This window comes from Cajanus cajan, chromosome 3, assembly GCF_000230855.2.
Source record: "Cajanus cajan strain Asha chromosome 3, NIPB_CcT2T_4, whole genome shotgun sequence".
NCBI classification, from domain to species: Eukaryota; Viridiplantae; Streptophyta; class Magnoliopsida; order Fabales; family Fabaceae; genus Cajanus; species Cajanus cajan.
The window spans coordinates 22,490,990-22,563,078 of record NC_138519.1 but is presented as its reverse complement, the minus strand read 5'-3'; the positions used below and the strand labels follow the sequence as shown (position 1 = coordinate 22,563,078).

Genomic DNA, 72,089 nt, shown 5'->3' with positions numbered 1-72,089 from the left:
TGTGTACAGTAGCGGACCAAAGCATCAAATTTGGCAGCATAAGCTTCCACAGTATCATTTCCTTGTTTGAGTTCAAGGAATTCCATTTCCTTCCTACTTCTCACATCATCGGGAAAATATTTCTCAAGAAATACTCTTTTAAAGTTCTCCCAATTCAAGTGCACGCCTCCATCAATTATCCTCCGAAGTGCTCCTTCCCACCAAAAGTAAGCATCAGCTGTCAGCATGAAGGTGGCTAGCTTCACTCTCTCTGTAAGGGGACAATCCATAACATTAAAGATTTTCTCGATCTCTGATAACCAATTCATGGCGGCATCTGGGTCATAACCTCCTTTGAAAGTGGGTGGATTATTCCTCTGAAATTGCTCCAACCAGTTAGGAGCAACTCCATTCATATTATTGTTGTTCATAGCTTGGGCTAATGCTTGGAGAGCATCAGCAATCGCACGATCATTTCTACCAGCCATATTCTAAAGAAATAATACAATTAATAGACATAGGCAAGCATCATACCAACATAATAGATCTCACAATCAATTCATTTATCCAATAAACATGTTAAAAACATAACTCACGGCCAATAGAATCGACCTGCTCTGATACCACTAAATGTGACACCCTCTACCCCGCATATCATAAATCAATAAATTTAAATAATATAACTCTAATAATCAAACATGTTTACAGAGTATCACATTTTTAACAAACATAATCAGCGGAAATTACAAAGAAATAAATCTCAAAGTTTTCAAAGTAGTTTAAAATAACCTTAACAACCTAATCTAATCTTATCTATACCCCGATGTCACATGTCCTATCAGAGCATAGCCCATAAAGAAGCCTAAGCTTCACCACCAACATCCTCAGCCTCATGCTGATAATCACCTGTATAACGGTTAAAGAAAAACAACACAAAGAAAAAGGGAGTGAGAAAACATCTCACTCGGCTCACAGTGTAGGAATATATACTAAATAGCCAAACACAAACAATACATACGTAAAATAACAATATCTCATATTTGCACATATATCATGCATTGGTTTTCTTGACTAGACTCACAAATGCATGCATGTGGCGCCATACGGAAGATTCTCATATCATCGTGGGTGACCCTAAGGTACACCTGGTTATCATATCGTGGGTGACCCAAAGGTACACCTAGTTATCATATCGTGGGTGACCCAAAGGTACACCTGGTTATCATATCGTGAGTGACCCAAAGGTACACCTTGTTAGTCGTGGGTATGCGGCCTCAGCGGCACACCTGGAGTATTGTATGCATATGATGCATGTCAAACAAGACTCTATGCATTCTCATATTACTTTATCACTTTCCATGGTCATTTCATATCTCATTAACATATTATCACATTTCATATCTCATGTCTCAATCATATTTCATATTATCTCATGGTCATTTCACATCATCACATTTCATCATCACATCATATCATATTATCATCATATCATATCATCACATTCACATTATCACATCATATTCACAACTTTCACAATCATAGTCTCAACATAGTTTCTATTCATACACGTATATTAACCAAGCAATTAGAACATACAAACAATATGACATATAACAAACACAGGATTGGGAGCCAATCCCACTACCCAGCATACAATCCCACACCTAGAGCGAGGTTTCTCACTCCCCCCCTTACCTGGATGACAAGCGCTGAAACTAAAGAAGAGCTTCCTCCTCTAGGCTCCTTCTACTAGGATAGAACCACCTCCTATGGATTCCTCTAGGTCTTCAAAGAGAAGAAGAGGAGAAGAAGAGAGTATAAGAGAAGAGAGAATGAGAATTGAGGGATGGTTTGCAATGGAGAAGTGAAGGGCTATTTATAGCCTTCAAGACACATTAAAAAATGGAAAATAATGAAAAAATCTTAGACAAAACTAAGTGGAATGAATTAGTGAGATGAATTATTAAAGTTGGTGGGATGAATTAATGGAGTTGGTGCCATGTTCTTTTCCTCATCGACTTTAGCTACTGATTTGGACCTTATAGACAGCCGAATCTGAAAATATTTGCTTCATGAAAGTTGTAGAATTTTCTCTTATCTTTCCATAGCCACCAAGTTTGTATCATTTGAACAACCACCGACCAAGTTATACCCCACAAACCGAGGCTTGCCAATCAGTCCAGCGAGAAACAATTGTATCAATCAAATTCCAATTTTGACCTCCTAAACGACCGATTTTGCAAATGGCTATTTCTGTAAAAGTTGTGCGTTTTTCTCTTAGATTTCCATTGACACCAATTTTGCATCATTTGGACCATCACAGCCCAAGTTATGCCCTAAACACCGAGGTTTGCCAGTCAGCCCAGCGAAAACGATTTTATTGAAAAGAAAGTTTACAACTATCTAATTAAGCCCAACAATATACATATATTTCTAAAGCCTATAATTAAGCATAAATGGAGTATGAATTAGCTACATTTGGAATAAAAGATAACTACCAAATATCATAATAATAATAGTAACCATTTTGGAAAACTGAGGTGTTACAATTCTCCCCTCCTTTAAGAAATTTCGTCCTCGAAATTTACCTGAAAATAGGAATGGATAAACTTCACGCATCTTGCTTTCTAATTCCCAGGTAGCATTTTCTTCAAAATTTCCTCCCCAAACGACCTTAACCAAAGGAATTTCCTTTCCTCTTAGTTGTTTCACCCTCGTATCATCAATTCTTAAAGGAACTGTTTCATAGGTGAGATTATCTTTCAATTGAACGTTGTCAGACTCAATGATATGGGAAGAATCATGGACATATTTTCTGAGTTGGTAAACATGAAAGACATTATGAAGATTTGAAAGAGATGGGGGTAAGGCAATTTGATAGGCTACTTCACCAATCCTTTTAAGGATTTGATAAGGACCAATGAAACGTGGAGTAAGCTTACGAGATTTTAGTGCTCTGCCTACTCCTGTCCAAGGAGTAACTTTAAGGAATACATGATCACCTTCATTAAACTCAAGGTCCTTTCTCCTCTTATCACTGTAACTCTTCTGCCTACTCTGAGCTGCTCTCATTCTCTCCTGGATCATCTTAACTTGTTCAGTAGTTTGTTGAACTATCTCAGGTCCTAAGATAACATTCTCTCCAGGTTCTACCCAACACAAGGGTGTTCTACATCTCCTACCATATAGAGCTTCATAGGGTGCCATCCCAATACTGGAATGGTAGCTATTGTTGTAGGTAAATTCTATCAAAGGTAGGAAACTATCCCAACTACCCCCATGTTCTAAGATGCAAGCTCTCAACAAGTCTTCCAAAGATTGAATAGTTCTTTCGGTTTGGCCATCTGTTTGGGGATGGTAGGCTGAACTCAATTTAAGTTTAGTGCCTAGAGCCTCATGTAAACTGTCCCAAAATCTAGAAGTAAACCTAGGATCTCTGTCAGAAACTATACTAGTAGGAACCCCATGCAATCTCACAATCTCACTGATGTACAACTTGGTTAGTCTCTCCAAAGAGTATCTAATGTTAATGGGAATAAAATGGGCAGACTTAGTCAATCTATCTACAATGACCCATATAGCATCTAGGTTTTTCGTAGTTTTAGGTAATCCAACTATGAAATCCATAGAGATGCTATCCCATTTCCATACAGACACATCCAAAGGTTGCATCAAACCTGAAGGTTTTTGGTGTTCTACCTTAGCTTTTTGACATACTAGGCAGGCATACACAAATTCCTCCACTTCCTTCTTCATCTTAGGCCACCAAAACATCTTCTTAAGGTCTTGGTACATCTTAGTGGCTCCAGGATGAATACTAAGGCTACTCCTATGTCCTTCTTCAAGAATTGTTCTCTTAAGTTCAGGCACACCAGGAATACACAACCTATCCCTAAATCTCAATACTCCATCTATTCCAATTCTAAATTCACTTTCCACACCTTGATTCAACTTCTCAGCTTGACTCAATAAGAAAGGATCTACCTTCTGACCTTTTCTAATTTCATCTATCAAGTTATTAGTCACCTTCAAGGTTCCCAACCTAATACTCTTAGGAGTTAGCTCACACCCTAAACTCATATCCCTAAATTCCTCAATCATGTGCAATTCCCTCATCATTAAAGAAGAAATTCTCAAGGATTTCCTACTCAAAGCGTCAGCTACCACATTAGCTTTGCCGGGGTGATAGTTCAACTGAAAGTCATAGTCCTTAAGAAACTCTAACCATCTTCTCTGTCTCATATTTAATTCTTTTTGGTCAAACAAGTACTTAAGGCTTTTATGATCACTAAACACCTCAAATCTAGAGCCAAACAAGTAGTGCCTCCATAACTTAAGTACAAAAACTATAGCAGCTAACTCAAGGTCATGAGTAGGATAGTTCTGTTCATGGGTTTTAAGTTGTCTAGATGCATAGGCTACTACCCTTCTTTCCTGCATAAGTACTCCACCTAAACCTGATTTGGAAGCATCACAAAATACCTCAAAAGTCTTGCTAGGGTCAGGTAATACTAACACAGGGGCACTAGTTAGTCTTTTCTTAAGTTCTTGAAAACTCTCTTCACACTTAGAGTCCCACACAAAAGGTTGGTTTTTCCTAGTCAATTTGGTCAAAGGTAAAGCTAATTTAGAAAAACCCTCTATAAATCTCCTATAATACCCAGCTAGTCCTAGAAAACTCCTAATCTCAAAAACTGACTTAGGTGTTTTCCATTCAAGAACCGCCTCTACCTTAGAAGGATCTACAGCTATCCCATCCTTGGATATCACATGTCCTAAAAAATTTACACTCTCCAACCAAAATTCACATTTTGCCAATTTAGCATACAACTGTTTCTCCTTAAGGGTTTGAAGAACGATCCTAAGGTGCTCAGCATGTTCCTCCCTATTCTTAGAATATACTAGAATATCATCTATGAAGACCACTACAAATCTATCCAAGTAAGGGTGAAAGATCCTATTCATGTAGTCCATGAAAACACTAGGTGCATTAGTCACACCAAAAGGCATCACTAAATACTCATAGTGCCCATAGCGGGTCCTAAAAGCGGTCTTTGGGATATCCTCGGATTTCACTCGGATTTGGTGATAACCTGATCTCAAATCTATCTTACTAAACACACAAGCCCCAACTAGCTGGTCCATAAGGTCATCTATTCTAGGCAATGGATACTTATTCTTAATGGTTACCTTATTCAATTGTCTATAATCTATGCACAATCTCATGCTCCCATCTTTCTTCTTGACCAATAGAACAGGCGCTCCCCAAGGTGAAACACTAGGCCTAATGAATTGTTTCTCTTGTAGTTCCTCTATCTGTTTCTTAAGCTCAACTAACTCTTTAGGAGACATCCTATAGGGTGCTATAGATATGGGTGCGGTACCTGGCACTAAGTCTATACTGAACTCAATCTCTCTCTCAGGTGGTAAACTAGACACATCCTTAGGAAATACTTCTGGAAATTCTCTCACTAAGGGAATCTCATCTAGCTTACTCTCAGTCTTAACTGTTAATGAAGATAAGATCATGTATACCCTTTCATTTTCCTTTAAACAAGTTTTAATGTTAGAAGCACTAAGAAATTCCGTACTCTTACATTCACCAAATGAAATGGATTTATCAAAGCAATTTAAAAGAACATGGTGAGAAGATAGCCAATCCATACCAAGGATTACATCTAATTGACTAAGAGGCAGACAGATTAAGTCAACTAGAAACTGTTTATCAGAAATTGTCAAAGGGCATTTTAAACACACTAGGGATGTAGTTACTGAACCATTAGTAGGGGTTTCAACAACTAAATCAAAATTTAACAAAGACACAGGCAATTTCAGTTTTTGGACACAAGAGATGGAAATAAAGGAATGAGTTGCACCAGAATCAAATAGTACAACAAAAGGAGTCTCAGCTATGAAACAAGTACCTTGTATCAAATTTTCTGACTGAGCAGCTTCAACACCACTAAGAGCAAATACTCTTCCTACAGTCTTTGGTCGTTCGGTTTGCGATCCTGATCCAACGACACGTGTTCTTGGTGGTTCAGGACATTGAGTGCTAATATGTCCTTTACCACTACAGTTGAAACAGGTAATCTCCTTGTCACGACATTCTGACTTGTTATGACCAACACGTCCACACTTCCCACACCTCCCTGAAAAAGTAGATCCTCCAACACTTCCAATAGTATTCACAGTGGGTTCTTTAGTAAAGGGTTTACTTCTATTAGTAGTAGACATACTCCCTTGAAATCTTGTAGAAGTGGAATAAGGCTTACTCCTACCAGAAGTACTAGGATTCACTGTACGAGTAGGACCTCCAGCTCCTTTATAGAAAGCAGCACGAGCACGGTTGTCACGATCATAAATGCTGCACTTATTGACCAGAATGGGAAAATGATATATCTCCTGATAGTTAATTGCTGTTTTCACTTCAGGACGCAGACCATTTACAAACTTTATGCATTTGGCCCTTTCACCATTCTCACCATGGTAGTGTGTACAGTAGCGGACCAAAGCATCAAATTTGGCAGCATAAGCTTCCACAGTATCATTTCCTTGTTTGAGTTCAAGGAATTCCATTTCCTTCCTACTTCTCACATCATCGGGAAAATATTTCTCAAGAAATACTCTTTTAAAGTTCTCCCAATTCAAGTGCACGCCTCCATCAATTATCCTCCGAAGTGCTCCTTCCCACCAAAAGTAAGCATCAGCTGTCAGCATGAAGGTGGCTAGCTTCACTCTCTCTGTAAGGGGACAATCCATAACATTAAAGATTTTCTCGATCTCTGATAACCAATTCATGGCGGCATCTGGGTCATAACCTCCTTTGAAAGTGGGTGGATTATTCCTCTGAAATTGCTCCAACCAGTTAGGAGCAACTCCATTCATATTATTGTTGTTCATAGCTTGGGCTAATGCTTGGAGAGCATCAGCAATCGCACGATCATTTCTACCAGCCATATTCTAAAGAAATAATACAATTAATAGACATAGGCAAGCATCATACCAACATAATAGATCTCACAATCAATTCATTTATCCAATAAACATGTTAAAAACATAACTCACGGCCAATAGAATCGACCTGCTCTGATACCACTAAATGTGACACCCTCTACCCCGCATATCATAAATCAATAAATTTAAATAATATAACTCTAATAATCAAACATGTTTACAGAGTATCACATTTTTAACAAACATAATCAGCGGAAATTACAAAGAAATAAATCTCAAAGTTTTCAAAGTAGTTTAAAATAACCTTAACAACCTAATCTAATCTTATCTATACCCCGATGTCACATGTCCTATCAGAGCATAGCCCATAAAGAAGCCTAAGCTTCACCACCAACATCCTCAGCCTCATGCTGATAATCACCTGTATAACGGTTAAAGAAAAACAACACAAAGAAAAAGGGAGTGAGAAAACATCTCACTCGGCTCACAGTGTAGGAATATATACTAAATAGCCAAACACAAACAATACATACGTAAAATAACAATATCTCATATTTGCACATATATCATGCATTGGTTTTCTTGACTAGACTCACAAATGCATGCATGTGGCGCCATACGGAAGATTCTCATATCATCGTGGGTGACCCTAAGGTACACCTGGTTATCATATCGTGGGTGACCCAAAGGTACACCTAGTTATCATATCGTGGGTGACCCAAAGGTACACCTGGTTATCATATCGTGAGTGACCCAAAGGTACACCTTGTTAGTCGTGGGTATGCGGCCTCAGCGGCACACCTGGAGTATTGTATGCATATGATGCATGTCAAACAAGACTCTATGCATTCTCATATTACTTTATCACTTTCCATGGTCATTTCATATCTCATTAACATATTATCACATTTCATATCTCATGTCTCAATCATATTTCATATTATCTCATGGTCATTTCACATCATCACATTTCATCATCACATCATATCATATTATCATCATATCATATCATCACATTCACATTATCACATCATATTCACAACTTTCACAATCATAGTCTCAACATAGTTTCTATTCATACACGTATATTAACCAAGCAATTAGAACATACAAACAATATGACATATAACAAACACAGGATTGGGAGCCAATCCCACTACCCAGCATACAATCCCACACCTAGAGCGAGGTTTCTCACTCCCCCCCTTACCTGGATGACAAGCGCTGAAACTAAAGAAGAGCTTCCTCCTCTAGGCTCCTTCTACTAGGATAGAACCACCTCCTATGGATTCCTCTAGGTCTTCAAAGAGAAGAAGAGGAGAAGAAGAGAGTATAAGAGAAGAGAGAATGAGAATTGAGGGATGGTTTGCAATGGAGAAGTGAAGGGCTATTTATAGCCTTCAAGACACATTAAAAAATGGAAAATAATGAAAAAATCTTAGACAAAACTAAGTGGAATGAATTAGTGAGATGAATTATTAAAGTTGGTGGGATGAATTAATGGAGTTGGTGCCATGTTCTTTTCCTCATCGACTTTAGCTACTGATTTGGACCTTATAGACAGCCGAATCTGAAAATATTTCCTTCATGAAAGTTGTAGGATTTTCTCTTATCTTTCCATAGCCACCAAGTTTGTATCATTTGAACAACCACCGACCAAGTTATACCCCACAAACCGAGGCTTGCCAATCAGTCCAGCGAGAAACAATTGTATCAATCAAATTCCAATTTTGACCTCCTAAACGACCGATTTTGCAAATGGCTATTTCTGTAAAAGTTGTGCGTTTTTCTCTTAGATTTCCATTGACACCAATTTTGCATCATTTGGACCATCACAGCCCAAGTTATGCCCTAAACACCGAGGTTTGCCAGTCAGCCCAGCGAAAACGATTTTATTGAAAAGAAAGTTTACAACTATCTAATTAAGCCCAACAATATACATATATTTCTAAAGCCTATAATTAAGCATAAATGGAGTATGAATTAGCTACATTTGGAATAAAAGATAACTACCAAATATCATAATAATAATAGTAACCATTTTGGAAAACTGAGGTGTTACACATTTTGGAAGAACATCTTTCCCTTCTGGGTCACCAAAAGAATTGGATAACCTTCAACAAGACCCTAGCCTTAATCTTGTTTGGGATAATCCTCTTCCCCTTTCATGAGAGGGTGGTAGATCATGCCGCAATCGACGCCTTATTTGCTTGGGACGCCCACTCCAATAGCCCTGTACCTGCCATCCTTGCTGATACCTTGCTCGCAATCAACCTCTACCGTAAAAAATCAGGAAAACAGATGAGATGCTACAATCCACTCCTTTATGTGTGGGCGTACACTCATTTCTTCGCCAAGAACCATATGGGAAAATTTCCTGACCCATTAAGAAGTTTCCCTAGGATTCCATCATCAAGGAAGTATGCCATGGCATGGAAAGCTGAAATGGAGGAAGCATTGAAAACAATTTCACATGGATGTGCCCCTGGTTTAGACCGAGTCGCGTGTTAGTACAGTGTGGCCAGTTCTCTAACCTACCTTTGATGGGATTAAGAGGATGCATAGCCTACTCCCTAAAGCTGGTGTTAAGACAACTTGGAAGGACACAGTCTCTACCAAATCAAGAAGACTTCGGCAAAATTTGCTTCCTATACACCTCAGGGAAGCAATCGCCGGTTACGAGAGGCTTGGAAGAGGCCACTTTACTTTGGAGATAGCGAGCTCGATAAACCCCAGGTGACCTCCTCAGTCGAAAATGGAGAAATCAAGGTGAAGCCACGAACATGACCAAGATGGTAGACTAGAATGAACAACATCGAATTGATCCCCTAATCAAAAAGATAGAAATTCTGGAAGCCCAGATAAAAGCTCTCGAAGAAAAGGATGAGGAATCCAAGATGTGCATTGATGGTTTGCAAAGGAAATGTAAGAAAAAAGACATGTAGATTGAGAGGCTAAAGGATGAATGTGCCGATATAAATGTCCAGCCAGTGAAAACTCCAAAAGTTCACTCAAGCAAGCCATTTATGGAAACTTCGTCAAATGTAGCACAACTCAAAGAAAGACTCCAAGAAGAGACACTAACAAAAGAGCAAGCCCAGAGAGAACTATCCAAGGCCCAAACTGAAGCTCAATCCTGGTGGGAGATCATGCAAGAACAAGCCATGACCATGTCTGATTTTTGACAAAAGGAAGAAAGGGGGCTCGAGCTACTCAAGGAAATCAACCGTCAAAGAGACCAAGCTTTAGAGGCGGTACATGAGATGAAAACAATGAATGGATACTATCAGGAGAAGGCCAAAGAAGCACGCTCTGTGTGCGATCACATGAGCATGGCAGTCCACGAACAAGCAGAGGCAATGAAGAGACATGTTTTGGATGAAGAAGATAGCGTACCTATGCGCCAGCCTAGCTTGAGTTTCTTCAGACTCCTACGTTTTTGCCAAAACATATTGAAAAGCATTGCAAGATGAATGTTCACTAAACAAACAAATTAATGAGAATGATATTTGTTGAATTCTACAATTGTCTTTGCATCCTAAATTGCATTTCATTTATAACATACACCTTTCTGGTAAATTTATAAGGAATAAAAAGGGAAATCTAATCTGTACATGTTAACTAGATAATGAAATCTCTTATCGTCAAATGCAAACCTGAGGTTTCACATCGAGAAGCACTGCATGAAAAGTCAGTAAATACTCGAGAAAACGAGCGGCAAAACGCGCCCAAGCTTACCGTCCGAGTGCCAAGCCTTTCCCCTATGAAAGCGACAAGGCAGTACCGTGGGTTTATGATGTGTAAAACTTGTCGTCGTTAGAATCATCGAATATCACCGGGATTGGAGGAATGACTAGAAGTTGACACGTTTATACCCCCAAGGACTTAGGAAATAAATCCCCGAAAGGAAAAGACTGAGAGGAAGGAAGAACGGAGTGAATTAAAGAAGATGAATTTCTCCAGTTCATTCAACAAAGCGAATATTCCATCATTGATCAGGTTAACCATACCCCCGCAAAAATCACTTTGCTATCCCAAGACAAGTTTGAAGGGATCGTGACTCACATCACGGCTAACGATCATTTAACCTTCACCGACGATGAGATACCCAATGGTCGATCGAACCACAATAAACCCTTGCATATATCCGTGAAGTGCAAGGATTTTCTCATTGCCAAAGTCTTGGTAGATAACGGGTCTTCGCTGAATGTGTTGCCTAAAGGCACCTTTGACAAGTTAATGTTAAAGAAGCTCAGATGCAACCAAGCAATATGATCGTTCGAGCTTTCGACGGATCTCAAAGAGAATTAATGGGAGAAGTCATCCTAACCATTCAAGTGGGACCCATAATTTTCAATGTAGAATTCCAAGTAATGGATATTGCGCCCACTTACAGTTGTCTCCTTGGAAGGCCATGGATACACCAAGCAAAGGCAGTGCCCTCCACGCTTCATCAGAAGGTCAAGTTCGTAGTGGATAATAAGCTAGTAGTCGTTCAAGCAGAGGAGGATATGATTATCAGCAAACCGCTGACTGTTCCATATGTAGATGCAGCCGAAGAAGCATTAGAAACGGCCTTCCAAGCACTGAAAATCGCTCATGTAGAAAAGAATTCAAATACGAACCCAGCAGCACAAATCTTATTCAAAAAAAATGGCTATCGATTGGGACAATGACTTGGAAAGAGCGCTCAAGGGGTAAAAGAGTTTTTGAACTACATAGGCAACCCAGAGTGACAAGGCTTGGGGTACGAGCCAACGACAGAACCCAGGAAGGGAGGGACGACCACCCCTGCTCTATAAGAAATCTTTCAGAGCGCAGGTATCCGAGTAAATCGTGGGACGACTTTGGTGATTAAGTCAACTAGATCCTGTTCAAGAATGTTTTCTCTCGTATTCCTGTGTATGAATCACGAACTTGGGGCATGCCCGGGCCCTCAAGATAGACTAAATGGGAAAGTGTAAATGGAAGATTCTACTTTAATGCCATGTTTTTATTTCCAGTTCTCTTCTCCCTTTTACCTACACTAAGCCTCGTTAACAAACCTTAAAAGAACAAGTGCATTTGAAATAAGGATGTCATTACAAACAATGGCTTAATATGCGATAAGGGACATATAAAAAATCAATCAAATTCGGCAATGATGTGAGAATAATCCAAACAAAATTAGCGCAATGGGCATTCCCCTTTAATGAAGGAATGAAGGATGATCACAAATGCTGCAAAAGAATAAAGGTCCGTTAGGAGACCCATATACAAAAAGGGTATCCTAGGCAAAAGTGAGGATCAAAAAGAAAAATGTTCGCTAGGAGACCCACAAACAAAAAGGGTAGCCTAGGCAAAAGTTAGGACAAAGTAGCATCCCGAGCTGAAAACTGAAAGGCAGCTTGGGAAGGTCATTTAATCAATACGCAATCCAAGTCATCGCTTAATTTTAAAGGAAATAGTGAGCTAATGCGAATAATGATTTACTCATTTTAGATGTGCTTGTTCATCATCAGTCTAAACCACTTGCCTACCTCGGCCAACCATTCTTCTAAAAACCATTCTCAGAGAAAAATCCTTTTTAACAAAGCTTTTGCAAAAGATATGTATATATCCCTTTCTCCTTTTCCCTTTTGACCTACATGGCATTAAAATAAAATTGGAGAAATACATGGAAATTGCACAGTGAATACTCATAGGAAAACGGGCGAAACATCTCTTAATAAAGGGTCGAAAAACATTCTTCACCAAACAAATACTACCCACGACAAGAGAAGAGCGATAAAACGGGGATAAAGAAAGTTTCTTGACAATCAAAGGAACAAAAAGCAATAGATCATCCTAGTGTATGGGCAGGTTGGATTTCTTGAAAATGAAAAAATGAATATGCATTTAGGACAAAAGCCACATGCATACTGCACAAACATAGGGAAAGGTATTTCTTTTTTAAAAAAATATAATGATAATAAAAATAAAAAAAAAGGGTTTGTTCCCCTCTCAATCTTCATTCATTTCCCAAAATTCCCTCACAGCAGAGATCAGACAGGGTCAAGTAAATCCCTTACAATGACTAGCCATAGACAAAAATGGCAAGCTTCGTACGTGTTGAAAAGGCCAAAGCAGTTAAGAAAAATAGCAGAAAAAGGCAAGCTTTGTACGTGTTAAAAAAGCTGAATCATTTAAGAAAAATAGTAGAAAAAGGCAAGCTTCAAATATGAAAAAGCCGAAGCTAAACAAAAATGAATTTTAGAAAAAAGAAACTTACCATAAGAAGCACCTGGAGAGGCATCACAATACTCAAGTGGCAGGGGCAACATTGGAATCTATGTCAGCCATCTACTTCTCTGCCCACCAACACAAGGGCACATTGAACATCTCCTGCCCATCTACCTGGGACAGTCTTTCATCCCATAACACCAACAAGAAGACATCAAGTACAAGCACGGAAAGGGTTGATAGATCTCCAAAACTAGTACAAGAACAAAGAAGGTTACCTGACCTTAGAGGAGGCCGGCTGAAGCCTTAAAATATCAGTCCAGCTTGGAGAGGCTGAGCTACAAAACTACTTCAACAATAAAGAAGGTTACTTGACCTTAGAGGAGGCCGGATGAAGCCTTAAAATATCAGTCCAGCTTGGAGAGGCTGAGATACGAAACTACTTCAACAACAAAGAGGGTTACCTGACCTTAGAGGAGGCCGGCTCAAGCCTTAAAATATCAGTCCAGCTTGGAGAGTCTGAGCTACGAAACTACTTCAACAACAAAGAGGGTTATCTGACCATAGAGTGGGCCGGTTGAAGCCCTAAATATCAGCCCAGCCTGGAGAGGTTGAGCTACGAAAATACTCACTCTTCAACAAGCTACAAATAAAGGAATACATTATCACAAGAGAGACAATGGAGTTTCTACTCGAAGACTGAAGATCAGGTGTATAGTTTGTCATCCTTATTACCCAATAGAGTACGCAACTGCTCTAAAGGGCGAGGATACGAGCAAATACACCTATCTAAGGGAAACAACACAGAAGCGCCAACACCAAACAGACAAAGAGAAGACCCAAACGAAATTTCTACGTCTTTACTTGCCTTTGGAAAAGCAACACATTACTATTCCAAAGGACAAGTAAAAAGGGGCAGCTGTAGACACCCAATTTCGTCTAGGGGCATACAAACAAGGAAATGAACCTCTGTTATGGAGGGAAGGAGCTCCCGAAGCATGAAAACAACAAGACAGGACAGTAGAAGGCCCAAAAGCCCAAACAAGCTAGTTTTAGAAGCCTGGAACGGGTCGTTCCCAATTTAGAACGGGTCGTTCCCAATTTAGAACAGGTCGTTCCCAATTTGGAACGGGTCGTTCCAAGTTCCTAAAAGGGCCTAAAACCCTAATTTGGAACGGGCCGTTCTAAGATTGGAACGGGTCGTTCCAAATTCCTCAAAAAAGGGCTAAAACCTAAACTAGAACGGGTCATTCCCAAACTGGAACGGGCCGTTCCAAGTTATTAAAAGGGCCTAAAAATCCTTGTTTGGAACGCCTGTTCCAGTCTACCAAATTATGTGTTAATCTTATTTTTGGAACGGGCTTTTCCAGTTTCAGAATGGGCCATTCCAATTACGAAATTAACACAAAACAGTCAGATCCAGAACGGGCCGTTCCGATTTTGAAACGGGTCGTTCTGGAAACTTTCTATTGCTTATAAATAGACAGCTTGGGCACAGTTCTTAGGACTCCAAAATTTCGTCCAGACTCCTTAGAGCTTGAAATTTCTCTCTTTTTCTCTCTCTTTCTTTCTTCTGTATTTCTTGATATTTTGTGAGGCATCGTAGTGTGAAAGGTTGCCACAAAGCACTTAAAATCTACCTATTTTGAAGATTTAATAGAGCTCATGTAAGAGGTATTTCAGTTAATCTCTTTCTTTTTTTTATTTCTTATCTATAATGAATATTGTTATAATAAAAGTAATCATGTAGACATTTTGGGGTTAATTGTATAATTTAAATTTCAAGCATGTAAATAATTATTAATAAAAAGGAGATTTAATATTTTTATTATTATCATTTATAATGCTAACTTCATCATAGGATACCAATTAAGGGCGTTGTAGGGGTGCTTAATACCTTCCCTACACGTAACCGACCCCCGAACCCAATTCTAGTTATCAAGGCCATTATTGGATTTTTTAAAAAACCTTTTCTTTTTCCAATGTTTTGAGTAAAACATTGGTGGCGACTCCATGAACTCATTTTTCAAAACTACTAATTAAGGATTAGTCTGGTGTCCGAGCATTCCTTAATTGATGAGACTTTTAAAAAGATGTCTAAATCATTAGTCGCGAGATCGAAAATTTTTGGGTTGCGACAATCCTTCAAAAAATTCACAATACACCATGTTCCCCGAGAACAGAATGCCAGAGCCGATCTCTTATCCAAGCTGGCCAGCACAAAGCGCGTTGGGCAACATCGGACCATCATCCAAGAGACCATCAACTCCCCTAGCCCGGAGGCCAAGGTCATAAGCATTAACGATGTGGTAGACAAGGAGTGGATGACCAACATCTGGAACTATTTACAAGAACGGACGTTGCCGGAAGACAAAGATAAAGCTCGAAAACTGAAGGTAAGGTCATCTAAATTTATCATTGTGGCAGGTGAACTTTTCAAAAGAAGCATCTTGGCCCCTCTGTTAAAGTGCTTGACCAAGGCCCAAGCCACCTATGTTATCGAGGAAATCCACTGGGGCATCTGTGGCATGCACTCTGGCACACGTTCAATGGAGACCAGGGTAATCCGAGCTAGGTATTACTAGCCCACATTGAAGTCAAACTACAAAAACTACGTGCAACGATGCAAAGAATGTCAACAATTTGGCAACGTACATCGACAGCCACCGGAAATCCTTTACCAAATGGCATCACCTTGGCCCTTCGCCCGGTGGGGAATGGACATCCTCTGACCATTTTCCCCCCGCGAAAGGTCAACTGATGTTCCTCCTCGTCACTGTCGACTACTTCACTAAGTGGATTTTGAAGCTTGCCCCCTCACCAAGATCACTGCCAAAAACATACAAAAATTCACTTGGAAAAGCATCATTTGCCGGTTTAGTATCCCACACTCTTTCGTCACCAACAACAGAAGGCAATTCATCGCACAAAGCTTCGAGAATTTCCTCTGAGAGCTCGAAATCAAACACCTACCAACCTTGGTGGAACACCCCACAACCAATGGTCAAGCCGAATCCGCGAACAAGGTGATACTCTGAGAACTCAAAAAGCGACTAGGGAGCGCTAAGCGACAATGGGTTGATGAGCTCCCCAGTATTCTCTGGGCGTATCCTTGCACCCCTCAGTCAACAACTCAAGAAATTCCTTACAGGCTGACCTACGGAGTTGACACCATGATCCTAGTCGAGGTCGGCGAGACATCTCATCAGCGTCATACTTTCAACAATGAGCAAAACACTTAGGAAACGGAAGTCAACCTCGACATAATAGACAAACTCAGAGAAGAAGCTCAAATCAAAGAAGAAGCCTGCAAACTTCGTGCCTCTAGATGCTACAATACTAAGGTCTGACCTCGCTCTTTCCGAGTCAGAGACCTGGTATGGAGACTACAAGGAGAGGCAAGAAGAGACCCATCAGAAGGGAAACTCGTGCCTAACTGGGATGGTCCATTCTGAGTTGCTGATAGCTTGGATAATGAAGCATACCGAATAGAAGAAATCAGTGGCAAAGCCATTCCAAGAACTTGGAATGCACTCACCTCAAATTTTACTTCAGCCGAATTGTACAAATGGGGTGTTGCACTATTTTCCCTACCCAGTATTTTGTCCCAAAAGATAGAAAAATGGGTTTTGGCTGAGAGGGTTTTTAACGAGGCACACCCACAACATCAATAAAAATGACTCACTTTACTCATATTCCCTAATTTCACGCTGTTTGGCACAATTTACACTAATCCAAGGTCGAATTCGAACCTTCGCACAATTTACATTAAGCCAAGGTCGAATTCGAACCTTGGCATGATTTACATTAAGCCAAGGTCGAATTCGAACCTTGGCACGATTTATGTTAAGCCAAGGTGGAATTCGAACCCTAACACGATTCTTATTAAATCAAGGTCACATTTGGACCTTTGCACAAATTATGTTAATGGTCAAGTCTGAACCTTAAGGTCGAGTTTGAACCTCAGAAAAAATAAAGGTCAAGTTCGAACCTTAAGGCCAACTTTGAGCCAAGGTCGAGTTCGACCCTTGGCACGATCTACATTAAGCCAAGGTCGAATTCGAACCTTGGCACGATTGACATTAAGCCAAGGTTTAATTCGAACCCTGGCACGATTCGTATTAAATCAGGGCCACATTCGGACCTTTGCGCAAATTATGTTCAAGGTCAAGTCTGAACCTTAAGGTCAAGTTCAAACCTCAGAAAAAATAAAGGTCAAGTCTGAACCTTAAGGTCGATTTCAAACCTCAGAAAAAATAAAGGTCATGTTTGAACCTTAAGGCCAACTTTGAGCCTTAAAAAACTAAAAGGCCAAGACTTAAGTATGAACCACGACCAAAAATCCAAGGTCACCCCTAGTCGAATTCCTTCAAGCGCAAGACCAAAAACAAAAACTCAAAATCAGCGCTACATTAATGCAAACACAAGAAAAATCCATCCCATATAAACAGAGGGTTCATACATAAAAACTGCAGAATAAATTCATTACAGGGAAACAAAAGGAAAAGGCCTAAGAGGCAGCGTGGTCACTTGTGCTCGCGGACAAGTCATCTTCATTCACTAGCTGCCCACCCCGCACATCCTTTTCTATGTGCATGGCCAAAAGGTCCACCCCTGCCGCAAGAAACCTAGCCTGACGCACCGACTTGGCAAAGCCCCACCGGTGCTTAACCACAACGGCAGGCTCGGTCTCGAGAAGCCTCTCCTCCAAATTCTTTTTTGAGGAGATCAGCACATCCATGTCAACCTTCAAAGCCCCGATTTCCTCCTCCCTACCAACAAGGAGCTCCTCGTCACATAGGCACTTCTCCGCAGCCTCCCCCAACTCAGCCTTCAAGGCACGATTCTCCTCCTCCAAGGACAGGACCCAGCTCCGCGCAATCTCTGCATCAGCCTTGCAAACCTTGGCAACCTATTACAGGTTACCAACCTCGGTGGCGTATGCCTCATTGGCCTCCAGGGAAATCTCCAAAGACTTCTGAGTCTTTGAAAGATCTCTCCTCAGAGCTGCTTAGAGCTCGGCTTCACTCTTCTTCACCTTCTCCAGCTCGCCTTGAAGCCTCGGCCACTTGCGCCTCCAGTGGTCCACTATAGCGATGGACCTCTGCATAAAGACCTCCGCAGAATCTAGGCCTTCCACCGGACCAACCTTCTCTATCATCGCCCTGTCAACGACGAAGGCTGGGTCCTCCTTAAAATACTCCCTAGTGGTCATGCTCGAGCTCCACAACGATGTCACGTCTGGGGATACACTTACGTGATCCAGCCTTGACATCAGACATTTGACATCGTAGCATTGCACGATACACCTCGGCCTCGGAGCACCTGGAGGAGGAGGCGCAACGGTAGAAGGAGCCGATCCCGACAACCCATAACTTGAGCCTTCCCCGCGAACCTCGGCAGAGGAAGGCACCAGACCCACCTGCAACAAAATCAAAATAAATTTCTAAGATTACAAGCACAAGAGTAACACAAGAAGGACAATAATAAGGAAGGGTGAAGCAAGAACCTGTCCCTCCGGGGCAACCTCCACCACAGGCTCCCTCGGAGAAGTCTCAGCCTAAGGACTCTCGATCAAATCTATGGGGTTGGCATCGACGGCTTTAGACGTCACCTCCTCAAGAATGGGGGCACCCGAAGCCTCACTGACCTCCTTTTATGCCCTCTTCCTCTTGCGACGAGTCTCCAACGGGGCAACCTCCTCACCAAGCTCGGGCACCTCGAGCTCCTCGGTGTTCAATTTTTCCTTTAATTCATGCCACATACTCTTCCCCATCAGACCAACAAACATAAAACAACACAACACATTAGAACATCACTAGAAGCAACAAAAAAAGAGAAGAGACAAAGGGAAACAATGAAGTACTCACTCTCTAAACCCTTTTCTTTATCAATCAAATTGGAAAGCGATAGGACGAGTTTGTTGTCAGTGGGCGTGGAAGCTCGGCCAATTTGACAATGTCATCCTTGTTCGAATCTGAAAATTGAAGACAACTCGACCCATTGAACTTAACCGGGCTTCGCTGCCAAAAGAAAGGGAACCTCGGCTCCCCCTCACTGTGGAAAACCACCTCCTCCCTTGGATCGACAACCACAGGTCAGAATCGAAAAAACTCTTTTTTGAAATTTTTGTACGATTAAGAGTAAAGCTGGAACAATCCCCCAGCCTTACTCCCACTCAAAGACACCCAAACTAGGGGAGGCTCACCCAACTTCATTTGGTAGAAGTGCAAGAAAACAGGCAGAGACACGCCCATTCCCAAGGCCGAACACAAAACTTGAAACGCCTTTAAGAAACCCCAACTATTAGGGTGCAACTGACAGGGGGCCACATTGACGAACTGGAGGAAGACACACTCAAACTCGATGAATGGCAAGCAAACACCGAGGTCCCTAAAGAAACACTCGTACATGTAGAAAAATGGGGTATTCGGGGTACCCGCCATGTAAACACGCTCATCGGGCTGGCAAGGCTCTACCCGAATCAGCTTGGAAATTTTTGAACTACAAATTTTAAGTGTTTTCCACTGGCGTTGACATCCAGAAACGCCCTAAATCGACTCTCGAACTCTCCGACGTCCCCCCTGACCCATTCGTACCCGGGGACAGAAATAGTGGGGTGAGAATCCTTAAGGTTATTCCCACCCCTTTTCTTTTTAGCAGCGATCGTTTTGCCGGCCGCCGCCTTGCCACGCGCCTTGCCCTTACCTTTGGCAAGCGCAGAAGGCGCAACACTCTCTCCCTCCCTGGCCATGGAAAACGGAGAAAACTCGAAAAGGGGAAGAGTGGAGGAGAAGACAAAAAAGGAGAAGTACCTGGTACTCTTTCAACAACGATAAGACAGTGACGAAGAACGGTGACCTGATTACCGGAAACGGCGATGATGAAGGAAAATGGAGACAATGAAGGTAGGCAAAGAAGAGAAGGGTGCAGAGGAAACACTAGCGTACAAGGGAAGCCAAATGGGTAAAGGTGAAAGAAAGTGTGCGAAGGAGAGAGAGGCAAAGTGTTTTAAACAAAAAGCGAAAAATGACAAAACGGACAGGGCATTAAATGAGGCCCATAATGACGGGTACATCCCATCATTGTAAATTGTCACCCCCATTACGCGCCGCCCATGCGTTTCGGGAAACGAGGCGACACTTTGTGACACATGGCGTTTCGCCAGGGAAGCATAAACGAGGAGTCATGACCCTTCACTCAACTCGGTATTAACTCCTCGACCCATGGTCTTCAGAGCTCAGGAGGCTAGTGTACTGTCCATGTCAAGAAGTTGAGCTCGAGCTTGGTGTTAAAGCACTAAATGACATTGGTCATACGCCACATGACATCAGCCAGAACGAAGGCCCACTATCTACCGGGCCGAGGTCAACCTCAGGCCCAAATCAATGTTACCCTCGCCTAAGAGGAAAACCCTAATTCACATCAAGGTACGTGCACTATATATATGAGACGATTACACTATCAAAGACTAACTTTAGCATTGGAGTCTCTTTTTCAAGTACCACCCCCACTTTAGAGCAACCGGCGTACCCAGCGAAGGAGGCTCACCAATCTTGCCTAGTAGATTGTCCCTCTCGACCGATCTCCGGTAAGAACAATATATAATTAGGAAAAAACCCTCATAAATGAGCATATAACAAACATAGGATTGGGGCTAATTCCACTACCCAACATATATTCCTAGTTCTAGAGCAAGGTTTCTCACTCCCCCTTACCTGGATAAGAAGAAGACGAAGCTAGAGTGAAATCTGCTTGATCTCCTTCCCTTGGTTCTCCTTGGTCTTTAGAGAGTGTGTCTAGAAGCAGTGCTAGAGTATGCTATTTATAGATTTCAGGAGTGGCCAGAATGACCCGTTTCGAATCTGGAACAGCCCGTTTTAGATCCTTTCATCATGTGTAAAATTTACATCTAGAACGGCCTATTCTGGGCTACTAAATTACCCTTAATAAATTTTATGAAAATGATTAAATTACCCTCCATAAAAAGTATGAAAAATGGGGTGTTACATCAATCATTAATGTAAAGATACAATATAGTCACATGCAAATATGAGATGTAATAAATACAAACTTTCAATTTGCATGCTTGTGGTACCAATCACAAGATATGTGCAATGCATATGCAATGATTTATTGATTAGCCAATTTGCGTGCATATGATGCATGTCACACAAATTCTATCATATCATGAACCACTATACATATTTAATGATTTGTCATACATACGATTTGCCATACACATGATTTTTCATACACACGATTTGTCATACATACGGTTTACCATACATACGATTTGCCATATACACCATTTACCATACATACAATTTGCCATAAATGAGTCAAATATCTCATTTAATCAATGTAGCAAGAACATCCATGTTTATTTCACACTCATCAAACATTAGAATCACTCAACCAATCCATTTTAACTCAAGTAAAAGAACAAGTTCCATACCAAAAGTCACAATTATCATTTCAATCGGTAAAACACTCCAAAACAACCTTAATAAGCATCTATAAGACACGAAATACATACAATTATATACTTCTAATAATTACTCACAACAATTTGTCAACATCATTCCATTTGCAACATTCATTCATCATAATATCACAATTTTCATATTCATTCATCATACTCAATCATATCCATCAATATTTAGGAAAAGGATCATTATGAAACCATCTAACCACATATGAAAACCTTAGTCATAATCACTTATAGATCATCATCAAATTAAGCATTTACGTTAATAAATTAACTAGTCTAGTAACGTTATTATTGATACCACAAATTGATTCCTTAAGCATTGTTATCATCAAACACCTAAACTTATTAACAATTAACTCACATTATAACTTATTCACAATTGTTATCTCTCATGATTTATGTTTTTTAGGCATTAATATAGGTACCTCAAACCATTCATAAGATCAAATACTTAAAGGACAAAACTATTCATCATCACCATTCACAAACTACATTCCATAACTTAATCTTCAAAGACATGTGTGGTTTAGACACCTTATCTAGAGCTTTATATGTGCTATGAAGTTGATATTAATTTTATTAGAAATCTAAGACAATTATTTATAACTTCTATATTGACATTAAAAATTAATTGTCTCATCTACTGTTTTTAAAAATTAAATTTGTAGCTTTTCAGCCTAACCTTTGGTTACTAATTTGATCTTAACTTGAATTCTAGACCTTTTTTTTTTGGGTCATTTTAGTGTCATTGGAAAGCTAATATCCAAACTTACAACTCTTATGAATAACATGAAACCTAATTCGGCCATCTCTAAGAGCTTTTGAAATGCTTATAAGTGTTAAATGTTATCTCTCATGCACAAAATATGAGCTCATCTTGTGACTAACATAACTCACTCATTTCTTAACATTTTTATGTAATTCTTGTATCTAAATTGTAGCCACAAATGTATACTTCTTGACCTAAAATCAAAACTCAATTTCATTAATCAAATACAAAGCAAACACATAAATACCAAGGTATATTCATACCATAATTTTCAAAATCAGACATAACTCACATCCCAACTCTCTTTTCCAAATCCAATCAATAAAAACATAAATTAAAGCCTAATATTAGTCTATTATACCATCAATTACACAAATTCAATATCAATTTCACATAATTACATACTCATAACATCTTCTCATACAATTATCTAAATATATTCCCTTAGGATTCCCGTAAGAACCCACAAGCAACTCAAATCATATAAACAAACATCAATACATGGGATTAACCATATAAAATCATAATTACAACAATTATAACGAAGACTAAAATTCAAGAACAGAAAACATTTGTAGAAATTCCCTTCATACCACACATATATCAAACCAACATCAACACAAAATGCATACAATGCATACAGCAAACAAGAGGTTAGGCCAACTTTACTACCCAACAATTATCTCACACCCTAGAGCAATTATTCAGTACTCCTCTCTTACCTTGATGAATGTTTAATGGACGTGAATTTGTAAGGTGATCTTCCATAAAATCTTGTTCTCCTTCCCGTTCTTTAGAGCATACACACCAAAGTAAAAAAAAAAAAAAGCATAAATCACAAATTGATGTAACCCTCTTTTAAAAACTTAACTCCTCATTAACTCAAAAATTAAATCATTTTAACCCCAATTACAAACCCTTTCCTTACTTAATAAAATCAATAAATTATTTAATTATAAAACTTTATAATATATCTATATACATATAAAATAATTTAAAAAATTAATAAAACCAACCCAAATAATTATAAAAAAATAAAATAATTAATAATTAATAAATATATGTATATATAAAATAGATATATTTCTCTCAACACAATTATAATTAACATAAAATATATAAACAATAAAAAGTTATAATAAAACATATATTTTTCTCTAAATACTTATTATAAACAAATATCATAAAAATACATAATTTTTTTAATAAATATCCATTTAATAATTTAGAAATTTTGGAGGTGTTAGAGTCTTAGAGAGGTCCTAGAGATTTTTCAGTCATTCTCTGTGAAAATCGAGGCAGAACCTATCCCATGTGACTACCACATTCCAAAGGTTGATCCTTTTGACAAAATACAAGACCCAAGTATGCACTTAACTGATTTTCGTGCCCACTACATTAGTGGGAAAATTGAACTTTGGTGCAAAATGTTCATGGATACGTTGAAATTTGAAAAGGGTGGCACTCGACTGGTTTTACTATTTTGCCTGATCGGTCTATCACCGATTTTGAGACCTTTCGTCATTTGTTCATGGCGGCCCAATTCACTGCCAACAAACGCAAGCCTCCCTACGCCCATGATTTGTTCCACATGAAACAAATTGGTGAGGAAAAATTGATATTTCATTATATTAATTCAAATTGTTGGATAATTATAAAATTATTTTATATATTGATTTAATGTATAACATAAATTATTAAATAGAAAAAAATTTAAATAAATTTATTTTTAAAATAAATAAATTCTTTATATATATATATATATTCTCCTCTCTCTTGTATTTTGGTCGGTCAATTAATAATATAAATATATTTTCTTTTATTAACTCTGATAATATGTTTCATAACAAGATATTTTCATCGCCAATGAATAATGCCATATAAAGATAAGAATTGTGTTTGGTAGAAATGAATCGTTCATATGTAAATTTAAAGTGAAGATATCTTTTCACCCCGAAAAAGTTAAAGCGAGGATACTTGTGTTACCCATTATATCAACATACTACCCCACTATTTGGAACTTCTCATGCATCAGTCTCATCATTCTCTCGCTTTTTCTCAAGACTAATAATACACCATCCATATCCTTCAATTCACTTTACTTACCTTATCAACGTATTTGATCATATTTCAATTACATTATTTAAATTAGCATTGACTTATGTATTTTAAAAAATATTTATAATAAAAAATACTTAATATGATAATTATTAGACTTAAAATATATTAAGAATTATTAGAAATTATTTTAAATGTATTAAAATTAATTTCTCTCTTCTTATTATATTAAGAATAATTTTAACATTAAAAAAAAAGAATATAAAAAGAGAAGTTACGGAAGTCAAGTTAATTTTTATTAATTAGCGTAACCTTTTTCTTTTTCTCTCTCTTAAAGAGTTCTTGTTTTTTATGCATGAAAGTGAAAACTTGATTTTTTTTATGAAAAAATTATGAGAACTTAGAGATTGTTAGGAATGAGATAAAGATGTTTCAATACCATCACAGAGACCAATTAGAAAAAGAGAAGGGAGAACGAATTATTAGAATTTTTGAATTGCATTATAGATTCTATGTTTTCTAAACTTTTTCATAAAAATTATGGAGTGTAAGAATAGGGAAAAATATGTTATATAAGACTCTTTGAGTGTAATTATCTTGAATGATGAATCCTATGAAATTATCTGTGATCATAAAATTTACTGATGGAGGACCATTCTTGAAGGCTATAGAACCTTTGACAAGGTCTATGGTTAGGAGGCTAGAAGAAGTTACTAGAGAAGATGTGCTTCTTAGACCTTTGCTTATCATGAGCATAGAGTATGTGTTTTTCTCATAGTTGCTTACTCTCCCATTGTATATACTTTGTACAGGTTGCTTTCCATTCCTCTGTATATAGTAGTTTAGTGTATAGGTTGTTTTTACCCTTGTATTTAGAAGTGTGTGTTTCTTTGTTTTTGGGTCATGCTTTTAGGATTTAAAGGCATGTTCCTTTTTGAAATATATTCATTTTCATCTTGTATTCATGGTCACCATATTCCTTTTAGTAACTACTTTGGTCTCCATATTTTATTGACTATTATATCCTTTTATTTTAAAAATTTAGAAAAAATAATATTTTTTTTATCAAATTCAAGACCTTGAAACTAATGAGCTAATTATAACACTAGAACAATATACTTTTATTACTTAATTTTTATTTTTAAATCTTTAATAGAGATACGAAGTACCTCGACCTTATTAGTGCATGAAAAAACTTAATTTTTTCATGAAGATATATATGAGAACTTAGAGAATTGTCAAGAATCAAATAAAGAAGTTTCAACTCCATCATAGATATCAATTAAAGGAAATAAGAGAAGGGATAACAACTTATTAAAAATTTTGAATTGTATTATAGTTCCTGGTATATATGTTTTCTAAATTTTCTAATAAAAATTATGAATATAAAAATAATAAAAATTATATTATCTAAGATCCTTTGAGTATGATTCTCTTGAATGATAAATCTTATGAAATTATATCTAATCATAAAATTTACTTACATATGATTTCAAAGCAGTTATATATGGATAATATATTTTTCCATTAAAGATCTTCCTTTTATTAACGTGAGTGAAATTCTTTTAATATGAATGTTTCCATATGTGTATGTATCCCCATATTTGTATGCAATTGAAATTATTTAATATGTATAAAGGTATCAATTGTTTTTAATGTGTTTGAACGCACATAAGATTTTTTTTTTATTGAAATTATTTATTTTCATTCAATTAAATGATCAAGTCATTCACTGTGCGAAAGTTTTTTTTTTCTTCTTTTATTATGCAAATTGTTTTAATATTATTTGAAATGAATAAGTAAGTATAAATAAATTTACTTTTAGAATAAATAATATCTTTCTTTCTCTCTTTCTCACTATATATTTCCCTGCTCTCTTGTATTTTGGTCGGTCAATCAATAATATAAATATATTTTCTTTTATATGCATAACTCTGATAATATGTTTCATAACAAATTATTTTCATCACCAATTAATAATGCCATATGAAGATAAGATAAGAATTGTGGTCGGTAGAAATGAATCGTTCATATGAAATTTAAAGTGAAGAGTTATCTTTTCACCCCAAAAAAGTTAAAGCGACGATCACTTTTGTTTCCCATTATATAAACCTACTACCCCACTTATTTTGTAACTTTTCATGCATCAGTCTCATCATTCTCTCGCTTTTTCTCAAGACTAATAATACACCATCCATATCCTTCAGTTCACCTTACTTACCTTATCAACACATGTGATCATATTTCTTTCACTAGCATCTTCTCCTTTCATCACATTCAGTTTATTCCTTACGGTTTGGAAAATCACAACATGCTCATGCAATTCGAAGTACAGAGGTTTGTTGCTTTGTTTTTAGCTTATATCAATCTATATATTGACTCATTTTTCACTTAAGAAATTTCTCCTTACAATGATCGATATATATATATATATATGCCAATTTCATGATTGAATCCAATTTCAACTGTTATGGACTTCCCAGATGAACAAACCGTCTAAAGTGTTAGCCTCTTCTTAGTAGTTGATAAAATAAAATAAATTATATAAGTAATTTTTCAAGTACCAAAAGTTATGTGCTTACTAGTTTCTTAAAATAACTTTTCAAGTACTTATCTTCTGCTATACTTGTATTGTTAGATCTGCTATACTTGTATTGTTAGATCTATATAGGATTATTAGAGTTTGAATACCTTTTATATTTTGCATACTGACCGAGTTTGCAAAAGTAACTTTCTCTTTATATATTTTAAACTGAATTTCAAGATAAAATAGAAGCAAAACTCAGTTCATAATCCGACTCAACTGAAATGTAAATAAAAGACTTTTTTATTTTTCCTTTTAAATGTATATTAGGCTTCTTAACTAATAAACATACGCTTATTTTTGTTTTAAAATAGACACTATATCTTATGTTTATATTTTGTGTGAGTACATATAATACTTCGTCCGATTCTGAATATGAGTAAAAATAATGATATTTGTTGGTCTCAAATATAATCTCAACTAAATTTATTTTATTTAATTTATCAATATCTAAAATATCTCTTCATTTTATTGAGATAATATTTTTAATGACTCTTTTATTTTTAATAGTACAATTAAGAATAAAAGAGGATTAGTACAATTAAAGAGGATTAGTATACAATTAAATAATATTATTTAACTTTTTTATTTATAGTGAGTTATTTTTTGTTACTTATATTTTAAAAATGAAGAGGTACTATATTGTTTTGTTAATGATATCGGTAACCCAGTATTAGATATTATTCTTTTTTACAATGAAATTAAACGAAATTGTATGAAATTATGAGAGAAACATAAATGTATGAAATAAAATGAATAATATAAAAGAAATAAATTAAAAGAAATATTATTATATAAAGAATTATAGAAAAATATGTTTAAATAATGTAACTCTTATATACCTATCACTTAACGATTCAGTTTAATTACTAATTACCGGTGATAACATATTGAGTAATATTATTTTCAACAACACATTCTTAATGTATTTTTTATAATAGGAGAGATAAGAAAAGAAAGAAAGAAAAAGTGAAATAAGTGGGGTCATGAAAATAAATAAAGAAAAATAGAATTATAACAAAATATGGAAAGGGAAAAAATTATTTCTTTGAGAGTAAAAAAAGATTTTTAAGATCGGTTATTTTTTATTTTTAAGATCAGTTAATAATTGATCTTAAATGTCTAGTTTTTAAGATTGATTATGAAATAACCGATCTTAAAAGTATCAGTTTTAAAGACGAGCAACGGTGGCTAACAGAGGGCTATGTTCGGGTGAAACATCGTTGAAGATAAATAACACACGTTTAGGCTTCATTTGTGAAGCGAGGAAAATCGAGTGAGGGAAGCATGCGCGAGGGAGAACAACCGAGGGAAATGACAGCTGCGTGAAGGGTTGCGTTTGCAGAGCAAGAGATACCGAGCGAGGGAGGTGTACACAAGGGAGAATGAACGAGGGGTAGTGATGGAGGTGTGAGGGACTGCGTTTGCGGAAGCAAGGGAGACCAAGTGAGAGAGAGTGACTGAACACGTGCGCAAAGGAGAATGACCGACGTGAAGCGAGGGAGGCACACACGAGGGAGAACGAGCAAGGGGGAACGTTTCATACATGGTTATGATATTTTTAATTTAACTGATCTTAAAAATACTTTTAAGATTAATTCTTCTATGACCGATCGTAAAAGTTATGTCTGATACAAGTTTTAAGATCAAGTATTAAAAGAACCAATCTTGTATACCACTGTTAAAATCAATTTTTTGTAATTGATCTTAAAAATTGTGTCAAACATGCCTTTTAGGATCAGTCTTAGAATAATTGATCTGAAAAGTATTTATAAGATCGGTTACAATTTAACCAATTTTAAAAGTTTTCATATTATTTACAAAATTGTCACTGCTTCATTTTTAAGATAAGTTATCTTTTAACTAATCTTAAAATCCTGATTTTAAAACTAATTTTTGCACTAGTGTGTGTTTAGAAATGAGTTATATGTTGAACTTGAACTTCTGTTTAACACAATGTGAGTGAAAACCTAATGAGTAGTGTTGAGTACTTTTCAAATGATAAATTAAAAACACACTCCAATTATTTGGAATTATCGAGTGGCCTTGTAGTGGCATTGTGTTGTAATATATTCATAACAACGTGTAAATATTTACTTTTATGGTGACTTATATTTGTTGAAAATTAAATATTTTAGTTAATTCAATCATTTGAAATTATAATTATTGTTGGAGGTCACCCATTATCATCTAGGGATATAACCATACTAGTGTATATAACTGGAGAGGAATCCCACATTAGTATATGTTTTCTTGAAATTTTCATTCTTGATGGATGAAGATTTTATTAAGAGGTTTTACATTGTTTGGTTCTCTTCTTAGTAGTTCTACATTATTCCATTGTTCTTTTCTTATTAGTTGTTTCTCATGCACACCCCAAGCATTTAATGATTTACCTTTTCATGATTTCATTCTTATTCAACCTTTTTGGCTTGATTATTAGCTTTAGTGATATAATATGATTAAGCATCTGATTTGCTTTTGCTTTGTCTTTAGTGGTTAAACATTATGTTTGGCTTGTGCTCTTGATGGTTAAGCTAGATTTGTTGCTTCTGCCTTATAGTGGTTAAGCATTTATCATTGTTTTACTTCTGCCTTTTAGGTGGTTAAACATGTTTTCTTAATCTGTTAAGTAGTAAAGCCTTTTGTTATAGTTTTTGCTTAATGGTTTAGCTTTTTCTTATGATTTTGATGATTTTAGTTTCTACCTTTTATAGTAGTTTAGCTAGCTTTGTTGCTTCTACCTTGTAGTAGTTAAGCATTTATCATTGTTTTACTTATGCCTTTTAGGTGGTTAAACATGTTTGCTTCTATTAAGTAGTTAAGTCTTGTATTATAGTTTTTGCTTAATTGTTTAGCTTTTTCTTATGATTTTGGTGATTGTAGTTTTTACCTCGTATGGTAGTTAAATTGTTCATGTATTTATACTTGTTGTATTTATGATTTTTTTTCATTGTATTTGTTTCAATTAGATATGCACTTGTATTGTTCATCAAAATTTGTATGTATTGTAAAAACCTTTCAACTTGTGGGGGATTATCAAAGATGTAGTTGTAATTAGTAATTGACTTTTATATATATATATATATATATATATATATATATATATATATATATATTTCACAATCATATTGTAAACACACTATTTATTGTCAATAAATTGTATTTTTCAGCTAAAAAAAAGTCTTAGAAATCACCCACTATCGAGCTTTTATTTGATGATCCATAGATGTGAAGTCTTGCAAACATCACACTCGAGATGTCTAGTTCTTAGCTTGAGGGTTGCGTGTTGGAGATCTCACATCACCTAAGGATATAACCATACTAGTCTATATAAGTAGGGAACAATCTTTAGATTATAAGTCAATTTTATAAGGTTGAATTAGGCTCCAATCTACTTTTTAATGATTGTTAATTGTTAATTTTTCAACTAATCCTAATTGAATTGACAAAATTTAATTTTTTCATTCAAAATGTTGACAATTTCTTATTAAGCCATGGAATAAAAACTAAAAAAGAAACAAAATTTAAGAAACATATTGTCATTGAGAAACATGAAAAAAAAATTGAAAGTGAGAAGTATTTAGAAAATAAAAAAATTGAATGTATGTAAATTTATAATAGTATAGGTGTAACAACTTCAAAAAGCTAAATATTCATGCAACATATATATGTATATGATATAGAAAACATAAAAAGTTTATGCTTATAATTGAAAAACATAAGGCCCTTCATGGGATTACAACAAAATCCATGTACATAGACACACACAAGTATCAATACTAGAAAGCAATGAAATTTTAAGTTGTTGATCAAGCAAACTAAACAGAGCTGTGTGAAAACAACGCCATTTACTACATGGCCAACAATTGTGCTCATTTTCCTGCTTAATCCTAACTCACTTTTATATCAAGTATGATCATCAAGTCTAACACATGAAAATGTAAGGGTAAGTTTGTGTAAAAAGATTCAACATATAATATAGAAAACAAAATGCTAACTATATGAAAACATCATGAATAACAACAACCATAACTCAACTTCATACAACAAAATTAACCAACTCAGAAGATAAATTCACAACATATATATATAACTTAGCAACTTTACATCTCAACATTTCACAAAATCACCCAACTCAAAAGATAAATTCACAACATATACAACAACTTAACAACTTTATGCATTGTCACACATTTCAACTAAAAGATCTCTTACAACACAAGTAGAGAATTTTAGTGGCTTGATCCTACCAAATCACTTTGTCTAACCATTCAAATCCAGGTTAAGTGAATACAATGTCTGACATACCAATGCCAATTCAACAACAACTTATTTGATTTATTAGATGTCTCTATTTAAATTAGGAAAGTTTAGTACTACTATAGAAATAGAACAATATCAGGATATGAGTCTATCACGACATTAGTATGCATAAACCAAGCCTATATAGAATTAATCTGTCAACTGCTCTCCAAATACTATGCATCTTTCCAACACAGGGATCTTCCTTAACCTTGTGCCTTACTCTAAAGGACACTTCATAAGCAATATGAATCAACCAAGCTTCCATACTATATCAACTAAGAACCTAAAGGAGACAACTGTAATTTAAAAGCAACGTTCCACTTTAATTAAGAGGTAACGACTTTCTCTCTGAAGGGTTTTCAACTTCAGGCTTATAGTGCACTACAACTTATATTATCATAATGAGATATTTCAACTTATTAAACAACTTATTCTCCCTAGCTTGGTCTTAATTTAATTTAACTTCACAACTCAATATGCATCACACATTACTCAACATAACTTAACTCAACTTAATTGTTCAACTCGTTCATCATACAACATAAATATCATTAATTTCATCTCATATAAACGAAACATTCTTCAATTCAATATTATACAACATGATTTCTTCATCATAAGCAACATATAGTACAACTAGGCTCAACTATTAATCAACTTACAACATTACATGATAGGTAAAAGCATAAAATATAAACAAGTTATAAAACATGTTTCTCATTAGGCACGAGTAACCTCATTGGACAAATTAAGCTCTCTAGAGCATGCCATTGGGTGTGCTACTCTCGCTCAACAAAGAAATGATCCAACAATTTTCCTCATTGAGCGGGCTTTGGATTGTTAGGTCAGTAAATTCCACTAGAGCTTATTGTTAGGAGGCCTTAGCTTGTTGAGTGAGTATAACTCCCTTTGGGTTCTCTTGTTAGGCTTACTATGTCCCGTTGTGTGAGGCTACCAGCCATAAACCATTTTCTCGGTGGGCGATGTTTCTATCATTGAGCAAGATTATAATCTTGGGTAGTTACTCTTCAACCATGAATGCATGTTGGGAGCTATAATATCTCATTAGGTGATAACAAATTTTTCAATAAAGAAACTTATCTTTTCACTTCAAAATCAACTAACATACTTCATTATCTCAACATGCAATTCAAGAATCAGCTTTGACTCATTTCATACAACTTAGAAATCGACAAAAATATTACATGCAACCATATTATGATACAAGATCATCAATTCTTCTTCAAGTATATGAAACACTCAAAAACCCTAAGACAAAAAATTAACAACTTCTTATATTCAATACAAATTTCATCCAATGGGCTAATCAACTCAACAATTTGCAACAATAACTCAAAATATGAAGAAATTACAAACTTTCCTCACCTTAATTACTTCAAAAATCAAGGCAAGAGGGAAGAAAAACAAAGAATTGTGAACTACGAGACTTGTCATACGATAACTTCTTCCTACGATTCTGAGTTCCCCAACTTGAATCTCTACTCTTATTATTAAAACTCTACTCCAGGGAAAGATCTAGATGCTCCTAGTGATGTCAGATGAAGAAAGGGTATTACATGGCTTCAAAACTTATCTTTCTTCTAGAATTTAGAGAAATAACCTTATGAAATATAAGTCCTCTAAAAACCTAATATACCTTCATCCATTCTTGGTCAACATGACCTGAATAGAAAATAACTTTAAACTGCTAATTAAACTCATAAGAATTATTTAATCTTTATAATTTTAAAAATAACATAAAACAATATAGCAACATATATAACATTAAACAACATATATATATATATATATATATATATATATATATATATATATATATAACACATAACACAAAGTTACAATAAGAATCACTTACTAATAAAAAATTGATTAGTATAAGAAATTTTCTATGCAGAGATGATCGACACTGTCTAAATCAATCTCTAATAGTCACTAACAAATTTATTTACTAATCTAGAGATCGGTTAACTTGTCTCAAATGATTGCAAATCTAATCTAGAAATCGGTTAATTTTTGGATAAATTAAAACTAAAGACTGTTTTTTTTTTTTTTTTATAAACCATTTTAGAGGTTTAATATTTGATCTCTAATCTCTATGTAATTCAATACTGAATTTTTGTCTAAGTATTTAGAAATTGATTTTCTTGGTCTCTACTTATATCTCAACAATAAATAGTAATTTGAGACCTTTTTCAGCCATTAATAAATCTTTATTTTTTTAATCATGACATAGATGTAAAGTATTCACCATCGAAAGTAGTGTCTAATCTTCATCAAAAATCGTGTTCACACATAATGTGAGTATTCTCCTTCCAACAAAGTCTATTACTAACTCATCTTAAATACTAAAATTTTGATCCCAAACTAAGTGTAATTTGAAACTATTTTTTGGGGCTTTGCTCGAAATGTAATTGAAGACTCATTTCCTATTGCTAGTCTCCCACTTATTTTTAAGTATCACAATTTGTAATTATAAAAATAAAAAAGACAGAAAAATTGGTAACATATAAAGTTTCAAAATTTTGAAAAAAAAGTAATTAACACATAATTTATAAAAAAAAAACTTATTTAATAATTATCGATTTAAGAACCAGTGTAAGAAATTAATCAAATATGATAAAAAAAAATTAAGTTTCTTGATAAAAAAAAATTAAGTTTCATGTATAGAAAAATTAGAGGTTTAATTTTTGGAAAAATTAAAACTAAAAGACTGGTTTTTTGTATAGACAACATAGCACGTGCATACGTGCGTGCGTGTAAATTCATTTAACTATAATATATTTTTACATTTTTTTATTTTAAATTTCACGTGGTTTCAAAGTTGCAATATAAAAAGGATCAAATTAATTTCTTTTAAGTAAATCTATACTAATATATAAAAGTGATACCTTTTTTGGTAACCACCTTGATCTTCACTTTTTTGGACCATTATACTCTTTTAATTTAAAAATTAAAAAAAATATTTTTTAATCAAATTTAAAAACTTGAAACAAATGAATCTATACTAATATATAAAGTAAATACCATTTTTAATAATTATTTTTAATTTTATTTTTACATGAACTATTTTATTTTTTGTTTATTTTTTAATAACTACTTTTTTATGAATAATTTTTTATTTTTTATACTTATTTTTTTCTTTTAATACAATGCAAGCACGGAATGCCTTTTTCGTGATAGTATATATAAACATAATATCTTTTTTATAATTTTGTTTTTAAAATTTCACGTGCTTTTATAATGTTTAACACAACACTGTTTGGTTTGATTTTAGTAAATAAACTAAATGGTAATTTTGGAAATATAAGATTTATTTGAAATATAATAAAATAACCTTTTCAGAATCAGAACACACGAGCCTTACTATAAAAGTCCCAATTGATTCTTTTTTTTTTTTAGTTAACACTTGAATAATATATTATATATAGCATTATTTCTTAAGTTAATTATATTTTAAATTTCTTATCTAATACTAACATAGTTTAACCGTAATAAATAATAACTTTATTTAATAAAAATATTTTTTAGTAAATTAATTATATTATTTATTATTTAATATATTTTTATAAAATAATATAAAATAAGTTGTAACAAAAAAATACAATAAAAAAATATAATAACAATATATTATTTAATATTAAATTTTTGTATATTGCATATTGTATATCTATTGGATTAAAATATATTGAATAATAAATTTTATATTTATTAGATTAAAAATATAATAAAAACATAAATAAATAATAAAATACTAGTATATATGCTATTTAATATATTTTTCATACAATAAATAATATAAATTTTATGATATTAAAATAGATAACATAACGTTATTGATGCATTAAAAAGGAGAAAATCTAGTTAAAAAAGATATAAAAGATGAAACAGTGATCGTATGTTTATATTTATTGTATAAAAATTATATTAAATAATAAATTATATAATTAAATTACTAATTTTTTATTATTTTATTAAATAAATTTATTATTTATTAATCTTAAACATGATTAATATTAAATAAAGAATTAAAAAAAAAGAGTTAACTCGATCAGTAATATTATATATAATATAATGTTCAAGTTATAAAAAAAAAATATAAATTGCTTAGTGATTTAAATGAACAATTTTATAGTAAAAGTCATGGGTTCTATTCCTCATAAAGTTACATTCCATTCCTCATAAACTTAAATTGCTTAGTGATTTAAATGAAAAATTTTATTATTTTAGTGTAATTTAGATCAGTAAATATACCTGTGAAGTTGTGATTTTTGATGGATCAAATATCATTTGCTTTTCTAAATTAGTTCTTGACTTATTTGTTTTCATTATGCATTTTGTTGGGGAAAAAGATGTAGTCATACCTAGTACCACGAATTCAAGTTGAAAGAATGGAGTTTGCGTCAACAATAGTGGAAAGAGTGACTAATTTTGTGTTGGACTTGAGTGTTCGACATGTGGCTTACATCATCCGTTACGGGCGAAACATTGATGACCTAAATGGTAGTGTTAAGGATCTTGGACTCCAAAAGGAGAGGGTAGATCACCAACGTGATGAAGCTGAGAAAAATCTGAAACAAATTGAAGGTACGGTTAAGGATTGGTTTCAAAAAGTGGATGAGTTTGAGACTAGAATGGAGGGGTTTGGAAACGATGAAGGCCACAGAAAGACAGGGTTGTCCTTGTCCAATGGTTTATTCCTTTACTTGAGGAACAGGCATAGACTAAGCAGACAAGCAAAGAAAATGACAGAGGATGTTAGAAAGCTATTAGATGAGTCATCCAAATTTAATGAAGTTTCCTATCAGCAGAACGTAACATCTAATGATGCCACTATGTCTAATGTTGGCTATGTAGAATTTTGTTGTAGAAAATCTATAATAGAAGACATAATGGTACAACTTGAAGATTCCACTGTCAGAATGATTGGGCTGCATGGGCCAGGTGGTGTGGGTAAGAGCACTTTAATCAAAGCAATTGCTAACAAAGCTCGAGACAGGAAGTTGTTTAATGTTGTGGTTATAGTAGAAATAACAATCAAACCCAATCCACAAAAAATTCAGGAAGAAATTGCTTATGTGTTAGGATTGAGGTTAGAAGGGGAAGGTGAAACTGTGAGAGCTGATTGTCTAAGGAGGAGGTTAAGGAAAGAGAAGGAGAACACCCTTTTAATCTTGGATGACCTTTGGGACAGATTAGACTTGAACAAGTTAGGTATTCCACTTGATGATGATGATGATTTAAGCAAGATGAGTAAGTTAATAAAGATGACAAGTAATGATAAACAAGATCTTCCCAGCAAGATGTCAAGCAATGATAAACAGGATTTTCTAAGCAATGATAACCAAGATTTTCTAAGCAAGATGACAAGCAATGATAAACAAGATCTTAGTCGCAAAAAGGTGAAAAAAGAAAAATCTCTTGGTGATTATAAGGGGTGCAAAATTTTGTTAACTTCAAGGAAGAAAGAAGTGTTGTGTGATCATATAAAGGATGATGAGTCAATTTTCTGTGTACAGGCATTAGATGACAAAGATGCTCTAGCGTTGTTTCAGAAGGAGGCTGGAATACCTATTGAAATGTCCAACCCTAAACAAGAAATTGTCAAGACATACTGTGCAGGGATACCGATGGCAATAGTTACAGTGGGAAGGGCATTGAGAAACAAGAGTGAGTTAGTATGGGAAGCTACACTAGAAAAACTTAAAAAGCAAGAATTGGTGGGAGTGCATAAATCTATGGAGATTTCTGTAAAGATGAGTTATGACCATCTAGAAAATGAGGAGCTTAAGTCCATTTTCTTACTTTGTGCTCAAATGGGTCATAAACCCTTAATTATGGACTTAGTGAAGTATTGCTTTGGTTTGGGTATACTTGAAGGGGTCTACTCACTTAGGGATGCTCGGGAACGAATATGTACATCAATCCAAATGCTAAAAGACTCGAGTTTGATGTTCGATGGAAGTTCTAGTAATCATTTCAATATGCATGATATGGTTCGAGATGCTGCTTTATCTATAGCATACAAGGAGCAAAATGTATTTACCTTGAGAAATGGCAAACTTGACGATTGGCTTGAACTCGAGAGGTGCACTTCAATTTCTATATGCAATAGTGATATCATTGATGAGCTTCCTAGTGGTATAAATTGTTCCCAACTCAAATTTTTCCAAATTGATACTGACGATCCATCTTTAAAAATACCCAACTCATTTTTTGAAAGAAAGAAGAAACTCAGAGTGTTAATATTGACTGGTTTTCATCTATCAACTTTACCATCTTCAATTAAAGGCCTATCAAATCTCAGAATGCTTTGCTTGGAGCAATGCACTTTAGATGGCAACTTATCCATCATAGGAAAGTTGAAAAAATTAAGAATTCTAAGCTTTTCTGGATCTCAAATTGAAAATTTGCCAATCGATTTAGGGTGCTTAGATAAGCTACAATTACTGGATATCAGCAATTGTTCCATAGTGGAGATGATTCCTCGTAATTTAATATCAAGGTTAACTTGTTTGGAAGAGTTGTATATAAGAAAGAGTTTGATCAAAACGTTGGTGAAAGAGACAAACCAAAGTCAAATTTCATTTCTTTCTGAGCTAAAGCATTTGCATCAATTGAAAGTGGTGGACTTATGCATCCCATGTGCTACAGTTCTGCCCAAGGATTTGTTCTTTGACAAGTTAAATGATTACAAGATTGTGATCGGAGAGTTCAAGGTCCTTTTAGTTGGAGATTTTAGGATGCCCAACAAGTATGAAGAATTCAGATCTTTGGCATTGCAACTGAAGGATGGTACTGATAATATTCACTCCCAAAAAGGGATAAAATTGTTGTTCAGAAAAGTTGAAAATTTGTTGTTGGGAGAGCTAAATGGTGTTCAAAATGGTGTTGATAATGTTATTTATGAGTTAAATTTGGATGGGTTTCCAGATCTAAAACACTTATCTATCACAAATAACACTCGCATCAAATACATCAACTCAATGGATTTGTCTCATCCTCGGGAGGTTTTTCCCAATTTGAAATCTTTGTGCCTTTACAAACTAAAAAACATAGAGATGATATGTTGCAGTCCAGTCACAGGTGCCTCATTCACCAAATTAAGAACGATCAAGGTTGAGAAGTGTGACCAATTGAAAAATCTCTTCTCCTCTTCCATGGTGAAATTTCTTGTTAGTCTAGAAACAATTGATGTTTCTACATGTGACTGTTTAAAGGAGATTGTTGAAATGCTAGTAATATCTGAAAAGGTTGAGTTTCTTAAGTTGCAGTCTTTGACGCTACAGTCTTTACCATTATTTGCTAGTTTTTATATAGAGGGGCTTTCTGTACCTCAAACGACAGAAGCACAAATAACGAACAATGATCACATTGAAATTACTATTGCAGAAGACACAAATCCTCCTCTATTTGGTGAACAGGTATGAATATGATATTACATATTTTTCCTTTAATTTTAATTAATTTGCGACCTTTTTTTATTGTTGTAAATTTATTAAAGGTCATGTGCACGCAGGTTGAAATTCCAAACTTAGAGAGCTTGAATTTATCCTCAATCCACATCCATAAGATATGGAGCAAGGAACCCTTATCAAGATTTTGTTTTCAGAACTTGATAAAACTAGTTGTTAATGATTGTGATAACTTGAGATATTTATGTTCATTATCTGTGGCTAACAATTTGAAGAATTTGAAAGGCCTCTTCATAAGCGAGTGTCCATTGATGGAGAAGATTTTTGAGATTGAAGGAAATACTATAGAAAAGGTGCGTATATGTGTAAATAAGTAAATTTTTGTAGTCGACTTATTCTTCTGAATATGGTTCTTAATCATTGCTTCCTTGTGCATTTCTATTAAGTTTCGTCACCAAATAATTGCTTGTTTGCATCAAATTGTAGGTATGCATTTTTCCTAAGTTGGAGGAAATTCACATCAGCGAAATGAAAATGTTAACAAACATATGGCAAATTGAAGTGAGTGTTGATTCTTTTTCTAGTCTCGTTTCTGTGCATATTGAAGACTGTGAAAAACTAGACAAGATTTTTCCGAGTCACATGGAAGGATGGTTTGAAAGTTTGGACAACTTGAAGGTTGTTGATTGCAAGTCAGTGGAAGTGATTTTTGAAATCAATGATTCTTATCAAGTAGATGAATCTGGTGGAATAGACACAAATTTGCAACTTATTCTTATAAACGACCTCCCAAACTTGAAGCATGTATGGAGTAGAGATCCAAGAGGAATTCTTAATTTCAAAAAATTGCGAAGTATAGAGGTTTCTTATTGTAATAAATTGAGGAATGTCCTTCCAGCTTCAGTGGCCAAAGATGTTCGAAAGCTTGAATCCATATCAGTACAGAGTTGTATGGGAATGATGGAAATTGTTGCCTATAAAGATGGATTAGAAGCAAACAATGAACCATTAGAGTTTCCTGAACTTCTCTACGTGGAATTATGTTGGCTATCAAACATTAGGCATTTCTGTAAGGGGAGATATACTATAGTGTGTCCAAAGTTGAAGAAGTTGGCAGTGAACAATTGTGGAAAGCTCAAAACATTCCCAACAGAAACCAGGGAAACCATAAGTGAAGAAGAAAATCCATTTTTTTCCGCCGAAGAGGTAACCACTACTATATTTAATACTTTAGTAACATTTTCTACTTATATTTATTAAAATGTTAATATACATTAAATTAATAGATTATTGTAACATTTTTTTAGAAAATATTACTACAGATATAATATTTTTTTATCTCAATATTATTTTTATAATTTTCTTTAAAAATTAAGTTTCACATCGACTAAAAAGAATAATATACAAAAAAAAATGTACTTATTTTATCTCAAATATATAAAAGAATGACATATAATATATATATAATAATAGAGTGAAACTTAAGATAAATGAACTTTGACATATAATCTAAATTTGTAATTAATTTATGAGATATTCTCTTGTTAAAAAAAAAACTTAAAATATCTTAGATCTTAAAAAAATTGTGAATAAGAGTCATAAAGTATAAATGGTGATATATATAATCTAACTACCATTTTATAAAGTTTACAAAAATTTAACAACATTATTAAAATGTTACAAAATACCACTTTGACAACATTTTTAAAAATATTTTCATTGATATCTAAAATGTTAAAAGTCCTTAGTATTATAGACTTTATCTTACATTTGATAAAATGTCACAAAAGTATATTAGTAACATTTATTCATAAATTTAGAAGCATTTTTCTAGAGTTGCTAAAAACACATTTGTTGTAGTGAACAAATATTCCATTACTACCATAGACATAAAGGAAAAACAAAATGTTGAGTCTTTCTTGTGTACATTTAAGAAAAGGAAATAACTTATTCGAATGCACTTTTATTTAATTTTTTTGAAGGTAATCCCGAACTTGGAATGTATTCAAATTGATTTTGACGAAGCACAAAAGTGGTTGTTGAGCAATATTGTGAAGTACCACATGCAACATTTAAAAGAGCTTAGCTTGAGATCAGTTAAAAGTGGTGAACTTCTATGCCGGTTTCTACACAGAATGCCAAATCTAGAGAAGTTACAATTGTTTAACTCTGAACATTATTTGCTTAAAGATTCCTCAGTGCCATGTTTGGGAATTGTATTACAGCTAAAGGAATTAGTTTTGTCAGATTCAAAGATAAAGGATCTGGGATTTGAGCGAGACCCGGTACTGCAAAGACTAGAGGTTTTGAGCTTAAAATGGTGCCAAAAACTCATTATTTTAGCTCCTCCCTCAGTATCATTGACTTGCATGACATATTTGGAAATAGAATATTGTAGAGGATTACAAAATTTAATGGCATATTCTACAGCCAAAAGCTTGGTTCAACTTAAGACCATGAAGGTGAGCGGCTGTAATGTAAAGGAAATTGTAACCAATGAGGGAAATGAAGACAAGATCGAAATTGTGTTTAGCAAATTGGTTACTATAGAACTTGCATGGTTACCATACCTCACAAGCTTTTGCGGTTTCAAGAAATGTGAATTCAAATTCCCGTCATTAGAAATATTAATTGTGAGAGGTTGTAACATGATGGAAACATTCACTATGGGCCACACAAAAGCACCAAAGTTACAAAATATATTTGCCTATGAAGGAGAGGTGGAAGCCAAATGGCAATGGGAAGGTGACTTGAATACTACCATACAAAAGGATTTCCAAGATAAGGTACTTGTTCATTTTCTTAATGCATTTTTTTTTTTTTACTTTTATGCACTTTTTTCCTAATTCAACAGATAGAAATAAGGAAGAAAAAAAAACTTATCGTGATTGGAAACTACAGTTCCTTTGTTTAAGTCTTTTTATAGAAATTAATAGAATTTTTGAGAATTCGTTTATTAAAAATAAAAAGTATTTTTTTTTTTTTGTGAAAAAATTCTTAAATGCACTTCTAAACTTGTATCTAAATATGGGTTTAGTACATGTTAAACTCTTTTAAAATATAACTATTAAAAAAAAAGTAATATAAAATAAATAATAAATTCAACCTAGAGATTTTCTATCGCATCCTATAGGAGTGTGATCTTAAATTATACTAAAAAAACGTTTGAGGTAAAGGTAAATATTGAATCATTAACATATTTTTTTCTTATTGATCCGAAATATATTAATAGCGTGTTTGAATAAAAAAATTTAAGAGAGTAATTTAATAATTTTAATAATTTTAAAAGTAATATGATTTTCTTTTAAAAATTATGGAAATTCAACTTATGAAAAAAAAAGAATTTAAATTTTTTTTGTATGTTCTCTTGTCTTCTCTTTCTTATTTCTCCTACCTCCATTTCCTCTCTTTTAGTTTTCACTAGTTTTTTCTTCTTCTAATCATTGAATATTATAAATTATTAAATATTATATAATATAAAAATTATTTTTAAATTATTAAATATTTAAACTAAAATTTTTCTCTTTTGTCTCACTTATATATTTTTATCACTCATTTTTCTTTATCCTCTCTTTTTCTTGTCTACTGTCTTCACTTTTGCCCCTCTCTCACTCCCCCCCTCTCCCCTTTTTTTTCATCCTTTTTTCACTTTTGTCTCTAGTTTTTCTCGTTTTTTAAGCTTTTTTTTTTTTTTCTCTTTAACTTTTATCTCTTCTCTTTGTCATCTCTCTCTTCCTTCTCTTCCCTTCCCCCTTCTCTTTCTCCTTTCTCACCACCATCTCCTCTCTTTTAATCTCTTTCAATATTAACATAAAAAATATCAATAATTTTTTAAATTATTGAATATTTAAAATTATTTTAAAAATTGTTAAATATTTAAAAATTAACTCATATTTATTTATAAAGTTTAATCTTAAATTAAATTCAATTTGACCGATGATAAAAATTAAATTATTTTATATAAATAAAAATTTAAAATATAAAAAAATTTGAATTGATTTATACAAAAAAGTCAAGGATTATCATAGCATATGAACGGGCCAAAATTTTGTGTTGATGTTTTTTTGTTTTTGTTTGTGATTATCTAAATTAAATATTAATAATAATTAAGATACAAATGCAAAGAAATGTGATGGAATAATTTCGAAACAATTTCAATAAGATAAGACAAGACAAGGTCATTATTGAATTGCATGTATGTTTGTAATGATCAACACTAAAAGTGAGATCCAGCAATATTAAAACTTTTTAATAAAATAACAGTCAAAAAATTTTAGTGTCACGAAAGTTAAATAAAATTCTAAATCTCAATTCTTCCATGTTAGTGTTAATTTCGTTATCAACCAATCAAATATTACCATTATCAGTTTTATATTCAAAATTTATCATAAATAATATTCTGTAATTAGAAAATAGTGTAAAACGTGTATAACACATTTTCTCAAATAACTAATGTCATATTTTTGTATGTTCTTTTGCATGTGCAGCTTTTGAAGTCTGCACAAAGTGGATCCTATCTTCATCTGAGAGATAGCTCGCTACAAAAGATATGGCTTGGCTCACGACCGATTCCAAACTTGTGCTTCAGTAACTTAGACTACTTGGTTGTGAACGGGTGTCAATTTTTGTCAGAAGCAATACTACCCTTCAATTTACTTCCTTTCTTCACTAAATTGCAAACATTGACAGTTCAAAATTGTAGTTATGTAAAAACCATATTTGATGTGAAATGTATAGCACAAGACAAAAAAATCACAACTACAAGACCAACCCCTTCACCCCTCATTTTCCCCCTCAAGAGAATGACTTTATCAGATTTGCCAAATCTGGAAAATGTTTGGAATGAAGATCCTCGTAGAATTCTAAGGATGGAACTTCTAGAAGACGTAAATGTTGAGAAATGTGAAAGCCTTACAAGTGTTTTTCCCGTTTCAGTAACCAAAGATCTTGGGAAACTTGAAAAACTAGTTGTGAAAAACTGCGAGGGATTGATGGCGATTGTTGCAGAGAATAATGCAGATCCGAGAGGAACATTCCCATTTGTGAAATCATTGACGCTATGGGATTTGCCAAAGTTCAAGTATGGTGGTATATGTTGCATACACGATGCAAAAACAACATTTGAGGTTTGACCTTTATAATCATTATTATAGCCCATTACAAACAATTTTACGCATAACATTGTACTTGCACAATGTGATTTTCATTGTTCTAATATTATTTTAAAAATTTCTTCTTTTAAATTGACTTGATATTAAAATAGTTATTTTGTAATTAATGGTCGAACATGTTTTAACATTAAACGACATTAATTAAATTCTATTTAAAAGGATTGATCTATGATGACTTTTTTACATAAAAATTATCATGTAATAATATATTTTATAATGACACAATATTTTTTATTAAAAATTATTTTTATCTATATTATAAATATAATATATATTGTGTTATTATATATTAATTATAGTGACACATAATATATGTTCTTGAATCTTATTTAAAATTAACACTAAAATTATATGCATAAATATATGTCTAATATATATTTATATATATATATATAATATTTATATATATATATAGTATTTATAGTAACATTTTATTTATGTTATTATATATAATATTTTTTATACTGTCCTAACATGCTTTTACTTGGTTATTGGTTTCTTTTGACAGCTTACACCCAACTTACAGGATCTGACAATCGGGGAAAATGAACTGAAGATGATTTGGCGTGGAGAATTTCATGGAAACCACATATACAATTTAAAATGTCTTACATTATGCTTTCCTATTAAGTCCAATGTATTTCCAAATGGATTTCTACAACAGGTTCCCAACATAGAGGAGCTTGGGGTTCGTAATGGTTCCTTCAAGGAGATTTTCTGCATTCATAGTCCTAACAATGTGGATGATATTGGACACTCTTCAAAGCTGAAAGTATTACGTTTGTGGTCTCTTCGTAATCTTGTTTCCATTTGGTCACAGAACTCTTGGATTGAGCCCTTTCTTGGAAATCTAGAAACATTGGAAGTACGCAGCTGTTTTAGTCTATTAAACTTGGTACCATGCACAATGTCTTTCTCCAATCTGACTATTTTGAAAGTTTTCAATTGCAAGGGCTTGTTATATTTGTTTACTTCCTCAACGGCCAAAAGTTTGACTCAACTCAAAAGAATAGAGATACAATATTGTGAATCAATTCAAGATATAGTGTCTATGGAAGGGGATAAATCACATGAGGATCAAATAATATTTCAGCAGCTTAATTGTTTAAAGCTTGAACGTTTACCAGCCCTCACAAGCTTTTACGGAGGGAGTTTAAGTTTCCCATCCTTGGAGGAATTGTCAGTAATCTATTGTGACAAAATGGAAACTTTATGTTCGGGTGTTGTAAAAGCAGACAAGTTGTTACAAGTTAAACTTAATTACTCAGATGCTATCCCATTGGAAAATGATCTCAACTTTACCCTACAGGAGGCATTTTTGAAAAAGGTATGTGTATAGTTGTTTTTTGGTTTAATTTTATTTTTAGTAATCAAAATTTGGAATACATATTTTTTATTCTTTCAAATTTAAAATGTATTTGTAATTTTTAAAATATAAAAAATTATTATTTTAATCCTTCAAACTTAAAAATTATCTTTTTAGTTCCTATAATTTTTCTAATATCATAACTGATAATGATAAAATAAGAGAAATTAAAATAATATTAAATATTTTAGAAATTAAAAATACAAATACTAAATTTAAAAGATTAAAATAATATATTTTTTTAAAAAAAAATATAGAGACTAAATTAAAAAAAACATTAAATTTAAAAATAAAAAAATTGTATATTCTAAATATGAAAAATTAAAAACATATTTAAGTATAAATTTTTCTGATTATTATAATATACAGCATTGGTCAGTCAATCTTTTGGATGGATGAAAAGTTCATTTTGTTTATTTTATTAGCAGTCATTGCGTATATAATCATTTGATACATAATGGTAGTTGATAAATCCTTACGTATATGCGTATTTTGAATAAATTATTTGAAGTTTGAGTTAGATGAGAGGCTTCCTCTTCTTCAGTAAGATGCTACCATCTTTCTTTACTACAGAGTATGTTCTTTCATTCCAAGTTGCACATTCAACGTGCAAGATAAAACAAACAAGGCCTCAAGTGCAGCATCTTGACTGCCACGCAAGGCACTTGAGGTGGACGTCGTTTGGTTAGAAGGCAATTGCATTTGCAATTGAATAAAACAAAGATTTGTCTACCTAGCTTATCGGTGAGAGTACTTATAGACACTCTTGAAGCTGATGAGGAAAGACTAAAAAAACATAGTAAAGATTGGAAATTTCTTCCAATCAAAACTCAAATTACAATATCTAAATACAGAATGTAGAGGAAATATAAATAGTAGAGAATTTTCTAGAAATAATTTTTTTTAAGAAATGTTTCTAAGAGCAATCAAAATAAATATTCGTCATATATATATGACATATGTAAAAAGACAAGTAACATGGAGATTGTTATATCAATGCTATAAGGAGAAAAGTTTGCCTAATACCTTTTCGTCCGAAGCATTTTATACTAAAGTAAAAAAAATGATGTCCAACTAAGGTTGTGTAAGAAAAAACTCTTATTGAAGTTTATATTGGGAAAAAAATCACTAGGTAAACATCTAACAGTATTTAGTCTATCTAGTACATACATGTTTTGAATGAAAAAAGACATAAGCTAGAAGGCAAGACTATACGAAGAATATTCTTAGGATATAACACAATCAAAAAGGCTACTGAGTCTTCAACTAGCAAATGAAGAAACTTGCCAAGTTCACTAAAGAGAGGAAACTAAACAAATTCATTTCAAGTACTACATAACATAAAAGAAACTAAGGCATTGCCAAGAAATGAAGTTTGAGTAATTGACAATGCTTAGAATTTTAAAATTTATATCAAGGAGGAGTGTTGAAGTTAATACAAATTTCTAAAAGTTTATAAAGCCTATCACATAAAAGAGCACCTTATAAATTGTTTTGTGTGTACAAATTAACATGATTCCTCTAGATAATATTATAAGAGTAATGCTACATATGCATGTACAACAACCTATACAACATCAATTTTTGGTCTATCTATCTCTATTGTTTATTATGGAGAGAGATATTATGGATCGCAAATGCACTCACACATACAATGTTGTAGGGGGTCGCAAACGCACTCACATGCACAATCACAAGAGGGAAAGTAAATTCACAAGTCATAGAGATTTATGTGGTTCGATCAAAATAACCTACGTCCACGACCTCACTAGATGGTATTTTTGTATTCCTTAATTAGGTTTAGGGTTTAGGGTTTGAACAATCTCTCAAATCTACATCAGAATATCCTTCCAAAACAATATCATTCTTACTAAAACATAATGCAATCTTAGAAGTACTTTTCAAGTAGCATAGCAACCACTTGACAGCTTCCCAATGTTTCCTTCCTAGATTAGACATGAATCTACTAACAACTCCCACTGCATGAGCAATCTGGTCTAGTGCATACCATTGTATACATTAAGCTACCAATTGTATATGCATAAGGAACCTTAGCCATTGTTGCCTTGTCTTCATCTGTCTTAGGTGAATGCTCCTTTGTGAGATTGAAGTAAACCCCCAAAGGTGTACTTGGATCTTGGCATCCTACGTGCTGAATTTCTTTAGCGATTTCTCAATATACTTCTCTTTAGATAATATTAAGGAACCTTAAGATATTTTCCTACTAATGTTCATGTCCAAAGTCTGCTTTGTAGCACCCAAATCGTTCATTTCAAACTCTTCAGATAATTGTGCCTTCAATATATTAATTTCATCCATATTAAATCCTACAACTAACATGTCATCAACATATAATAGTAATATGATATAGGATGGACCAAAATTTTTCAAATAACAACATTGATTCATGGCCCATTTCTTGTACCTTTTCTTACTCATAAAACTATCAAACTTCAGGTACCACTGTCTTGGTGTTTGCTTCAGCCCATACAAACTCTTGGTCAACTTACAAACCAAATTGTCCTTCCTTACTATCTGGAAACCCTCTGGTTGCACCATGTAGATGTTCTCATCAAGATCACCATGTAAGAATGTTGTCTTAACATCTAGCTACTCTAGATATAGATCCTGTACAAACATAATGCTCAACACGAGTCTAATTGTAGTCATTTTAACTACAGGAGAGAAAATCTCATTATAGTCAATACCTGTTTTCTACTAAAATCCTTTTACCACTAACCTTGCCTTGTGTCTCTTGTTGACATCATGTTCTTCCTTGACCCTGAACACCCACTTGTTCTGCAATGCCCTATTTCCTATTGGTAGGTCAATCAAACACCAAGTTTTATTCATCTCAAGTGAGTTCATCTCCTCTTGCATGGCTAATTCCCATTGGGCTACATCATCCATTTGCAATGCCTCATGATAACACAAAGGTTCTCCATCGTCAGTCAACAACAAGAAATTTGTTGAAGGAGAAAATCTAAGAGGAGGCCTAATAACTCTACTAGATCTCCTCACTTCAATTACTGGAGTGATTGGAGTGGTCTCCTCAATTGTCCTGTTTCCTGAGCTTTCAGCTTTTCTTGCAAGGTCTTTTTCTGTAATGTCATCTAACATTGCCTCTTGCTTCTCTATTGGTCTCTTTTCTTTTTTAGCATTTGTCTCAAGTTTGTCCTTGTACATTGCATTTTCATTCAAAGTAATATCTCTGCTTCTAATGATCTTTCTATTTTGATCATCCTAGAAGAGATATCCCATATCATTTGCTCCATAGCCAATAAAAGTTCACTTTCTTGCTTTTGGGTTAAGCTTGTCCCTGTTAGCATCTCTAACATGAACATAAGAAACACAACCAAATACTTTTAAATGAGAAAGACTTACATCCTTGCTTTTCCATTCCTCCTCGGGAATCTTGAACCCTATGGGAACTGAGGGTCTTCATTTAGTGAGGTATGATGCTATGCTCATTGCATCTTCCCAGAATGTCTTCGGTAACCCTGCATAAGTTCTCATACTCTTTGCCCTCTCATTCAAGGTCATGTTCATTCTTTCAACAACATCATTCTGCTAAGGTGTCTTAGGAATAGTTTTAAGCATTCTAATTCCATTCTCAGAATAATAATTAACAAATTTAGTACTACTATATTCACCACCATTATGAGACTTTAAACATTTAATTTTTAATCCTGTCTCATTCTCAACAACAACTTTCCACTTCTTAAAAGTATTAAATACTTTAGATTTTTTGCTTCAAAAAATAAACTCATACCTTCTGGTGAAATCATTAGTGAAGGTGACATAATATCATGATCCTCCCAATGATTAGACTAATATTGGTCCGTACACATCTGTATGAACAAGCTCCAACTTCTCAATCTTGGGCATCCTCCCTAACTTGGCAAAAGTAACTCTCTTCTACTTTTCAAATACTCATGGTTCATAGAAACCAACTTCTACCTCTTTTAATTTTTGAATCTTCCACTTTGAGACTAGTATCTTCATGCTTTTCTCGCTCATATGACTAAGTATTTCGTGCCATAGAGTCGAAGAGTGACCAACATCATCACTGACTGAATTTATTTCTTTTGTAAGTAATTCTACCATGTAACGGGTTCCTTTCTTCTAGCCACAAGCAACAACTAGATTACCCTTCACCACTTTTCATTGACCATTTTCGAATATAACTCGATATCCCTAAACATCCAGCATACCCACAAAGATTAACATTCTCTTGAGTCCTGGAATATATCTAACATCCTTCAATGTCCATATTGTATCAGTAGAAGTTCTACGATTTATATCTCCCATGCCTACAATGTCTAAAGCTTTATCATCTACTAGAAGAACTTTGCCAAAATTCTCAGTTCTGAAATTTTTCATCAAGTCCTTGCAAGGAGAAGCATGTAAAGATGCACCAGAATCCATGATCCAGGATTCAAACTTACTCTCAACACAATAGATCAATGCATCATCAATATCTTCTCGTGCTACATTCATTGTTTTATCATGCCTCTTTTCTTTAGGAGCAACAAGAGTAGTACACTAGTTTCTAAAGTGGTCATTCTATTGATAATTGCAACAAGTAATATCCTTGCGTGGTTTGAATTGTCCTCGCTTCTTGGACTTTGATCTATCACGCCTAGAACCTTGCCCCCTTTCAAGCCTTCTGCCTCTACCTTCTATTCTTAATAAGGAACTTGCTAATTCTCTAGCATTTCTCCTACGAACATCCTCACCAAAGATTAAATCCTTAATTCCTTTGAAGTTCAATTTCATAGTCCCAAATGTACTAGCGACTATTGTGACAGTTCCTAACCAACTATCAGGCAGAGAAGATAGTAACAATAGGACTTTTACTTCATCATCAAATTTAATATCCATTGATATTAATCTCGACAGTAAGGAATTAAATTCGTTCACATGATTTGTAACACTAGCACCTTCTCGCATCTTCGTATTAACTAGTTGACGAATCAGAAATGCCTTGTTTGATGATGATGGCTTCTCATACATGTTTGATAACGCCTTTATCGAACCATATGTTGTCTTCTTATTGACGATGTTGTAGGCGACATTCTTCGCCAATGCCAATCTAACGATACTTAGAGCCTGTCGATCTAGCAACTCGCAATCTGCTTGATACTAGGCATGACAATCTAACCTGCCCCTGTGGGTACCCACCCAAACCTGCCCCGATTTGGACGGGGAAAATCCGTGTTTATCGGGTTCGAGTTTTTCCCAATTGATAAAATCAGGGGCAGGGGCGGGAGTGGGGACGAGGATGTTAATAGCCGCCTCGCCCTCGCCCCCACCCCCGCCCCGCTTAATAATATAATTAAAAAATTATTTATATATATATAAACCAAAATTAAAAATATTTATATATAAAATTTGTATTATTTTACTTTTTTTATTTTTTAAATTTTTTCATATTTATTTAAAAGAAAATAAAAAATAAAATAAAAAAAGATAGGAGCAGGGGCGGGGGCAGGGCGGGGAAACTCAAACCCCGCTAGGGACAGGGATGGGTACCCAGATTTTACCCCTAACGGGTATCGAGGGCAGTTTAAATCTGCGGGGGCAGGGAATGTAAAACTCGCCCCCATCCTACCTCGTTACAATGCCTACTTGAGACATTGTTTCTGGTTTATTCTCAAACAGAGGTTGGTACAACTTCTTCTAGTACAGATAATCTTCAATCTACATCTTCTAAAATTTGAAATTTCTCCCATCAACCCTAGCAATCTTCACTTTCCTTTCTTCTGTCATGCTCACACTTGCATGAAACCCTAGGCTCTGATACCAATTGTTAGGGATCGCAAATGCACTCACACGCATAATGTTGTAGGGGGTCACAAACGCACTGACATGCACAATTACAAGAAGGGAAGTAAATTCACGAGACTTAAAGATTTACGTGGTTCGGTCAGAATAACCTGTCCACGGCCTCACTAGATGGTATTTTTGTATTTCTTAATTAGGTTTACAATCACATGAGTATTTACAGAAAAGAAAGAAAGAAAATGGGCCAAGCCCAATAAACCCTTCAGACTCCACATACTCAACAAGAGATATTGTTAATCATAGAGAGATAGATACAAAAGTGGCGTTATACAACTTTTTTATTTAGTGGGAAAAGAAACAAATAAAGTACAATGCTATATGGCATGAAAATAGTCTCCCTTCTAAATCATTGGCTAACAAATGCGTACAGTTGAGGCTAGGAACATCAAAAATAACAAATAGATATTTTTGGCCATTTCCAACATTAGCTAGACCATTATCACATACATTAGCTTCTCTAAAAAGATGTGAAAGCTTAATGGTCCAAACATTTAGGGAAAAAGAACGATTAATATCGTCAATAAGAGGCTACAACTAATTAATTGATTTCCACGATTTACTATTAACCAACTAAATAACTAGAAGATAATCAATCTCAAAATAGAAATTTGTGAGATTAAGCTCCATATAGCTAACTTGATAATGTTATGGAGAGCCCATAATTCAACCAAAATATCATTGTAGGAGCCATGGTTAGCAAGGAAACCCTTGATAAATCTTCCCTTAAAATCCTTGACCAAACATCCACAAGTAGTTGAGGAAACAAATTTGTGAAATAACTCGTTGATATTCACCTTGGAAACATGTGGGGGATTCCAATGAATGTGGACTTCCTCTCTGTAACAACCTAAACACACCAAAATGAGAGAGATTTGTACAAAATGTGAGATTGTACAATTAAGAATGAATTAAAAAATTAATTTATATTACCTATACCAACAAGATGCATTTACTTTTTGGTAGCTCATCACTTAAGAACTTCATAGTTAATTGTGTTTGGCTCAGAACAATTTAGGGATGAGTGACCTTTTGAGAAGTTTCCTAGAAATTGTGTGAGTGAGGACAAAGCATGTTAAAAAGTCTTGTGTTGTTTGTAAGGTCAATCGTTGATCCTAAAAGTGGATGGACATTTGAAAAAAAGGCTACCCATTGAGGGTTTTGGTCAATGAAGGTTTTTGACTAATGACAAATTGTGTGAATTGTCACCATGTGAAGTTTAGTAGAGTGGAGCCATTGAGACATCAAATTTGAGGGGTATTGCAAATGGTATCAAAGAATGTCCTCCTTAGTATGGCATGGTTCAAGGATGAACCAATCAGAAGCTAGTAGGCTTATAACAAGCCTAACAATTTAGAATGAGAGGGATCCAAAGATTTAAAAAATGTAAGATTATACAGTTAAAAATGACTTAAAATAATTAATTTGTACAACCTATACCAATATGATGCATATAGGATAAAGTACAATGAAAAATCTTGTGTTAATTTGTGAGGTTAGTTGATGATCCTAATAGCAGATTAACATTTGAAAAAGGACTATCCACAAAGGGTTTTGTCCGATGAGGTCTTTGATTGATGAGGAGTTGTGCAAAGTGTCACCGTGTGAAATATCGTGAAATGAAGCCACTAAGACATCAAATCTAAGGGGTTACATTCTTTCTCGTTCTAAGACAAGGGTGATTCTAAAAGTCCCCTTGGTGATCATGATAGATTTAGCCATCACCTTATGCATTTGCTTCATCATGGATATATTAGAAGTAATAAAAATCCTACAGTTTCTTTTCCCCCTAAAGATGATAAACAACCACTCCAAACAGACAATTTCATCTATTACTCAAAGAAAGCTCCTTTTCATTGTTGATGTTAAAACTCAACCATGCATGTTAGTTGTCTATGTTTTATCTTGTACAGATGGACAAAAGAAAATTAAATTGAAATGGTGGTGAACTGATTTGAACTACATTATAAAACTTGAACTGTTTGAAAAAAAAATGAACTGAATTATTTTTTTTTAAATTGAACTAAACTGAATTGTTTTGAAAATTGAATTATTTATACGAAAGGTCATAATAGAATTTTAGACAAGTGTTTCAAGATCAATACTAGAACTTAGATTTTTTTAACTCAATAAAATTACAAACTTGGATGCTATGGAAATTTTTTTTCTAACTGAATCCTCATTAACACTAGAAAGTAGTTAATTTTTTTTTTATTTATTCTTTTGCATGTGTAGATTCCAGAGGTTGCACAAAGTGTGTCAAATCTTACACTCAAAGATAGCCCACTACAAAAGATATGGCAACGCTCACTACCAATACCAGACTTGTGCTTCATTAACTTGGGTTCCTTAATTGTAGATGGTTGTCAATTTTTATCAGATGTTCTACCATTTGATTTACTTCCTTTCTTAATAAACTTGGAAATATTGGAAGTTCGAAATTGTGATTCTGTGAAAACCATATTTGATGTGAAATGTACAACACATGATAGAAAAATGACAACTACGGGACCAACCCACTTCTTGCTCATTCTTCCTCTTAAGAAATTGACTTTATCAGAGCTACCAAATTTGGAGAATGTTTGGAATGAAGATCCTCATGGAACTCTAAAGATGCAACATCTACAACAAGTATACATTGATAACTGTAAATGCCTTACGAGTGTGTTTCCGGCATCCGTAGCCAAAGATCTTGGGAAACTTGAAGATCTAGTTATGCAACATTGTGATGATTTGATAAAAATTGTTACAGAGGATATTCCATATTCAAGAGGAACAAATTTAGAGCCTACTTTCTATTGTATGACATCCTTGACATTATGTGATTTGCCCAAGTTCGAGTATCTAGACTGCATTAACAAGGTATCATTGCTTAACAACTTTGTCCTTATTACAATGTTTAAGCTGTTACCTACAAAATGAGCTTAATTGATTTACTATTTCTATATGAATTGAATTGGCATCATTACTTTCTTTGCTACTTTATCATTGCTCACAATAAATGGTACATGTTGTTCAAATTGAAATGCTATGAAAAATTTGAGTCAAATAATACATTTACTCTATAAAATTGACCATGATGTATTTATAACGTAATATTTTTCATTCATGATACAACAATATTTAAGCTTTATTCTCAATAGTACAACCAATTATACACATTCTTACTCATGCAGGATGTCGTACTTCATCACTTATTCATCATATATATTATGTATTAATAGTGATCAAATCTCTACGAGCAATTTCCTACCAACCATCTAAAAGATTCTTTTTCCTATAGGAAAAAACCTTCCTAATAATCTCATTTATCACCTTTTTCCATTATAAAATATTAAACATTAAATAATTTAGTTTAGACATATTGTATCAAAATCATTTCTTCCTTATTAATGTCTAGCCTAATTAATCTTTTTTATTTATTTTTTGGTTTTCAAATAATATTTTTCTTTTAATTTGATTTTTTCCACCTATTTAAGTGAATTAGTTAATTTGTCATTAAATATCAAACTTCTTTTAGTATGCAAGTTCATTATTTCAATTTTATATAAAGGAACTAGGATTTATGCCCTAACATGGTTTTGCTTGCTTATTGGTTTTCTTGATAGCTTACACCCAACTTACAACACTTGACACTCGATGAAAAAGAAATGAAGATGATTTGGCATAGAGAATTTCATGGAAATAACTTATTCAACTTAAAAGTTCTTACCATGTCTTTTCATATTGGGTCCATTGTATTTCCATGTGGATTTCTACAACATGTTCCTAATATGGAAAATCTTGTGGTGTGTTTTGGTTCTTTCAAGGAGATTTTTTGCCTTCAAAGTCCTAATGTGGATGATGCTGGACTCTTGTCTCAGTTGAAAGTATTAATCTTGGAGTCCCTTCCAGAACTCATTTCCATAGGATTAGAGAACACTTGGGTTGTACCCGTTCTTGGAAATCTAGAATCCTTGGATGTAAGTAGTTGTTCTTGTTTGACAAACTTGGCACCATCACCTATATGTTTTTCCAATCTGATGTCTTTGTTTGTATTTGAGTGTCATGGATTGGAAAACTTGTTCACATCCTCAACAGCCAAAAGTTTGGCTCGACTCAAAATAATGGAGATAAAAAGTTGTGAATCAATTAAAGAGGTGGTGTCTAAAGAAGAAGATGAATCACATGAAGATGAGATAATATTTTGGCAGCTCCTTTATTTGAATATTGAATCTTTACCAAACCTCATAAACTTCTACAAAGGGAGCTTGAGTTTCCCATCCTTGGTTCTATTGTCCATATTTGAATGCCACAATATGAAAACTTTATGCTTGGGAACCATAAATGCAGACAAGTTGCTTGGAGTTAAATTTGAAAAGAACGCAGATGTTGTCTCATTGGAAATTGATCTCAACTATACCACTCGGAAGGCATTTTTGGCAATGGTATGTGTTCATTCTTTTCATTTGTTTTTCTTCTTCTTATTCTTGTTGTTAGTATTATTATTATGCACTTATCAATTAGTCAATCTTTTTTAATGGAAATAAGAAAGTGCATTATATTTTTTAGCAATCATCACATATGTATACAACTTTTTGATAAGAAGGGTTCATTCACAATAAGAATTTTAGGGTATATCTGTGGAGAGGGGTAATGATTAAAATTCTGGGACTAAACATCAAACTTCTTTAGATGTGTGATAAACTTTTGGCAAGTGTAACATATAATTATGTGTCTAATTTCATCACTATTTGTTTCAAAGATGGATTTGAAATTAATTATAAGTTTAAATGACATATATTTATAGTTTTTTTTTCTATACATGTTTTACTAATAGGTCTAAAATTCAAGAGTATAGATTTCATATACTTATAGATAAATGTAACTTTCTATCATTGTACCATTTAGTGATATATTTTTATAATTATAGACATAAATTTCATATACTTACAATTTCAAATGTTTTGTTCCATTACTATATATCTTTTATAGATAGGTTTAAAATTGTGTGTGTATATACTAGAAATGTATACTCTATCACTTTACCATTTAATGATAGTTTCATTATCGTGAGTATAAATATTTCATATGCTTATAAGTATCTATTTTCATCACTATATATTCTAGTGATTAGAGATTTGAGTATAGATTCTTATAGATAATATCAAGAACAACACATGCTTTATATTAATTTATAACATCTATTAAAATTATTTGTTGAACATATGGTCAAATGTATCATCACTACCATCTATTTATTGATATTGAATGTTTGATTCATTTTTTTTCTAAAATTGTCTCTATAAATATAAAAGTATCACTATATTTTAAAGTTGTCAAAATTAATTCAAAGGTGATGATATAAAGATATCTATATCTATCATACACTCCATTTACATCTTAGTTCTTTATATCTTTTCCTATTATATAATATTACTTATTAAATTTATATACATTTTCACTTTTCTTTCTATTTCTCTCTTAGTTTTAAATAGAGTTTAGTTAGTGTTCACTAAACCTTTTACTTAACCAAAAACAAGAAGATTTCCATAAATTTACTAGTTTACAATTGATATAAAAGTTTGTCTAATCTAATCAATGATGGTTAGCATACTATATAGTTTTTACCTTTTATGAGCTTATATGGCTGTTTTGAAATGTTCTTTGTAATTAATTAATAGAGAAGAATTGATTAGACTAATTAATTATTCATGTAATGCTATAACAAATTTATAGAATTCGTTTCCATTTGGTATCCAATTCATGAATAATGAATCAAGGAAAAGCCATTGGAACATGGTGAGGCTATTATATATACATATATATATATATATATATATATATATATATATATATATATATATATATATCTTATAACCTTTAATAAAGAATATGATTGTTGTTAGGTGTTTGACACATACCATATCACATAAGTAGATAATGGTAAATAACAATATATTTTTTCCAAACAACTTCAAAAATATTTAGTAATTTTTACACTTAATCATTATCTTTAACTAATGAATATTTCACTTATTATTAATCGAAAGCATGATTGAAATTGAAAAAAAGAAAACAAAGAACTAAAGAATTTGAAATTCTTTTTGATATTTTATCAATTAGATAGAAGGTGGAAAAATCTAGGATTTTGAAATGAAATGGAGATGATGAGATTAAGCCTCACCAAACTTCCGTCTCATATATTAATATGTACTTAAGACTCATTTTAAAATTCAATGTTATTGTCAACTAATAAATTTTCTTAAACCCTAATTCCTTACAAAATGAAAGCCTAAGTTTCATTATTAACAATCAATCCCTTGAATACTTTACAAATGAAATTTCTTTAAGCATTAAGGTTTCAAAATGACTAATGAATCAAGTTACATCCCTAAATATGAGGTTCATTAAATATTTTTCTTTAGCTCTAGATTTCAAAAGTATTTTACGATAACATTTAAATAAAAAAAATCAAACCATGGACAATCAAAATTAACTACAACAAGTATTGAGCAAAAAATTAAAATACTAATATTAAAGAGAAAAGATGAATATGTGTGTCTGTGCATGTGTATGAGCCAAGATAAGTTGATATTAGGTGTAAGTCTAAAAATTTACACCAAATCTTATACCTCTAATAACTTTTTGTATAATGCAAAGTCGTTAAATTGAATGATATTATACTCAAGATCGTGTGTAGAGTTATGCAACCTTTGAATATAGGATCATTAATGTCTTTAATATTATTACTTAGTAATAAGAAAAATTATGGAGTTGCACATATGTGGCCCACATGAAAGTTAGCATCACAATTATAGCATAGGTTAGGGACTCTACATTCTTGCAGTTGAACTTGGGACAAACTTTGTATAAGGAGGGGAGAGTTGGTTGAGGAAGATGTGGTTATAGATGGGTTAGTAGTGAGTTTATATGTAGAAAGAATGGATGGATAGGTTCAAAAAGAACGAGATTTGGAATATTTAATTTTGAATTCGATCAATTTGGCTAACTTAATAGCTTGGGTAACATCAATAGGTTTAAGGATAGCCAATTTGCATTGAATCTCCTCTGTTAGGCTAACAATGAAATGGTTTATGAGTGTAAGGGGTACAAGCCAATAATATGACACCTTTTTACCAAAAAAAATTAGTTTACAAGATTCAAATTTATAATTAAACTTGATCGTTTCAGTAAAAGAGTTCACAAATTCTTCATAAAATAAAACTCTTCAATAAAAGAAAAATATAATTAAGTTCTCAAAATAATCTATATTGCACAATTGTCTAATTATATAAAATTTCAACAAGTTAAAGTCATAAAATTAATACACTCTATTAGACTAAAAGAAATATAAACTATCTAACCTTAATGTCACACTATCATAGTATGATCATAGAGTAACTAATGAAGTACATATCAAGCATTGCTTCCATCAAAATCCTCTTCTAGTACCTGATCAATGTCTACAAATGGTGATCGTCCAAAACACAAACAATAAAAAACAGGGAATGAGAATATATCGCATCCATGTATAGTACATATGAAACATAAGAGTAGCTAATGGCAACACTTATCTCAATTACCCTAATTCACTTTATATTCATTTAAGCAACCCAATCAATTGCAAATAATATATATAGACTCGTGCAATGCATGCATATAATTTTATATGCCTGTGGTACCATTCTCCTCCTCCTCCTCATCAACTTAAAATAGCCTAAGAGTCATAGAATGGAACTATCCCATTTACAGTGTAAGGACCACCCTATCTGAAGTGATCCCCACCGATTCATCCTCAACTAGGGGATGTCTATCAATGTCCCATCAAAGTATTATAATTGAACATGATTAACTCCCATATCACAATATCCTACAACGAAACATGTATGCATGAACTCTACCAACACCACTACATCAACACATACATACAACAATTAATGCAACTATGCTAGATTGCAGTCCTGGACTTATCCACCATATCTTGCCACATCACCTCATAGTGACCCACCACAAAATGCATCATCATATATTCTCTACAAGATTCTTGTTTGACATGGTGTCATCTACATCTAGCATGAAGAGGTTTGAGACCTCGCTACCTAATTTGTGCCCAACATGGATGCCCACATGCCGAGTGCTAAAGATTCAGGGACCCCTTTGGAACTAACTCGCTTGATGTGATCTGGGTCACGCTTGTTGTCACCTTATCTAAAAAATAATGTTGAAAGGCATCGAGCGAGACACCCTTAGCACAACATATAGAAGTTAATATTCTCCTTAAAATCCTTGTGCTTGGCATGATTCCCTCCATGCCCAACGTAGACATCTGAATTCATCATGCCTAATGTTACCACAAATTCTACACTTTGCAAAATTGCAAACTATGATATACAAGGTCCTCTAAACCCATCTTCAACCATTAATCAATCTCTTCCTCTCAAATATTCAATAAAAACAGCATATAACACATATAGAACACGCATATAAGGCCAATTTATGCAAATTCATCTAATTACAAAATAAACCCAAAATTATGTATACAACCATTACCCTCAAACAAAATATCATTTTGTATACAATAAATAAGCCACAAAAATACAATCATAAACATCATAAAATAAAAGTTTCACACACAAATCATACTTAACATTAACAGAGACTCATTTAAAAGCCGAAAAGGCTTAGGGATCATGATGGAGAAGGTAGGAGAAGTGATTGAAGATCCTCTCCTTAACTTCACCTAAGCTCGGATCCACTTCAAGGAAACTTGTGACCGAAAACAAAAACTCTTGGAAGGAAGAACTTCTTCGAATGAAAAGGCCTAAGCCAAGGATGGAAGCATCCAAGCTTAAGCAATCAAGAGGTTGCTCACTTCAAAAGGTAGGAACTAGGTTAGTTCTAGGGTTTTTGAAGGAACTCTCTCTTTCTCTCTAATTCGGTGACTCTTGAGGAATTTGCTGAAGAATGATTCAAAAAATTCAATATATTCAAAAGTGTGTACAATGAGTGAAGGATTCACTTAAGTAGCCACGGATTTGAGTAGCATTGGAGCCTAAACAAGGCTACACAAAATTGGCGCCTAAAGTTTGAATTCAAATTTGAAATTTGAATTCAAATTTAGGTGCACATGTGTAAGTCCATGAGTTTAGGTGTTCCATGAATTTAGATTTAATTTAGATAGCATTTAGGATTGTATTTGAGTGAGCACATGTTCAGCCACTAGTGGTGAGGAACATGTGACTCAAATGCAACTTAAATAACTTTCAAATTAACCCTAATTTAACCTAATCTGTCCGCTGAAGTTTTCCTTGTATTTTCCTATTCTAATGACCTAAATACAATGGCCAAACAAATACAATGGAAAGGAAAAATTACAAGAATGAAAATGAGCCCAATATTGGGTACCAAAAGCCCAAAGGCCCACGAAGCCCAAAAACTAGGCCCAATAAGCCTATAGCCTAAAATGCTATAAAAAATGGTAAAAATACAAGACTCAAAATATATGAAACCTACACTAATATGATATATACAAGACATAAAGAAAGTAGCTAACATAAGATATGGCCCATGAGGCACTCAGCTTGGGCCTTCCAAGCCCATCGGGCCCATTGGGCCTTGATTGGCCCAAACCTCCTTGTCTAACCCATTCCTCTTGGATCTTTTAGATTGTCACCTCTTGCCTTCCTAGGCATGATTCCATCATCCCCTCCCTCTTGAAAAGGATTTGTCCTCAAATCTCGAGGATCCATATGATGAGAACCATCACCTACATGCACAATATACCATGTATGAGAGGTGAAATGTTCATGTGAAGCAAATAAATTGGAAATCCAAAGAGGAATCCTTATATCTAGTCTCACAAAGACAACTAACGTCTTAAAAGTAAATTCTCTAAAATTCGATATAGGATCCTCTACTAAGCATAACCTAGAATGAAATCCTAAAAATGTAATAACACTAAGACTAACACAATGGAAATAATGATTTCTACAAAGTAAAACATCTTGCCTAAAATACCCTAAATGGTAACCTAGGCATGCTCTAAAAAACAATACTAGAAGAAAACTTCCTAAATAATTTTGAATCATATTGTTTGGTGGATAAAAAGATAATGTCTTGTGAAATCCTGAAAACTCATATAAACTATTTTTATCTTGTAGGGAAGAAGGCAAATTAAGTTCAAATAAAGATGAACTTCCCATAAGATCAAAAATAGAATATGAGTTATGACAAGATGTATCTTTCAAACAATATATTCCAAAATTTTGGTGCTTTATTAGAACAACTAAGGTGGAAGGAGTCCTAAAGAGAGGGAGGCTATCCTTCTTGGGCACCTCCAAGAAAGTAGCACAAGAAGTAGAACTAAGTGTAGTCCACTCCTTCTTCACTACATCTTGAAGTTGAGATTCATTTTTCTTTAAAATATTTTGTTCTAGAATCTCTACTTCATGACTAGTGGTAGCATAAGGGTAAGAGTTAAGGTCTTGATGTATGAAGAGAGTATTTTGCAAATGGTTTATAGAACAACTCTCTTCACTCACAAGTCCTTTAGAGGAGATATTTTCTTTCTTACTCTTCCCTAAGAGAAATGCTTTTTTTCTTTCTTTTTCTCTTGTTTTTCTCAATTTTTCTTTTTTCTAAAAGTTTTTCTTCCTTTTGTTTAAGAATGTGAATTTCTTCCTCCAAAATTGCAAGTTGTACTTCTCTTTCAAGTTTTTCTTTTTCTCTTTTTAACACTTCTTGCTTTGTCCAAGGTGTTAGTGATTTAAGCCTTTGAGTAGGATGTGAAAAACTTTTTGGAGAGCTTGAATCACTACCACTTGAGGAATATTTTCTCATGATTAAACAAAAGAATTTTGTTTTTATATGCTATGCAAAAAGAAAATATTTTTGGACTTTTCTAGGAACAAAAAATAGCACTTGAAAGTCTAAGTGTACAATTGCACTATCAAGGGAGGTGAGCTACTAAGAGCCACTTAATAACCAAGTCTTTTCAAGTGGAAATCACTAAACTCCTTTGTCGTATTTTCAATTCCACAAATTTTCACAATTTTTTTTTTATGTTGTATGCTTTTCACAATTATTTTTGAAGCTATCTAAAATGTGACAAATAAACTCTACACAAGCTAGTCGAAATAAGGCAGCGAAGTAAACAATTTAAAGTTCAAACAACTTAAAGGAAGCAAGGATAAGCAACTAGTCGGTTTGCCCTAAGTGGAAGCTTGAAATATATGAAATTTCCAAGCCACTTCCACTAGGACTACACGTGAGTAGGTTACCAAGGGTTTAGATATACCTGAACAACTTCTTAATACTCCCTCCAAGCTTTACAAATTGGTTTAAAATACAAGAGAGATTGCAAAAATTTAAACTAGCCTAGAAAATAATAAATGGCGGCTTTAGTGACAAAATTAGTGACGGATTTGTTGTCCAATTTTCTAACACTTGTTTAAGTGTTCCAATCCGCCACTAACCCTTGAATCAAGTTGCTCCTGGACCCTGCACAATGAACACAACAAAATGGTTAATGTAGGCTGCTCACAAGGTTAAAGGATTGTCACTCTTGTGAATGTATTTTAGGAAAAGTTTGGCCACTAAATTAGGTCAAATTTTGAAGTCTTAATGTCCAAGTCTTTTCCTACTTTTTGTTGAGTCAATGTTTGATCCTTAAGCAAGGATTTGAGGTCACTTCCAGCACAGAATGTTTAGTCAATGAAAACAAGACAAGCAACAAAAGCACAATTTATAAAGCTTATACCAAAAAGTGAAGAGTAAAGTGTTTATGACAAGACTCAAAGATATCCAACAAAGAAAGCTGAAAAATAAGACTCCAATGAAAGCTAGCACTCAGTAAGGAAAGCTCCTAGATAGGCACTAGAGTATATTTACAAAACAACATAAAAAATTTGAAGGAATTTGAACGAGTACACACAAAATAGTAGTCCAAAGAATTTTGAGGAATCAAGTGAATTTTCTTGCTTTTGTTCTTCTCGGCTTTTGCTTCTATAATTGCTTTTTATTATTTTTTTTATTCTTTTCTTTTCCTGAATTCAAATTGATATTCCATAGAAGACACTTGCCTTTGTTTTTCAAAATTTTCACAATTCCAAAGTATTAAAACCAAGACTTCTAGATTGACAAATTTCAAGTGAAAATGAATGAACTAGTGCATTAGTTTTTAGGTTTTTGATTGGATTCTTTTGTTCACTTTTTTTTTTTTAACTATTTTGAAACATCATGCTCTGTATTTTTCTCTATTTTTCCAGCCACTACACTTTTAAACTTTGAATCCAAAAGAAAATAATGCACTAGAAGTAGAATGAATCACTTGAAATTTTAAGTAACAAAAATTGTTTCAAGAATTTTTTTATAGAAAGTGATTTGAAAACTTAAGTACACAATGGAAACCTAACTATAAGAAATTTCCTAGAACTAATAGCAAATTATGAACTCCATAAGGTAAAACAAAAAGCACATATAGGTAGGCACAAAGATTAAGCAAACCGAAAACAAAATATAGACAATCAACTCAAAAGAAAACTAGGTTAAACATGCTATTCAAGGAATTTGCAACATATAAGGACTAAACACAACTTACTAAGACAAAACAAGGATTCAAAACAAAAATCTATTGCAAATGTATGAAGTCCAATCATGGACACATGTAAGGAGATGAGAGACTCAAACAAATACAAAATAAACACAAGCAAATAGGTCCTAAACAAATTGATTGTGGAAGAAAATCAAATACAATCAACAATGGATCTATGGAACAAAAATTTAATTCAAATCAAATAGATCCAATAGAAAACTCAAACAAGACAATAAGAACACAAAGAACAACAAGACACACGGTTCAAACACAAGAAAACTTATCTCCTTGAAGAACCTTGCTCTTGATACCAAAAATGATGGAGAAGGTAGGAGAAGTGATTGAAGATCCTCTCCTTAACTTCACCTAAGCTCGGATCCACTTCAAGGAAACTTGTGACCGAAAACAAGAACTCTTGGAAGGAAGAAATTCTTCGAATGAAAAGGTCTAAGCCAAGGATGGAAGCATCCAAGCTTAAGCAATCAAGAGATTGCTCACTTCAAAAGGTAGGAACTAGGTTAGTTCTAGGGTTTTAGAAGGCACTCTCTCTTTCTCTCTAATTCGGTGACTCTTGAGGAATTTGCTGAAGAATGATTCAAAAAATTCAATATATTCAAAAGTGTGTACAATGAGTGAAGGATTCACTTAAGTAGCCACGGATTTGAGTAGCATTGGAGCCTAAACAAGGCTACACAAAATTGGCGCCTAAAGTTTGAATTCAAATTTAGGTGCACATGTGTAAGTCCGTGAGTTTAGGTGTTCCATGCATTTAGGTTTAATTTAGATAGCATTTAGGGTTGTATTTGAGTGAGCACATGTTCAGCTACTAGTGGTGAGGAACATGTGACTCAAATGCAACTTAAATGACTTCCAAATTAACCCTAATTTAACCTAATTCGTCCACTTAAGTTTTCCTTGTATTTTCCTATTCTAATGGCCTAAATACAATGGCCAAACAAATACAATGGAAAGGAAAAATTACAAGAATGAAAATGAGTCCAATATTGGGTACCAAAAGCCCAAAGGCCCACGAAGCCCAAAAACTAGGCCCAATAAGCCTATAGCCTAAAATGCTATCAAAAATGGTCAAAATACAAGACCCAAAATATATGAAACCTACACTAATATGATATATAAAAGACATAAAGAAAATAGCTAACATAAGATATGGCCCATGAGACACTCAACTTGGGCCTTCCAAGCCCATCGGGCCCATTGGGCCTTGACTGGCCCAACCTTGTCTAACCCATTTCTCTTGGATCTTTTAGATTGTCACCTCTTGCCTTCCTAGGCATGATTCCATCAGATCACCTCACTACCCTTACCACTCATATGTATCCATAAGTGCGACTATCTCACTCTCCCTTACCTTAAGTGGTAATCTCATAGTACTATGTGTTATCCTATAGTCTAAGTCGCTACTCCACACTCTCTTTAATGGCCACCTCTAGGTTCTCTTTTGTAGGTGATCTTGGGGTTTCAAAAGGGCGATTTCAAAAGGGAGAATAATGCAAACCTAGCACTTATTTTATTTTTAATAGTCTTCAAACTAAGCCTAGAGTCCAACCCAAACTCTTCTTCCTCTCTATACCCATCATTATTATTTTATTTAAATAAAAAATTATTTATATTATAAGATTAATTAATTAATTCATTAGCTAACTAAGCTTATATAATTTTTATCAAAAGAAATTTATTTTATTTTATTTTAGAAATTTTGGGATGTTACAAATAGCGCAATTATTCAACTTTTTCATTATTGATATTTGGCCACTAAAATACGCATACAAAGCTTGAATAGGGAAGCTTCATGATTCTCAAAAGATGATTGGCCAATAAGGAGTTCCAAATCTTGAATGATGGAAAACCAATATGATAATTGGTTGTTTTGAAACATTCATTTAAAGCAAATCAAAGCATCACCCTTCATGTAAAAGGTAGCAATAAGCAATTGCCCTATTCCTAGGGAATTTGGTAGAAAGTAAAGAAATTGTCTGCTTAGAAAAGCCAATCTAATGGGTCAAATCCATCAAATGTATTAAGTTGAAGTTTGGGATAATGAATTTGGGGATTTGGAGGGGTAGGTGGGGGTGGGAGGTAAGTTTTGAAAGGTAAGGGATTGAAGTGGTTTTGATCAAGTTACGAGTAAGGCCATATGGAAATCTATTCGAGGTGGAGGGGGTCGACTTAAGGGTGTTAGTGGTGAAAAGGGAAGTTGCAATGGTATTTGGGAAGTGGGGGAACCAGGAGAATGCTTTGATCTAGGACAAGTGGTTCATTTGTTAAAAATGGTAAGTTGGTCAAGTACCCCTTTCATGGTAGATTGGCAGGTTTTATGATGCTCATCTTGGATGGATTCATGATTGTCAAGGTGTGTTTGGATGCACTGGAATTTATGGATGAAAGGTTTGATCGTCTCTTCTATGTGGGAGGAGGGAGTAGCTTTCGGAGACATTAGGGTAAGCTTATGAAAGCACCAAAATGTTAGGCTAAGATATAAGTTAGACTAAACTAAAAGGCAAAACTAAAATATTTCTTTTCATATATAACATGGAGAATTATAATTCCCTTATAAGGGTGAACAAACATAACAACAAAAGAAATTCAACCCTTCTCGTGGGTTTATGAACAATAAAATAACTAATAGTCATATGCTCTAATATAAGTAATAATATTTTAACAACTTGGTTTGCTCTATTATACACTTAGGCCTCACATAGAGCTGGTATCATCATGAATATCAAATTTCACATGATTTCAAAATTATTTAGTAGTTTATCACATTACTTTATTTTAACATATAATATGATATTTAAAATATGTGTGAATATCTATTTTTGAATAACATATCTAGAAATATTCAAATCATATAAATTTGATATACAAGATATTGAGTATGATATCACATAATTTAACAATTGGATCTATTAAATTTTCATCATACAAAACATAATCAAAGGTATAAAATTTGGTGTAAGTTTTTAGACTTGTACCTGCTATCAACAGATCCTGATTCTCTTTATATGTGTGTGTATATGTGTTTATATCATGATTCTAAATTTCAATTGTAGTTGTGATCATTGCGATGCAGATTGTAATTGTTGTGATGTGAAATTATTATATATTTGCATCAAACAGAAATGTAATTCTATAATAATAAAAGCAGTATGAAACCTTCGTATTCTTCTTCTTTATTACAATTTTTCACTCTACACTCCTTTTTCTCTTTCGTAAGAAACATCACGCAACTTCCTAACACTTTAACCAATCATAATTAGTTGTCTTCCTCCCTCTCCTAATATCCCACACATGATCACTATTATTAGAGTAGAAGATTAAAGCTTAAATAACAACATTAATAATTTTACTTAGCCAATAGATAATTCACTAAGCGAAATTCCAAATATGATGAGGTGTTTTGGAGAACATTCATTTGGCAAGGAGGAGATTCAGTAAGTGAATTTAAACGTCTATCTAAAAATTTGCTTGGTAAAGCAAAACCGGAGAGAACCTCACTTTTTAAATCATGGACTTTTAGCTAAGTGAGAGGTTGCTTCATTTAGTAAAAGAGATATGAAAAATAAGATATATGTACGACATATATTTAGAAGTGTATAAAAATTCATAAGTCATAATACATAACAAATATATGATATAAGGTATATTATATAAACTTCTTTTTATAAGTACCGAAGAAAATAGAAAAGAAAAATAAAAATTAATTTTTTCATAAATAAAAATTATTTTATACGCAAATTTAAAAAATAGAGAAGTTCTAATAACTTCTATAATTTAGTTATTTTATCCATGAACTAGTTTTATCTTTTGAGAAAACTTACTTTATTTTTCTTCATATTTTCTTTTCTTACAAGTGTTTATGGAGATGTTTATGGAAACAACTACTTAATTATCTAAATTCAAATATGAAGCATTAGTAAGAATAAAACAAAAATATGAATTTAAACGTCTATCTAAAAATTTGCTTGGTGAGACCGAATTGGAGAGAACCTCACTTTTTAAATCATGGACTTTTAGCTAAGTGAAAGGTTGCTTCATTTAATAAAAGAGATATGAAAAATAAGATATATGTACGATTATATATTTGGATGTGTTTAAAAATTCATAAGTCACAAGACATAACAAATATATGATTTAAGGTGTGTTATATAAATTTCTTTTTATAAACACTTATAAAAGAAGAAAATAGAAAAGAAAAATAAAAACAATTTTTTCATAAGTAAAAATTAGTTTTATACGCAAGTTTAAAAAAATAGAGAAGTTATAATAACTTCTGTAATTTAATTATTTTATGGATGAACTAGTTTTATCTTTTGAGAAAACTTATTTTATTTTCTTCATATTTTCTTCTTTTACAAGTGTTTATGAAGATGTTTATGGAAACAACTACTTAGTTATCTAAATTCAAATCTGAAACATTAGTAAGAATAAAACAAAAATTTGTCATAATAATCACATTCTATTGTTTATAGATAGGAATAATATCAATCTTATTTTCCAAAGTGGTGAGATATAATGAATTTTTAAGTATAAGTTTGATTTTATTGATCAAAAGGAGATATTAGACATTTTCTTGTGGAAGAATTTATAAATAGGGTATAATCTTTTATTGGGAAAATATGATTCAACTAACTTATGAAGGTGAGTCAAGATCATAATATTTAGCGTAATGTATTAAACTTTTGAGTTGCATCATGCTTGAAGTTCCTGATGCTTCTTGTGCTCTTAACCATTTGGGTTCTTCAAGTATATATACTAAGGAAGAATCGAAATGTGGTACATGAATTATTAACAAATTAATGCTGGTCAAATTATTACATTTTTGTTTGTGAGATATAGTAATTTTTTTTTACATTAATTGGGTGAATATTATAAGGCTAGTGTTCTTCCGTAAACTTGTTGATCAAGTCAAACTATGCATTATTAAGCAATTTTATAAAAGAATCATTTTATTTTTGTAGAAATATGTTTACTGGTAATCGTCGAAATGGATTTTTTGCTGGTGTGATTTTTGAGATAATCATGAGACCTTGTGTATATAACATGTGTTATAGTATGCTACATTTACTGGCTCAATTTATAATTAAATTCAGAATTTTTATAATTTGTCTAGGCTGAGTCCAAGTGTTCTACTCCAACATTGCAGTGAGAGGAGATTGACGACAGAGTTGGTGATGTTAAACAAAGTGGCTTACTTTTACTATGTTTGTTTGTGTTAAAAAGAACAAAAATAATTAAGTGTGTCGGTCTACCCAGTTGATGATGAAATACATTGTTCTATTCTATATATTATGCAAAGAGTGTAATTATAATGATAAATGGTCATGAAAAACAAAGATAATGAAGTGTGTGTTTGTTTTGTAATTGGCAAACTTTCTTATGCACATTCAAATCGTCTTGTGTCTTTGAATTTAATTGGCATACACATGATGCAGTGATAAATTGTACCATTAAGTATTGACTGGATTGTTTGTGTGTTGTAAGTTATATGACTTATTTCTGTTCTATTCTTTTACCCTCAATTTTAGTTATATTTCAATTTTAAACATAAATTGAATAATTTATGCATCTCATATACATGATAAATTGAACAATTTATGCATCTCATATGATTAAAATATAGGAAGTGTTTCACAATAAAAAAGTTTGTTTATATTTAAGAATTACGATCAATGAGAATTAATCTTACAAATCATAATATTTGAAAAGGTAAAATTTATTTAGTTGCTTATAAAATTTCTTAGAAATATTTATATAAATTTTTGCAAGAATTAAAAATCTTCACGTATAATTATAATAATACTTTTTTAGGCATATAAATGTTATTTTAAAAAGATTTTTTTTATTAAAATAACCTTATTACTCGTTAAATATATTTATTTATTCAAATCTTAATTAAAAATATGACATTCAACTTTCTTTTATAATCTAATCTACTTTAACGGTAATAAAAAACTAATTACATACATAAAAAATTATATATATATATATATATATATATATATATAATAATATTTATATTTGATAAAATTTAAATTATTTTAAAAAAATTGATAACTTATAATTAAAATTATTTAAATAAAAATTTCAATAAAAGAAATAAATAAAGAAAATTATAACTTGATAATATGGATAAATTGTGTTATTTCATTTCATTCAAATGAATAAAAAATGTTAATAAATATCAATAAATTAGAAAAAAAAAATACAAACTCAACTATGGTTAAAATATATTTTTAATCTCTATAATTTTATTTAATTTATCTTTTAATCTTTATATTGTAAAATGGATATTTTTTTGTCAATATGTTTATCTTTATTAATTCTTTTTAGTCTCTATAGTTTAATATATATTTTTTAGTTTCTATACTTATCTTTTTAAATTCTTTTTAGTTCATGTCATTATTTTTTTTTTTTAATGTCATCTCTTTTTGTGTTAACATGATAAAGGCCTTCACTTTTGTGAGGGTAAAAAAAAGGTGCCCTAATTAAAAGAATCACAAAAAAAAAGTAAAAAAAAAAAAAAGACACAAAGTATCAAGGGACCTAATTTAAAATAAATCTAGCAAAGTAAATTCAATATCAAAAACACAAAGTTGAGTACTTTTGCTATATAAACACAAAAAAGACAATGTTACAATAAATTAATGACAAGAACTAAAAGGATTAAAAAATTATAAGTATATGGACTAAAACAACTATTTTAAATTATAGGAACTAAAATGTAAAGTAAGTTAAATTATTAGGACTGAAAAAATATTTTCACCTAATGTCATTAAACTTCACAAGGTCAAAAAATAATGACACATAAGATATAGAGTGAATGGGGGGAGAGAGAGAGAAAGAAAGAAAGAAAAAAAGGAAAAAAGAGGGAGAGAAGGGGAGAAAAGAATATTGTGGAGGAACAATGGAAATTGAATATTTCGGAATAAAGATGAACCTCCACTATATATTTTTGTTTTAAAAAATCATATTGTGGCTTTTTATATTATTAAATATTTCTTCTAAGTTTGGATAGTTAGATTCTCAATCCCCATGAAAATGAATTTGTAAGAATTGGGATAAAATTGCTTCCTAAAAAATATCTCCTTTGAACTTGTGGAATAAAATATGCACAAAATTTTGATGATGTCAAATCATTGTAAAAAATAAAAGGTCAAGATAAAACAAGTTGATCAAGAAGCAAGATTTCAAGAAATAACTAGATAAGTCTTGACTACTTAGCTCAATATGTAAAATGAATTTTTAGAAATTGCAAATTTCACTTGACCATTATAATAAGGATTTCAAATCATAAATTTTTCAAAAGCAAATTGTTATATCTATTTGGTAATCGATTACCACTCTAAGTAACCGATTACTAGAAGAAGAAAACTTCTAAGTTCAAAATTCAAATGTTGAAAGGTGTTCTGGTAATCGATTACCAATCCTTGTAATCGATTACCAGAAGAGGGAACTTCAAAAATTTGAATTTAAAAAATACAACGTTTCAAATTTTTTGAACTTAAAAACCATTGTAATTGATTACCAAGCCTTGTAATTGATTACTAGAGAAAATTTTCTAAAAAATTATAAAGAGTTACAACTCTTCATGAAAAAACATAACCTAAGAAACAATTGTCTATAAATACTTATAATTTTTCAGAAGAATGTTTCGAACTCTACAAACTCTATTGTGAAAAACATATTTACAAAACTTCTTGGCCATGTTAAATTTCATAATTATCTAAAGAGTTCATTAAGATCATAAAAGTGTAATATCTACTCTTCAAAGAGAATCATTCTATAATACCCACTTGATTATTTGATCTATAAAGGATAAAGGGTTTTTCTCCTTGTTAGTTTTTGAATCTCAACACAAGGAAAGGGAGTTCCAAGGTGTTGGAGGATTCAAGTCTTGTAAAAGTTACAAGAATAGTGGAAATCTCAAGTTGGAGACTTGAGGACTGGACGTAGGCAGGATTGGCCGAACCAGTATAAAACGAGTTTGTAATTCTTCTTTCCCTACACTTTTTAATTACTTGTTATTTAATTGTGATTGAGTAAATTTTTTTATCATTACATACATTTTGCTTTAGAAAATAAATCTTTAGAAGGCATCTTTAAAAATTCATAAAAGTTAAAAAATTGGATAACTCAATTCACCCCCCCCCCCCTCTTAAGTTATACGAGGCTAAGTGACTAATAAGTGGTATCAAGAGCAAGTTTCTTATATAAGGCTTAAAAGGTTCAAGATAATTGAAATGGCCTCATCAAATTTTTTATTTCCCGAAGGAAACTCTATTAATAGACCTCCTATATTCATTGGTGAAGGGTATCATTATTGAAAATCT

General features: G+C 33.1%; 1 protein-coding gene across 3 annotated transcripts; it reads left to right on the top strand.

Annotated features, from left to right (window-relative positions):
• The first annotated feature begins 26,592 nt into the window (after nt 1-26,592).
• LOC109815153 (uncharacterized) lies at nt 26,593-69,263 on the top strand. 3 transcript variants are annotated; one of them, XM_083070670.1, is made up of 11 exons: nt 26,593-26,795; nt 33,605-33,668; nt 35,721-38,792; nt 38,888-39,136; nt 39,270-39,989; nt 40,766-41,569; nt 43,271-43,909; nt 44,463-45,281; nt 53,400-54,026; nt 54,773-55,591; nt 68,870-69,263. In XM_083070670.1, the coding sequence occupies exons 3-11, from the start codon at nt 35,760-35,762 to the stop codon at nt 68,903-68,905; spliced, it is 7,746 nt and encodes a 2,581-aa protein (XP_082926796.1). In that variant the 5' UTR covers nt 26,593-26,795; nt 33,605-33,668; nt 35,721-35,759; the 3' UTR covers nt 68,906-69,263. The 3 variants fall into 3 exon arrangements, with proteins under 3 accessions (XP_082926796.1, XP_082926797.1, XP_020235375.2); XM_083070671.1 differs by lacking the exon at nt 33,605-33,668 and having other exon boundaries at nt 54,974-55,591; XM_020379786.3 differs by lacking the exon at nt 33,605-33,668.
• Nucleotides 69,264-72,089: the final 2,826 nt, after the last annotated feature.

What these genes read in the sequence shown, in the direction of transcription:
- LOC109815153 (XM_020379786.3), top strand. Translation starts at nt 35,760, where the DNA reads ATGGAGTTTGCGTCAACAATAGTGGAAAGAGTGACTAATTTTGTGTTG. An exon ending in CTCCTCTATTTGGTGAACAG is followed by an intron (nt 38,793 to 38,887) that starts GTATGAATATGA and finishes ATGTGCACGCAG; the next exon opens with GTTGAAATTCCAAACTTAGA. An exon ending in AAAAGGATTTCCAAGATAAG is followed by an intron (nt 41,570 to 43,270) that starts GTACTTGTTCAT and finishes TTGCATGTGCAG; the next exon opens with CTTTTGAAGTCTGCACAAAG.